We start from the raw sequence: 72089 nt of genomic DNA, 5'->3' as shown, positions 1-72089 counted from the left end.
CAGGGCTGAGTTGTTTCCATGAGTTGGTGAAAGCAGTATCCAGCCAGCGTCAAGGGAGACAGGGGCAGGATTTTATCTCTGTCATGTCCCACTGATGGGCAGTCTAGAGGTCCCCTGTAAAGGATGATTGTTGAATATTAAGAGGACGATATCCTCACTGAGGAGCGTCTGGTGCTTGATAGCTTGAAGGCCAGAGGGGGAAAAACTGGTTTATTAGATTGGAAGACACAGACCAGAAGGAAATAAGGGGGTGAGGACAGCTTCAAAAATCCTGAGGCTGCCAACACACCAGGTAATTGGTGGCTATAGTTATGCCTGCTAAGACTTGAGTGCATGGGGTTTGGCTTTGTTTAGCTCCCTTGTAGACCTTTTTATTTTTATTATTTGATTATCTCGCTTGTACTCACTTTTTTCTTGATCTTGATTTTTTCTTTTGTTTTTGTTTTTTATTTAATTAGATTATGCTTATTTTATCAGTTCCTTTCTTCGTTTTTTTTGGTGTAAGTTCTTGTTCTGTTATCTAACATCTTAAGCTAATTAACTTTTAGTCTTTTTTTCTAAGAATTTAAAGTATTTCTCTTTGTATATCATTATAATGGTATTCTTCACATTTGATGCAAAGTATTTTATTATCGTTCAGTTCTAAGTATGTCCTAATGTTTAATTTTGACCTGTAAGTTATTTCTAAAATGCGTTGTTTTATATTTTATAATTTTATTTGATAATTTTATGAAGTTATTGTGACATTAACTTTTGGTTTAGTTAAAATGACTTAAGAAAATACAGTCTACATTATAGTCATTTTTGGGCATTTGGACTTGCTTTATGGCCTAATACATAGTAATCTAAACAAACGTTTAAAAGTTCTTTGTAAAATTGTGCATTTTGTGATTGAATACATTATTCTCTCCTCTATCTTCTGTCTATCATTTATCAAGCTCTCTATTGGCTTGCCTTATAAATTATTCAGAGAAGTAGGTTGACATGTTTTCATATTAATGGTGGATTTGTAAATTCCTTTTTAAGATTTTTGTGGGTACATAGTAGCTGTATATATTTATAGGGTACATAAGATATTTTGATACAGGCATACAATGTGTAATAGTCACAAGAGAGGAAATGGGGTATCCACATCAAGCATTTATCCTTTCTTTGTATTACAAACAACCCAATTATACTCTTCTAGTTATTTTTAAAATTACAATTAAATTATTTTTGACAATAGTTACCCTGTTGGGGTATTAAATACTAGATCTTATTCACTCATTCTACTTTTTGTACCATTAACCATCTCCACTCCCCCTCTATACCCCTAATATGCTTTCCAGCCTCTGGTAACCATCATTTTATTCTCTATCTCCATGAGTTCAATTGTTTTAATTTTTAGATTCTACAATAAGTGAGAGCATGCAAACTTTGTCTTTCTGTGCTTGGCTTATTTCACTTAACGTAATGACCTCCAGTTTCATCTACGTTTTTGCAAACGACAGGATCTACTTCTTATCAATGGCTGAATAGTACTTCATTAGGTATATGAGCCACATTTTCTTTCTTTATTCATCTGTCGATGGACACTTAGATTGTTTCCAAATCTTAGCTATTGTGAATAGAGCTGCTATAAACATAAGTGTGCAGATCTCTCTTTGACATACTGATTTCCTTTCTCTTGGGTGTATACCTAGCATTGGAATTGCTGGATCTCCTGATAGCTCTATTTGTAGTTTTTTGAGAAACTGTTCTCCAAACTGTTCTCCAAACTGTTCTCCATAGTGGTTGTTGGTTGTACTAATTTACATTCCCACTATCAGTGTATGAGGGTTTCCTTTTCTCCACATCTTCACCAGCATGTGTTATTGCCTGTCTTTTGGATAAAAGCCATTTTAATGGGGGATGAGATGATATCTCATTGTAGTTTTGATTTGCATTTCTCTGATGATCAGTTATGATGAGCACCTTTTCATACAACTATTTTCCATTTGTATGTCTTCTTTTGAGACATGTGTATTCAGATCTTTTGCCCATTTTAAAATCAGATTATTAGATTGTTTCCTGTAGAGTTGTTTGAGCTACTTATATATTCTGGTTATTAATCTCTTGTCAGATAGGTAGTTTGCAAATATTTTCTATTCTGTGGGTTGCCTCTGCACTTTGTTGATTGTTTCCTTTGCTATGCAGAGGCTTTTTAACTTGCTGTGATCCTACTTGTCCAGTTTTGTTTGGGTTGCCTGTGCTTTTGAGGTATTATCAATAAATATTTGTCCAGCGCAATGTCCTGGAGAATTTCCCCAATGTTTTCTTGAAGTAGTTTCATAGTTTGAGGTCTTTTTAAGTCTTTAATCCATTTTGATTTGATTTTTGTATATGATGAGAGAGAGGGATCTAGTTTCATTCTTCTGCATCTGGATATACAGTTTTCCCAGCACCATTTATTGAAAAGACTGTCCTTTCCTCATTGAATGTCCTTGAAATTTTTGTCAAAAATGAATTCACTGTAGATGTATGGATTTGATTCTGGGTTCTATATTCTCTGTTCCATTGTTCTGTGGGTTTGTTTTTATGCCTGGTGCTATGCTGCTTTGGTTACTCTAGCTCAGTACTGTAATTTGAAGTCAAGGAATGTGATTCCTCCAGTTTTGTTCTTTTTGCTGAGGATAGCTTTGGCTATTCGGGGTGTTTTGTGGTTCCATATAAATGTTAAGATCGTTTTCTTTCTATTTCTCTGAAGATTGTCATTGGTATTTTGATAGAGATTATATTAAGTCTGTAGTTTTCTTTGGGTAATATGGACATGTTAACAATAATGATTCTTCCAATCCGTGAACATTTCCATTTTCTGTGGCCTCTTCAATTTCTTTCATCAATGTTTTATAGCTTTTACTGTAGAGATCTTTCATTTCTTTGGTAAAGCTAATTTCTAGTTATTGAATTCTATTTGTAGCTATTATAAATGGGATTACTTTCTTGATTTCTTTTTCAGATTGTTGTTGGCATATAGACTTCTACTGACTTTTGTATGTTGATTTTGTATCTTGCAACTTTACTGAATCTGTTTATCAGTTCTAATAATTTTTGGTGGAGTATTTAGGTTTTTCCAAATCTAAGATTATATCATCTGCAAACAGGGATAATTTGACTTCTCCCTTTCCAATTTGGATTCCCTTCTTTCTCTTGTCTCATTCTTCTAGCTAGGACTTCCAGTACTGTATTGATTAAAAGTGGTGACAGTAGGCATCCTTGTCATGTTCCAGATCTTAAAGGAAAGACTTTCAGTTTTTCCCCATTCAGTTTGATATTAGCGGTGGGCTTGTCATATATAGCTTTTATTGTGTTGAGGTATGTTCCTTCTACAGCCAGTTTTTTTAAGGGTTGTTATCATGAACAGATGTTGAATTTCATCAACTGCTTTTTCAACATTAATTGAAATTATCATATGGTACTTGTCCTTCATCCTGTTCATATGCTGTATCACATTGTTTAATTTGCATATGTTGAACCATCCTTTCATCCCTGGGATAAGTCCCACTTGGTTATAGTGAATTATCTTTTTAATGCGTTATTGAATTCAGTTTGTTGGTATTTTTTTGAGGATTTTTGCATCAATGTTCATCAGGGATATTGCCCTGTAGTTTTCTTTTTTCGATGTATCTTTGTCTGGTTTTGGTATCATGGTAATACTATCCTCATAGAGTAAGCTGGAAAGTATTTCTTCCTTTTCTATTTTTTGGAATAGTTTGAGTAGGATTGGTATTAGTTCTTCTTTAAATGTTTGGTGCAATTCAGCAGTGAAACCATCTTCACTGCCAGGTCCGGGGCTTTTCTTTGCTGGGAGACTTTTTATTATGGCTTCTATTTTATTACTTGTCACCGATCTGTTCAGATTTTGAATTTCATCATGGTCAAATCTTAGTAGGTTGTATTTGTCTAGGAATTTATCCATTTTTTCCTAGGTTTTCCAATTTATTGGCATATAATTGCTCATAGTAGCCTCTAATGATGCTTTGAATTTCTGTCGTATCAGTTGTAATGTCTCCTTTTTCATCTCTGATTTTATTTGAGTCTTCTCTCTTTTTTTTTTTTCTTAGTCTGGCTGGAGCTTTGCCAATTTTGTTTATCTTTTCAAAAAACCAACTTTTCATTCATTGACCTTTTGTATTGCTTTCTTTGTATTAGTTCATTTATGTCCACTCTGATCTTTATTATTTCTTTTCTTCTACTAATTTTGGATTTGATTTTCTCTTGCTTTCTAGTTCTTTCAGATGCATCATTAGGTTATTTATTTGAAGTTTTTCTTTTTTGATATAGGCACTTATAGCTATAAACTTCTCTCTTAGTGTTGCTTTTGCTGTATCCTATAGGTTTTGGTATGTTGTGATTCCATTATCATTTGTTTCAAGAAAATTTTCAATTACCTTCTTAATTTCTTCTTTGACCCACTGGTCATTCAGGAGCATATTGTTTAATTTCCATGTGTTTTTATGGTTTTCAAAATTCCTTGTGTTATTGATTTGAAATTTCTTACAATTCAGAACCTAGAGTGCTAATCATTTACAAATTTCTTATAAATCATGCAAATTTTATTTTATGTATTTTGAGAGAATACTATGCATTTATTAGTTTGAAACTTTTATATATTCTGGCAAATTGAACTTTTATTATTTTTATTTAAACTATTTTATTGAGGTATGTTTGACATAAAAAAGCTGTACATATTTGCAATTTGATAAGCTTGAAGATGAGCATGAACCTATGAAACCATCAGTACAATCTATGCCATAAACATATTCATCACCTCCAAAAATTTCCTCCTACTCTCTCTAGTTTTTATTTTTACAATACATTATTTCATTATAATTAATCTAGTTATGCTTCAGAATTTTGTTTAACTTGTAGTATAATTTATATCACATTAGTATAACTACACCAGCTTTCTTTTGGCTAATATTGAATTAGTATGCCTTTTGCTGTTTTCTCTTTGTGGTTTCATTTTTAGACAAGTTTTTGTAGGCTATCTTTGTCTTTTGTCTTGTAAATTTAAACCTTTTATAGATATGTGATGAGTTATATTTAGATTTATTTCTACCAGCCTATTTCGTGCTATTTTTAAAATTTGTAGTGTGATTTCGAGCAGACAACTCACATGAAGGTTGCTTTTGCTTATGAATTCTCAAAGTTGATTAGAAAAAAAACAGCTTTATTGAGGTGTAAATGACATACAATAAATTACAATATTTAATTTGGTAAGTTTTGACATACACACACCCATGACCACAATCATCATAATGAACGTATCTGTCATACCAAAGAATTCATGATAAAACTTTGTAAACCCTCTGTTCTATTTATTCCTGACCTTCTCACCATTCACATGCCACTGTAGATCTACTTTTTGCCAGTATAGATTAGTTTGTATTTTCTAGAATTTTATATGGGTGTATAATATAGTTTTTACTGTTTTCATCTAGTTTATCTCACTTAGCATAGTTATTTTTATATTTATCTGGTTATTACATGTATCAATAGTTTATTCCTTTTTGTTGTGAGTAGTATTTGTATGAAGATATTGCTACTTGTTTATCTGTTTGCATGTTCATGAATATTTGGGTTGTTTCTAAATTTTGGCTATTCCATATAAAGCTGCTCTGAACATTTGTGAAGTCTGAACATATGATTTCTAGTAACTACGTAAGAGTGAACTAGCTACATCATAAGATAGATGTATGTTCAACATTTTAAGAAATTGCCAAAGTATTTTTCAAAGCAGGTGTAGTATTTTACATTTTCACAAGGAGTGTATGAGTTTAAGTTTCTCCACATCCTCATCGAACCTTGGCTTGGAAGAATTTTTAATTTAAATATAAAAGTTGCGTGTGTTTTTGTTGTTGTTGTTGTGTTTTAGATTTGCATTTCCCTAATGTTTAATGATGTTAAGTATTGGGTATCATTTCATTGACTTATTTGCTTTCTGTCTATCTTCTTTGATAAGTATCTGTTCAAATCTCTTGCCCATTAGAAAAATTAGTTTGTTTGTTTTCTCATTATTGAGTTTTCTGTGTTATGTACACATTCTGAACTCAAATCCTTTGTCAGATAAATGATTTGCAAATATTTTATCCCAATCTTTGGCTTGTTTTGGTCACTTTTAAAATAAGTATCTTTCAAAGAGCAGAAGATTTTTATTTATATGAAGTTCAATGTTTTAATATTTAAAATAGATTGTTCTTTTGGTGTTTTGTACAGTAACTCCTTTGCATAACCCAAATATTTCCTATTGTGTTTTATTCTAGAAGTTTTATAGCTGTAAGTTTTAATTTAGGTCTAAGATCCATTCTGAATTAATATATAATGTGAGGCATGGATTGATATTCACTTTTTTCATATTGATATCTAATTATTAAAGACCAGTTTGTTGAAAAGACTGTTCTTTCACTGAATAATCTATACACCATTGAACAGTAGTCCATATATGTTTGGTTCTCTTTCTGGATTCTATCCTGATCCACTGATATATTATCTTTATACAAATACCACACCGTGTCGATTATTGTATCTTTATAGTAAGTCTTAATATCTGGTAGCACTAACACTTTAACTTTGTTCTTCCTTTTCAAAGTTGTTTTGGATATTCAGAGTCTTTTGCATTTCTATATTAATTTTAAAATCAGATTGTCAAAGTCTACCGTAAGGCAAGCTGGCAGTTTTCATTGGGGCTTCATTGAATCTATAGATAAATTTGGGGAAAATTGACATCAGAAACTAGGGAGTCTTCTATTCCATGAACACATTATATCTCTCCATTTATTTTGGTCTTTAAAATTTTTTCTTAGCAATGTTTTGCTACAGGTCTTGCAAAGATTTCTTCAGATTATTCCTATTTATTTTTACATTTTTTAGGTCTCAAAAATGTTATTACTTTTTCAACTTCAATTTCTGATTGTTCATGACTACTATATAGAAATACAATTTATTTTTGTATATTGGTTTTATATCTGGCAGACTTGCTAAACTAAATTACTAGTTCTAAGAACTTTTGCTGGTGTAAACTCCATTGGGTTTTCTATATAGATAATCACGTTGTTTGTAAGTGTAGACTATCTTCTTGCTTTTCAAACAGGATGTCTTTTTTTTTTCTTTTTCTCGTCTTACTGCAATGGCTAGTAATTACAGTTCAATTAATTGTTATAGTGAGAGTAGACATCCTTGTCTTCTTCCTAATCTTAGCAGGAAAACAGCCAGTCTTTTACCATTAAGTATGAAGTTAGCTGTAGGTTTTCATAGATGCCCTTTATTAGATTCAGAAAATTCTCTTAATTTACGTTTACTGAGATTTTTCCAAGAATGAACATTGAGTTTTGACAGATACTTTTTCTGTATATTCTAATATGATTTTTTTAGGTTGTTCCTATGGTAAAGTATAATAATAGAGTTTCAAATGTTAAATAAATATTTCATTCCTGGAGTAAACCTCACTTGGTATTATCAGTTTTATATGTTGTTGGATTTGATTTGCTAATATTTTGTTTAGAATTTTTGCAGCATTTTTCAAGAGGAATATTGATCTTTAGGTGTTTTTTCCTTTGTAATTTTTGGGAGTTGAGTTTAGTTATAAGGTTAATGCCGAAAGCATTCTAGTCTCTTCAATATTCTGAAAGAGTTTGTGTATGATTAATGCTTTTTTAAAAAAAAAATATGCAGTACAATTCCCCCATTGAAGGCATGTGCACCTGGAATATTTTTTGTGGGAATGTTTTTACCTACAAGTTAGGTTTCTTTAATTTATACTGGTATATTAAGGGTATCTGTATTTACATTTTCTCCCAAAAATATCAGAGAGTTTTACAACACAGGGTCCATACTTCACCTGGCCAGAATTAGGCAACACTCAGTAGTAGCTATCTCTAGTTTGCCATAGTCTCCACAATTCTTTATTAGCCAATATCCTTTATTTATATTAGCTTCTTTGTTAAAGTAACCTTTTTGGTTACTAACTTTTTGTTAAGCTGTTTTTAATTAGTTGAGCATTAATTGCATCAGTTTGTTATAGATTGTCAGAGCTAGTATAAATCCCAAAGATGATGTATTCAATCTCTTAGTTTAATAGATTAAAAGCTGTAGTGCAAATTACAAGTTCACCCAGAAAGTTATAGGAGAATTAAAAGTAGATGCAGTGTGTACGGAATTGGTGGGTTCTTGGTCTCACTGACTTCAAGAAAGAAGCCGCGGACCCTTGCGGTGAGTGTTACAGCTCTTAAAGTGGCGCGTCTGGAGTTTGTTCCTTCTGATGTTCGGATGTGTTCGGAGTTTCTTCCTTCTGGTGGGTTTGTGGTCTCGCTGGCTAAGGAGTGAAGCTTCAGACCTTTGTGGTGAGTGTTACAGCTCATAAAAGCAGCGTGGACCCAAAGAGTGAGCAGTAGCAAGATTTATTGCAAAGAGTGAACAAAGCTTCCACAGTGTGGAAGGGGACCCGAGTGGGTTGCCACTGTTGGCTCAGGCAGCCTGCTTTTATTCTCTTCTCTGGCCCCACCCACGTCCTGCTGATTGGTAGAGCCCAGTGGTCTGTTTTGACAGGGCACTGATTGATGCATTTACAATCCCTGAGCTAGACACAAAGGTTCTCCATGTCCCCACTTAGATTAGCTAGATACAGAGTATCAACACAAAGGTTCACCAAGGCCCCAGCAGAGTAGCTAGATACAGAGTGTCAATTGGTGCACTCACAAACCCTGAGCTAGACACAGGGTGCTGATTGGTGTGTTTACAAACCTGGAGCTAGAGACAGAGTGCCAATTGCTGTATTTACAATCCCTGAGCTAGACATAAAGGTTCTCCAAGGCCCCACCAGAGTAGCTAGATACAGAGTGTCGATTGGTGCATTCACAAACCATGAGCTAGACACAGGGTGCTGATTGGTGTATTTACAAACCTTGAGCTAGATACAGAGTGCTGATTGGTGTATTTACAATCCCTGAGTTAGACATAAAGGTTCTCCAAGGCCCCACCAGAGCAGCTAGATACAGAGTGTCAATTGGTGCACTCACAAACCCTGAGCTAGACACAGGGTGCTGATTGGTGTGTTTACAATCCCTGAGCTAGACATAAAGGTTCTCCAAGGCCCCACCAGGGTAGCTAGATACAGAGTGTCCATTGGTGCATTCACAAACTCTGAGCTAGATACCGAGTCCTGATTGGTGTATTTACAATCCCTGGGCTAGACATAAAGGTTCTCCACGTCCCCACCAGACTCAGGAGCCCAGCTGGCTTCACCCAGTGGATCCCGCACTGGGGCTGCAGGTGGAGCTGCCTGCCAGTCACCCGCCATGCGCCCGCACTTCTCAGCCCTTGGGTGGTCTATGGGACTGGGCGCTGTGGAGCAGGGGGTGGCACTCATCAGGGAGGCTTGGGCCACATGGGAGCCCATGGAGGTGGTGGGAGGCTCAGGCATGGTGGGCTGCAGGTCCCGAGCCCTGCCCCACAGGAAGGCAGTTAAGGCCCGGTGAGAAATCAAGGACAGCACCGGTCGGCTGGCACTGCTGAGGGACCCAGTACACCCTCTGCAGCCGCTGGCCCGGGTGCTAAGCCCCTCATTACCCGGGCCAGCAGCGCCGGCTGGGTGCTCCGAGTGCAGGGCCCGCCAAGCCCATGCCCACCCGGAACTCCACCTGGCCCACAAACACCGGCGCGCAGCCCAGATTCCCGTTCACGCCTCTCCCTCCACACCTCCCTGCAAGCTGAGGGAGCTGGCTCTGGCCTTGGCCAGCCCAGAAAGGGGCTCCCACAGTGCAGCGGTGGGCTGAAGGGCTCCTCAAGTGCTGCCAAAGTGGTAGCCCAGGCAGAGAAGGCGCTGAGATCGAGCGAGGGCTGTGAGGACTGCCAGCATGCTGTCACCTCTCAATCCCCCCTCTAAACAGGACACCCCAACAGCTGTTGGGATTTTGGTCGATGACTGCTCTAGCTACTTCCTGCTGGATAGGGGCAAAGAAGGGGCCCTGCAGTTGTAGTGTCCTTCAGAGGGGAACTCTCTAGGCCAGGGGAAGTGCCAGTGGGTCAGTCCAAGGGTCCTCGGTAGAAGTTGTTAGTTGAACTCATTTGGGGTTCCATTTGTAAGACCATCTGTAGCTTAATGGCCTGGATTCTAGAGGAAACAAATTTGACCAGAAGGTTAAAAATACAGGGCCCAAAGGCGAGTAACAGCAAGATGGCTGCCACAGGACCTAGAAAGGGGAGAAGCCATGTTGCCCAACTCCAGAGATTGGTATAAGAATTTGAAAGGCGTTGTCTGATTTCAGAAGCCTTTTCCTGTAAACACTGGGCAGCATCTCCTACTATCCCCGACTGGTTAGTGTAAAAACAACATTCTTCCCCTAAGAAGGTGCAGAATCCTCCCTTGTCAGCAGTGAGGAGGTCTAGGCCTCAGTGGTTTTGGAGAATCACTGCTGCCAAAGAGTCTATTTGGGATTGTAAAGTAAGGACAGATTTAGTTATTTCTTGCAAACTGTTTGAGAGGCAGATATGGGTTGAAGAGCCACATAAGTAGAATATGCCTTGGCTGGGTAGATAGAAATTTACCCTGGCTTTTAAAGGAATAGGGTACACTGTTTTTTCTTTACTACTTCCATCTCTCTTCAACTTTCTGTGTCTGCCCGTCTTTCTCTCTGACTTCTGTCTCTTTGTTTCCTTTCTGCTGCCTCTGCCAGCTGCTTATGCTGCTGTTCTCCCCTCTCCTTCCCATTTTGATGGCTTTGTCAGTGTAAGATTCCCACCTGTTTGCGTTTTTGCATTGTGTGCAATAACTCTATAATTTCCTTGTGGTATTTAATGGGGGTTCCCCCAGATGTTAGGTACTCCCTCTCTTTCCATATTGCATCATGGGCATGTAGGATTAGATAAGCATACTTACTATCTGTATACACATTTATTCTTTTTCCCTTTCCCAGTTCTAAGGCTCGGGTAAGTGCCACTAGTTCTGCTAACTGGGCACTGGCCCCTGGGGGAAGAGGCTTGCTTTCAGGTATGGTTACATCACTAACTATGGTGTAACCTGCCCTTCGTATCCCATTCTCCACAACTGAACTTCCATCGGTATATAGGTTAAGGTCAGGATTAGTTAAGGGGACCTCTAAGAGATCATCTCAGGTGGCATAAGTCTGGACTATAATTTGTCGGCAGTCATGCTCCATTGGTTCCCCATCCTCTGGGAGAAAAGTGGCAGGGTCGAGGGCCATGCACGTGCGTATTTGAAGCACTGGTCAATCAAGGAGTAGTGCCTGGTATCTAAGTAGGTGGTTGTCTGATAGCCACAAACTTCCTTTGGCACCTAGTATGCCATTTACGTCATGAGTAGTCCACACAGTGAGATCCTTTCCTTGTATTATTTTGATAGCCTCTGACACAAAGATGGCCACTGCTGCAACTACCCTTAAACAGTGAGGCCAGCCTTTTGCTACTACATCAATTTCCTTACTTAGGTATGCCACTGGTTGTGGGGTTGTCCCACGAGTCTGAGTAAGGACTCCAAGAGCCATCCCGGATCTCTCTGTGACATATAAAGAGAAGTTCTGTCCTGTGGGAAGGCTTAAAGCTGGAGCTTGTACTAGAGCCTGCTTTAAGGTTTTGAAGGCTGTTTCTGCCTCTGGTTCCCATTCAACTAGATGAGTATTTGCCCTCTGGGTTTCCTTGATTGGAGTATAGAGGAGCCTGCCTATCTCACTGTATCCGGGGATCCATAGTCGGCAAAAGCCAGTAATTCCAAGGAACCCCCGCATTAGTCTTAGGGTGAGGATAAGCCAGTATAGGTTGTATTCATTCCTTGCTCAGGGCCCTGGTCTCTTTGGCTAAGATTAGGCCTAGATATTTAACCGGCTGTAGGCAAAGCTGGGCCTTTGACCTAGACACTTTGTACCCTTGATTAGCTAGAAATTTCAAGAGGTCTAGAGTAGCCTGCTGGCACAAGGCTTCCAAACTGGTAGCCAAAGTAAATCATCCACATATTGAAGGACCAGAGTGCCTGGACTTGAGAAATGGCCTAGATCTTGGGCTAGGGCCTGACCAAACAGATGAGGGCTATCCCTAAACCCTTGGGGCAAGACCATCCATGTAAGTTGGGACGTGTGGTCTGTGGGATCCTCCAAGGCAAAGAGGAACTGGGAATCAGAGTGCAGGGGAATACAGAAGAAGGCATCCTTGAGGTCCAGAACCATGAACCATTCTGCTTCCTCTGGTATTTGAGAGAGCAGGGTATAGGGGTTGGATACAACTGGATATAGTGGAATTACTGCCTCATTAATGAGTCTAAGGTCTTGAAGTAGTCTCCACTCACTGTTGGGTTTTTGTACTCCCAAAATTGGGATGTTGCAGGGACTACTGCATTTCCTTACTAAGCCTTGAGCTTTCAAATGTTTAACAATATTCTGTAATCCTTTATGAGCTTCAGGCCTTAAGGGATATTGCCTTTGGTAAGAAAAAGTGGTGGGATCTTTTAACCTGATTTGGACTGGGCGAGCATTTTTTGCCCTTCCGAATTGTCCTTCCAATGCCCAGACTTCAGGGTTGATTCCCTCATCAAGTAGGGGACAACAAATGGGTAACTTGTTCCCTATATTCATGTAGATAATAGCTCCAGCCTTGGCTAATATATCCCTCCCTAATAAGGGTGGGGGACTTTCAGGCATAACAAGAAAGGCATGCGAAAAGAGCAAAGTCTCCCAATTACAACTGAGGAGGTGGGAGAAATACCTGGTTACAGGCTGTCCCAGGATTCCTCAGATGGTAATGGACCTTGAGGACAGTCGTCCAGGACAGGAGATTAACACTGAGAAGGCCGTGCCAGTGTCCAGGAGGAAGTCAATTTCCTGGCCCTCAGTAGTTAAACATACCTGGGGCTCAGTGAGGGTGATGACATTAGCTGGCACTTGCCCCAGGCACCCTCAGTCCTGTTGTTGGGTCATCTGGTTGGGGTCTTCTGACCTAGGGAACCTTCATCATCTGGGGCAGTGCACCTTCCAGTGATTGCCTCAGCATAGTGGACACGGATGAGGGGGTAGCTTGTTTCTCATTGGACAATCTTTTTTAAAGTGTCCTAGTAAACCACACTGATAACAAGCCCTACCAGGTGATTGGCCTGCTCCATTTTCTGTCCTGTCTGAACCACCAAGATTTGTTTGTCTGAGGGCCATGACTAAGGCTGTGGCCTTTCTCTGATCTCACTTTTCCTTTTGGGCCTGTTCCTCTTGGTCCCTATTATAGAACACTGAGGTTGCCAGGTTTAATAATGCCTCTAGATTTTGTTCAGGGCCCAGGGCTTGCTTTTGGAGCTTTCTCCTGATATCTGCAGCTGATTGGGTAATAAACTTATCTTTTAGAATTAATTGACCCTCAAGTGATTCGGGTGAGAGGGGAGTATATTTTCTTAAGGCCTCTCATAGCCGCTCGAGGAAGGCAGAAGGATTTTCTTCCTTTCCCTGAGTTATGGTGGACATCATTGAATAATTCATGGGCTGTTTTCTAATTCTCCTTAGTCCTTCTAGAACACAGGTCAACAGATGCTTATGACTCTAGTCCCCATGATCTGAGTCAAGGTCCCAGTGGGGATCCATACTGGGGATGGCTTGCTGACCAGTAGGGAATTTGTCCCTTTCTTCAGCTGTCATTCTATCATTTACTTGACTAAGATACCAGGTATCTCTGAACTCTCAGGCTGCAGCTAAAGCCGCATTCTTTGCATTAAAGGCCAGGGTTTGATCTAACAGTAGCATGACATCTCTCCAAGAGAGGTCAAAGGTTTGCCCTAGACCCTGTAGGACATCTGTGTACCTATCAGGATCATCTGAAAACTTCCCCAGGTCTGCCTTGATCTGTTTTAAATCAGAGAGGTAGAAGGGGACATGTACCCGGGTTGGGCCAAATTCCCCTCCCCCTACAGCTTGAAGGGGACATAACCGATAGCCCGGGGGGTTTTGTGGTCCTTTGGAGATTTCTTTGCTTATTTCCTTCTGGGCAGGGGAGATGAGAGGATGATTATCATTAGTAGGAAGGGGAGCTATAGGGAGGCTAGGATATGGGGGTAAGCTGAGAGGTCCTCCTGTGGGATGTAAATTGTAAGCTTTGCATAGTTGTGTATTCTCCCTCAATGAAAAGAAAGCTTGGACATAAGGTATTTCACTCCATTTGCCTTCCCTCTTACAGAAAAGTCAAGCTGCAGGATAGTATTGTAATTTGTACTTCCCTCAGGTGGCCATTTTTCCCCATCAGAGAGAGAATATTGGGGCCAAGCCACAGTGCAGAAAAAAATGAGCCACCTCTTTTTCAGGGTTTGTGGGTCAAATTGGTCCCAATGGCTTAGGATGCATTTCAAGGGTGAGCCTGTTGATGCCTGAGTGTTTCCCATCTGAAAGACAAAACCGCCCGTGGTTTTTGTTTGTTTTTTTTCTCCCCCTGCCCAAGAACCCGCAATGGTCCCTGGACCCTGCTGATCAGAATAGTTATACTCACCGATGCAGCAGCAGAAACAACCCCTGCCCAAGAACCCGCAACAGTCCCTGGACCCTGCTGATCAGAATAGTTGCGCTCACCGACACAGCAGCAGAAACACTTGTTTTCCTCCCAGACCACATGGAGGACCAAGGAAGGTCGGATTTAGTGGTCCTTACTGACGCATTCTCGAAAACTTGCACCCTTGCCTGTCCTCCTAGAACACAAGGAGGACCGACTGAGAAAAATCAGATTTAGTGGCCCTTACCGACGCATTCTCAAAAACCTATTAGAGTCCTAAGAATTCTCCTGTTAGTATTGGGACTTTAGCCCTGTCCTATAAAGATGTTATGCCCCAAAAATGAAGTGGAGGGCTACACCCTGAGGGAGGGAAGGGATCTCCAGGGCTGGAAGGGTGACACCTTTCGTCCTCACTTACATGAATAGAAAGGATACAATTTCTGAGGCTCCCCATATCGTAGCTTCAGCAATAGCTTTTGTTAGGCCTATTAGTCTGAGGAGGGATCCTAAAATTCCAGGTAGTCCCCACTACGATGGGGCTTTGGACAAAAATTATGTCTTTCTGATTGGTGAGCCTGGGTGCCTAAAGAAGGTAACAGAGTCCTGGAGTTTATACTAGAAATCATTCTTATAGGAGAAACTAGAAAAGCACCAGAGACAGGTAGCAATTTTTAGAAGCAGATCTAACCTCAGAGAACAGAGGCGAGAGGAAATTTGTCTGGCAGGCATTAGGACCCAGGAGGCAAGGGTCAGGATAGATAGGATAGATGGGCGAGTCTTGCTTGGGAGACATGCTTTTGAGAGTTGCGCTCATGGCCGCAGGGTCAACCAACTTGTTGTTGGGACCCTGGAGCTGCATGGCTTTCCTCTCTGTCGACCCTCGGCTTGGCCCAGAAGTACAGGAAAAGCAGAAGCTGGTTCTAGGCAAACCAACGGTCCCAACTCCGAAGAGTCGGGGGTTGTTAGAGAGCCCTCTCCCAGAAAGCCTGACACCCGTGTCTTTAGTCCAGCGGCCGCACTAGTCACTTTTAACTGGCTGACAGGTGCCCGGTATTTAGCCCCCGAATTCTAAGGAAAGATAGGACAGAATAGCAAGCAAAAGGGGTCCGATGGTACTCACTGCTTGGCGATAGGCGATGGTCTCACCGCTCGGCAATTGTCTCACCGCTTGGTGATAGGAAAAAGTCCCTTCGTGGTTGCCAAAATGTGTCCGGAATTGGTGGGTTCTTGGTCTCACTGACTTCAAGAATGAAGCTGCAGACCCTCGTGGTGAGTGTTACAGCTCTTAAAGTGGCACGTCTGGAGTTTGTTCCTTCTGACGTTCAGATGTGTTCGGAGTTTCTTCCTTCTGGTGGGTTCGTGGTCTCGCTGGCTCAGGAGTGAAGCTGCAGACCTTCGCAGTGAGTGTTACAGCTCTTAAGGCAGCACTTCTGGAGTTGTTCGTTCCTTCTGGTGGGCTCGTGGTCTCGCTGGCTTCAGGAGTGAAGCTGCAGACCTTTGCGGTGAGTGTTACAGCTCATAAAAGCAGCGTGGACCCAAAGAGTGAGCAGTAGCAAGATTTATTGCAAAGAGTGAACGAACAAAGCTTCCACAGTGTGGAAGGGGACCCAAGCGGGTTGCCACTGTTGGCTTGGGCAGCCTGCTTTTATTCCCTTATCTGGCCCCACCCACGTCCTGCTGATTGGTAGAGCTGAGTGGTCTGTTTTGACAGGGCGCTGATTGATGCATTTACAATCCCTGAGCTAGACACAAAGGTTCTCCATGTCCCCACTTAGATTAGCTAGATACAGAGTGTCCACACAAAGGTTCTCCAAGGCCCCACCAGAGTAGCTAGATACAGAGTGTCGATTGGTGCACTCAGAAACCCTGAGCTAGACACAGGGTGCTGATTGGTGTTTTTACAAACCTTGAGCTAGATACAGAGTGCCGATTGGTGTATTTACAATCCCTGAGTTAGACATAAAGGTTCTCCAAGGCCCCACCAGAGCAGCTAGATACAGTGTTGATTGGTGCACTCACAAACCCTGAGCTAGACACAGGGTGCTGATTGGTGTGTTTACAATCCCTGAGCTAGACATAAAGGTTCTCCAAGGCCCCACCAGGGTAGCTAGATACAGAGTGTCCATTGGTGCATTCACAAACCCTGAGCTAAATACCGAGTGCTGATTGGTGTATTTACAATCCCTGGGCTAGACATAAAGGTTCTCCACGTCCCCACCAGACTCAGGAGCCCAGCTGGCTTCACCCAGTGGATCCCGCACTGGGGCTGCAGGTGGAGCTGCCTGCCAGTCACCCGCCATGCACCCGCACTTCTCAGCCCTTGGGTGGTGGATGGGACTGGGTGCTGTGGAGCAAGGGGCGGGGCTCATTGGGGAGGCTTGGGCTGCCCGGGAGCCCATGGAAGGGGTGGGAGGCTCAGGCATGGTGGGCTGCAGGTCCCGAGCCCTGCCCGGTGGGAAGGCAGCTAAGGCCCGGTGAGAAATGGAGCACAGCGCAGGTGGGCTGGCACTGCTGGGGGACCCAGTACACCCTCCACAGCCACTGGCCCGGGTGCTAAGCCCCTCATTACCCAGGCGGGCAGGGCCGGCAGGCTGCTCCGAGTGAGGGGCCTGCCAAGCCCACGCCCACCCACAACTCCAGCTGGCCCGCAAGCGGCGCACGCAGCCCCGGTTCCTGTTGGCGCCTCTCCCTCCACACCTCCCTGCAAGCTGAGGGAGCCGGCTCCGGCCTTGGCCAGCCCAGAAAGGGGCTCCCACAGTACAGCGGTGGGCTGAAGGGCTCCTCAAGTGCCGCCAAAGTGGAAGCCCAGGCAGAGGAGGCGCTGAGATCGAGTGAGGGCTGTGAGGACTGCCAGCATGCTGTCACCTTTCACTAGGGGGCCGGGCACGGTGGCTCACACCTGTAATCCCAGAACTCTGGGAGGCCGAGGCGGGCGGATCACGAGCTCAGGAGATCGAGACCATCCTGGCTACACGGTGAAACTCCATCTCTACTAAAAATTCAAAATAATTAGCCGGGCATGGTGGTGGGCACCTGTAGTTCCAGCTACTCGGGAGGCTGAGGCAAGAGAATGGCGTGAACCCGGGAGGCGGAGCTTTCAGTGAGCGGAGATTGCACCATTATACTCCAGCCTGGGCGACAGAGCGAGGCTCCATCTCAAGAAAAAAAAAAATGGAGATTCTAGGTTTCTTGTCATTTTCTTCAGTGCTGTTTCATTGTCCCACCAGAGCCGGAAGGGGGATGGAGTGGAAAGATGACTTTCCCCTGGGGTTTGGCCATCCAGCAGCCTATCTCCTCTCCGCCTACAGACGCTCCTTCTCTTCTCTCTGCTGCGAAGAATATTCTGCTGTTCTTCTGCTATTCTGTTTGTCCTCCTGTCTGCTCATCTGCTTGTCTGCTCATGGTGCCTGGGGTTTGGGATTTATATGGGTACAGAATGGGGGATGTGGAGGGTCAAAAGGCAACATTTGGCAACAAATGGAAAACAAGAACGCCTGTTCTCATTTAGGGTCCCGGGTTTCCAGACTTGGGGGTGGGTGTTTTGCTGTAGAGCTGCCCTCTTCTACCCAGTAATTCCCTGTCTCCTGTCTATATCAGTAGCATAGCCATAGAATTCTCTTCCATCACACCTCCATATATTTGACAAATGGGTCAGAATAATCTTGATGCAACATATGAATTTTGTTTATAAGTCTTTTTTATGATCAAATAAGAGCCTGAAAGAGGTTGGGCCAAGGTGTCATATGAGGACATATTTATTAAGCCAGGAACAACTTAATAAGGAGCACCCCCAGGTGCTCTTTTCCTCATCAACCCATTTGTCATATCAGTGTAGTGACTGGGGATAGCATTTGGGCCCTCCTAATTCAGGTTCATTCCCTGACAATAACTGCTGCATTTCTTTTAAAGCAGACCTTAATAAAAACCACAAAAATATCACTAGGAAACCTGGGACTAATTCATCACAGTATACTACATAAAATTTGCTGAAAGTTAACATCATAGCCATATGTTTCTTGTTACAAAGTTATGGTTAACTACCACTGTGTCCTTATTAGATTTTTGGTGGATCTTTAGGGTGGGTAGTAAGGTAATATTTTTGGGCAGGTCTGATCACAGTCTTCTAGCCACACCTTCTCCATTTTTGAGCCTCATGATTGCCCAGGGTACTCATTATTTTTCTTTATGTTAATTAAAGAGATCTACGTCTCTCCTCTCAATATATCGTTCACGTTCAGTTCTTCATGAACAGGGTTTCTACTTAGCTAGAGCTCAGAAAGATTGTTTGCATTGCCCCTGTCTTTTTGAAACTGTTAATTACTAACTTAGGGCTCTGAGCTGTTTGAGAACTGCAAGACATAGGATTCCCTGTTTTGCTTCAGATTGTCTTTTTTATTTCTAGGGAGAGTGTTATCTATGATCAGAACAAGAACCAAATAATGGTTTATACTAGGTTCCATTCCAAGACTCTGGAGGGAATGTCTCCTTGTTGCTGGCAGAACTTTAGGGGGCTAAATCTAGAGCTATGAAACAATAGTGATGTTTGTAGGCACAAAGTTTAACAGTAAGAATTTCTGGATACTTCTCTATGCTGTTTTGATGACAGCTATGACATTTACTGCTTCATTTGGTCTAAGGGGTTATTTTGTATGACTTTATTATTTCTTTCTAGTCTTTCTAAGCCACTAGGCTTTTCATTTGGGCATCTATTTGAATATCTCTTTGGAGAGAAAGATGATCTTGGATCACATCTCTGTGGTCATGCCAGTGGTTCCCAAATGCTTATTTGTGTGTTTAATACCAACTGCACTATATCAGAATCCTTTGGGAGAACTTACTAAAAATACCCATTGTCCCAGTATGCTTCCCTGAGTTTTTGATAAGTTATAAATGGGATAAGGTCAAGGAGTCTGTGCTTCTAAAAAGCTCTTTGGGATATTCTTATATGAAGTTGTGTTAGGTAACACTGACCTGGATGGTGAGCATCCTATTTAGGTTTGATGGAGTTTTGTATTTCAACACAAAATAATATTTAATGATAGTAACATTCATTGGATACTTATTATATACGAGGCATTATGATAAGTATCTTTCTGTGGAGTATACATGTCACTTTTATGAAGATTAACGTTATCAGGTAAACCCAATTATTGTTCTTATATGGGGAAATTGAGGCCTTCCCGAAGATCATATAGCTAATGACTGGTACAGATAGGATTCAAACCTCGAGGCTCTAAGTCTATATATAAAACTACTTGATGGTAAATATTGTGCTACCTAAACTTGGAGTTCAGCCCCACCCTATCTCTAGCAGGGTGGCCTTTGATAAGACATTCAAATATGCCAGAAAAATCTGCATATTTGTAAAATGAAAAAAAAATCCATTTTCTCATTTGTAAAATGAGAGGGTTAAACTAGGTAATTTTCAAGTTCTTTTTAACTAAAAAAAATGCTTTTCCTATGCAAATTCAATTATCTTTAAAGAAGCATAACAATGAACTAATCTCTGACAGATGAAATATTTATATACAATTTAGAGCAATATTCATGGAAATATAACAACTTAAGCACAATTTGGCACTTTTCACACCAATCTTCCATTTTATCAACACTTAATATATGCATTTTCTGCTCTAAATATCGATCTGTGATTTTTTTCTTTAGTCATAATGTAGGTAGTTAGCTCTTGAGCTTATCTATAGCTCAGTCATTCCTGGAATTAAATACCCCTTTGGGTTTTCTTTTCTCATTTCTAACTCTCCTAGTAAAGAAAACTTTCTGGAATTATTGTTATTTTTAAAAAATATGAGTTTCAGAAGGAGTCCTAACTGGTTTTGTCCTCTACTGTGTTCACTGTCTTCTGAGGATCAAAAACAGATGGGAGTGATCAGCCCTTAGGCACTACCCTTCCCAGCATGATTGTTTTTGTTTGGTTTAATCAGCAGAATCTTTTTATTTTTAATACCCAATTTGTTGGGTATAAAGCTTCCTACCCTCATAGAAGGTGGGGCTTGACAAAATAAGGGTAATTACTAACAGTTCTTTATTAACCTCTGAAGATTTTGTTGAAATCTAGTTCTGTCTTAAAGGTGGAAATCCCTTTTCCCAGGATTTCTATTTTAAAGCATTTATTTAGAAAACCATACACTAGTAGGCCGGGTGCAGTGGCTCAAGCCTGTAATCCTAGCACTTTGGGAGGCCAAGGCGGGCGGATCACCTGAGGCTGGGAGTTCGAGACTAGCCTGACCAACATGGAGAAACCCTGTCTCTGCTAAAATATATATATAAAATATAAACATATATATATATATTATACAAAATTAGCCGGGCGTGGTAGCACATTACTGTAATCCCAGCTACTTGGGAGGCTGAGGCAGGAGAATCGCTTGAACCCGGGAGGCAGAGGTTACAATGAGGCAAGATCGCGCTATTGCACTCCAGCCTAGGCAACAAGAGCAAAACTCCATCTCAAAAAAAACAAAAAAGAAAAACATATAGTAGCTTATAGGCTTTGGCTTACATACTTTCATATTGAATTATATAATATAAATTAAGTAATATGAGTACTAAATACAGAGCTCACTCATACAGTAGTATAGGTGAGCATACTGAAATCATACAGGTACATATAGATTATATATATAAATTATATATTACATGTTATGTATCTTATATGTGATTTACTGTTACTGTTAACTACTAATAATTTTTACCTCTAATAAGCTCATGGAACAAATTTTCAGGACTGTTTTGACCATCACACAAATAATCTTACTGCTTTCTGTTCTCTGTTCCAGGAGACAGGCTTTCTTTATGGCTCCAAATTTCATGAAACGAAATGATGCAGAATATATTTATCTGCAACAGACCGTGTTGAGTATTGCTTTCCATTGAGTGATCATGAAAACACAGGAAGGAGAGTAAAGAGAGTCAAAGTAACATTTAAAATTCTGTTACAGTTTTTGCCTAATTTTCTTAAAAAAACCCCTTAGCATACAAAAGTTAAATCTTACCTAGTCAAATAAAGATTATTTGATTATTTTGATGATAAAAGGCCTTGTCAATCATTCCTTTAAAATACTGCTACACATAGTTATCAGATTTGGAGTTGTACGTGCAATCATCACTAATTTAAAGGGTCATTGGGACCCTGAAGCTTACATAGATATATCATCAGAGAAGCTTTGTGAAAATAAATTTCTTCTCCAACTCACAGTATCATAAACTTCTGTATCTTCCTCATTTGCGAACATTATCTATGTAACATTATTTTCTGACCAATTAAATAGGGGACTTGAAGAGACACAATTAGCATAGGAAAGAACATCTGATTTAAAATCTAGCGATGGGTGTTACTATTTACTTCATTCCTTTCTTAAGAATAGGGCTTCATTCATAAAAGTTTTGTGAATGTCCTATGTTGAGCATCACAGGTGAGCTCAAAAGGAAAGCTGGACACTATCCCCAATGAGGTTACAGTTCATATGTGTGCAGTGACCTTGTGGTTTGAGGTTTTAAAAGAGTTCTGATTTCAACTGATCTGTGCCATATTTCTTAAAAAAATCAAGATATTTTAGAAACATGTATTTATCACATCTAAACTACTTCTCTGATACTTTCTTATATAATTGATACAGACTCAAAAATCCTTTGGAAAACCCATTGCAGTTTTGGGTTCAAAAATTATGCTTGATGAAAATGTAATTAGTAATGTATAAAGTTATAAATACCTTAAAGGGGGCACAATTGAAATGGTGCTGCTGTTCAGAAATAACTATATCTTGTATGATTAGGGAGGACCTCATGGAAGGAATAGTATTTGAAGTAGACATTAAATAGCTTTGATAGTGACAATTAATTACCTAGCACCGGTTTTCTGTCTAACTTTATATATGCATGCTCTCTCTTTCTCTCTCTCCCCTCCCTCTCTTTTTCCCTCTCTCTCTTTCTCTTTTGTCTTACGCAAACCCTCCTGCATGGGGACTGGGGGGATCCATCTCTCTCAGCAGTCCATCTTTGTATCCTTAATGGGGCTTTGCACTAGCTGTGTTGGTGATTTGTGTGGGGACTAATGTGCCTAGCTTTGTTCATAGGAAGGCTCTAAGGCAATATGAAGGAGTAAAGATATGCCTATGATTATTTTTATTTATTTATCTTAATTGACAAATAAAAACTGTATATATTTATTATGTATAATATGTTTTGAAATACGTATACATGTGGAGTGACTAAATCAAGCTAGCTACCACATGTGTTACCTCACATAAATATCATTATTTTTTGTGGTGAGAACACTTGAAATCTACTCTTAGTAATTTTCAAGAATGCATTACATTTTTATTAACTATAGTCACCATTTTGTAAAATAGATACCTTGCACTTATTCTTCCTCTCTAACTGAAATTTAGTGTTCTTTGACCAACATTTCCTCAGCTCCTTCATATGTTATCTTAATTTGTTCTTAGAATCCTATGAAGTAGTTTCTATTATTTTTCCTGTTTAAGTGAAGAAAAGATAAATTAAAAATATATTATATACATAATTAGGGACAGAGTTAGGATTTAAACTCATGTGTGTTTGGCTCCAAATATTGTGTTTAAATTCATCATATTATATTTTGTCTTGGTGGAACTCAATGTGCAGAGATGAGGATGGGAGAAAGGATATTTGATACATTCAGGGCAACATAAACAAAGACACAGAGATTCGAAAATGCGTGGAAACAGTCCACAGAGAGCAGCTGATTTTGTTGGAGCTATTGGTATATGAGAAATGTGAAATACATTTGGAAACACCAACAGGGGTCAGACTGTAAAAAGCTCCAAATGCCAAATTCAAGATGCTGACTCTTATCTTGGGTGACAGAAAGGGTTACTGGTAATTAGGGCTAATGAGGAACTGGGAGCTAGTGTATAAGGTGCTAAAGACTGAGAGGTTAATTACAAGGTAAGGACTCTGACCCAGGAAAGCTGTAATGAGGATCTGAACTGTAGAAGTGGATGGAACATGTCAGGATGTGGAATAAACCATCAAGGTACAAAGATGAAGCCATGCTACCTAGCAAGCAGATGTAGGTTTCTTAGGAAAAGAAGCTGGTTTGAGATGGGATATTATGATTTTGGACACACCGATGGGGACATCCAGGTGGGCATTTCCAGGAGGTATTTGGAAGATTTTGCTTGTAGCCGTTGTATTAGTCCATTTTCACACTGCTATAAAGATATTACCTGGGACTGGGTAATTTGTAAAAGAAAGAGGTTTAATCGACCCACAGTTCCACATGTCTGGGGAAGCCTCAGGAACCTTACAGTCATGGCGGAAGGTGAAGGGGAGACAGGTATCTTCTTCACAAGGCGGCAGTAGAGGAGAGAAGCAAGGAAGTGTCACACTTTAAAACCATCAGCTCTCATGAGAATGCTCTCACTATCATGAGAACGGCATGGGGAAAACCACCCAGATGATCCCATCACCTCCCACCAGGTCCCTCCCTCCACATGCGGGGATTATAGTTTGGATTCTGATTTGAAATGAGATTTTGGTGGGGACACAGAGCCAAACCATATCAACCAACAACCACCCATTGGATTAGAAGGAGAGGAGTGCTGTACCAAGCATTAAGAGTGAATGAATATAAGGTGAAGATAGAGTCAACATTACTTTTTTCTAGGACAGATACTATTCTAGATATTTTACTACAGTAATCCTGTGAGATAAGTAGTATCATCTCCATTTTGAAAATAAAGAAATGGCCTAAAAGAAGTTGTGATTCGACCAAAGTCAAATTATTAGTAAGTTGAAGAGCTAAGATTCAAATTTAGGTCTGTTCCACTGAGGGGTCTGAAATCATTCATGTTTGAAATTAGTCATTCATTATTTATTTATTTATCAGACTTCTATTTTACACAAGGTACTGCTTAATCTCCTAGAAAAAATTGTTGTGTGAAAAAGGCAGAAATCCAGGATAAGGTTATTTATGTATATTTACATACATTTAAAAACCCATAAATTAATGATATATGGTTTCTATAAATTCATATAAAAAGAATCTGGAAAGACTCACAATAAATTGATAATGGTGGTTACATCTGAGGAAGGAATCAAGATGGGCATAGAAGTTAAAGAAAATTTATGTGTAATGTTTTAATCATTCATCCAAAGAATATATTCATGTATTATTTGTATAATTAAAATTTATTTTTAAAATGAATTTTTCTGCCCACAAAATGACTTTCCACACAGACATGAGTATGATACAAGGAATGTGAACTAAGTAAATGAGGAAACAGCTTGAGTTGATATAAATTATTTAAAACAAGTTTGTGTTGAGAAACATAGGTTTTTTTTTTGTTTTCATGGTTTGTTGCTAGTCTCTTCTGAAGAAAGTAGGTGAGTTTCCATTAACAACTCCATGAAACACAACAATTGGGAAGCCTTTGTTTTTCTGAGGGATGTAGCATGCTATAGGTGGGTAGCCCAAGGGAGAAGTTCCCCAGGAGCAGATTAGATATAACTTACTCATTTTTCCGGTTAAAATAATTAGAAGCCACTGAGTTTTTTGTTGCCCAAAGGTGTAAGAGCGTTCAGACATGAGTTTGGGACCCCTTCTGCTGAACTTTCCCATAGGAGACCTCCTTTAGTCACCATAAACCCTCCCCATGCCTCACAGTGAATAAAAGCTCCATTCCTGATTATCCTCTGCCAGGTATTCTTATGTAGGCCTGAGGGTTTTAAAATATGCTATTTTTTTTTTTTTACTGTGTTTCATCTTAGCTACTTAACCCTCTTCATCCTTGAAGTCTCAGCTTTAATTCAGTGTCTACCAAAAAAGTCATCTGCTTCTCACCACCCCACATGCTAGATTGGGCATTCCTCTCCGTGCTCCCATAACCGTCTACTGTCTATGCCACAGCACTTCTCTCCTTCATCTAAGGCAGCTCTCCACCCTGGCTAGACATCAAAGTCACAATGAATAATTTTAAAAATATAAATGTTTGGGCTCATTTCAGATGCATTGCATCAGAAGCTTCAGAATTATATCTAGGTATTTATTTTTATATATAGTACCCTTCATATAATTGCAGTTAGTATTTCTTGACTAAGTAAATTAAACAGGGTTCTGATAATCTGCAGCTGTTTGTTTTATTGTATTTTATTTTTTAAATTATTTAATTTTGTTTGAGATGGAGTCTTGTTCTGTCACCCAGGCTGGAGTACAGTGGTGCAATCTCCACTCACTGCAACCTCTGCCTCCTGGGTTCAAGCGAGTCTCCTGCCTCAGCCTCCTGAGTAGCTGGGACTACAGGTGTGCACCACCACGCCTGGTTCATTTTTGTATTTTTAGTAGAGATGGGGTTTCGCCATGTTGGTCAGGCTGGTCTCGAACTCCTGACCTCAGTTGATCTACCTGCCTTGGCCTCCCAAAGTGCTGGGATTACAAGCATGAGCCACCGCGGCTGGCCTGTTTGTTTTATTGATACCGCATATTTTTTTTCACCCTCCTCAGTAGTTCTGGCTTTATTAGAATCACCAGGATAATGTTGTAAAGACAGAGATCATTTTGCTCAATCTAAGGAAAGTTTTTGACATGGGGGGTCCTAAGTGATGTTTGCTGTGTCCTGGATGTAGACTATGGGACATCTCAAATGAAGCTCAACAAAGTAAACATTCACAATGACATGTTCAAAGCAATCTTTCACTGCAAGATCTTTTGCTGTTCATTTGAGTTCAGCATCTTCCCATCGCCATACCAACACATATCTGATAATAGCAGTAGGATGGTGATGGGGAAATAAGTAAAATATTCACTTTTGTCCTCTGGCGTCTCATTCTTGACTACATGGGCTCTTAATTTCAGTATCAACCAATACTAGCATTTGACCAGATGTTTTTAGCCCCACATACTTAAGATAACTGCTCAAAATCATGTGTATCCTCCCAACACTCAACATCCATAAATCAAAGAGAAGCAGAAGAGCATCATGTTTAACAGCCCATGTTCTGGAGCCTGGTTCTCGTTCACAGACAGACTCTGCCATTTTGACTAGTTGTGAGCCTCTTCATGCGTCAGTGTTCCTAGCTGTAAAACATAGAAAATATAGTATGGTATCTACTTTACAAAATATTTGCAACATTAAATGACTTCATACACATAAAGAACTTAGAAGATTGCCCAGCACATTGCTTTAAAAATATTAGCAATTTTATTCTCAAAGATTAGGCATTCACTCAGATTAAATAGATATTATAGAAAAGGTATGGGGAAGATAAAGAATGAACTAATCACAGAAAATATAAAATGACTAAAGATAAAACAGGTACAAAATGTCATTGCATACATTGTAGAAGATTTAAAAATGCAATTTGCTGGAGAGCAGTATCAACAAGAGCAGATTTACCACTTTCACTGGCCCCTTGCTGGGTCCTGGGAAGGTCTTAGTAATTTTATATTTGTAATTTTGTATTTATTTCCTTAAAGAATTTACTTGGAGTTGCATAAAATGGGTTTCATAAAACCTGGGCCTTCTACATCAGAATGAAAAACACTATTCAGGAAAACAAAACAGATGAGGAATTGAGGCCAGATTGGTGAGGTGGGTCTAAAATATCCACTGACTGCTGATTTTTGCCTTTTAAGCTGGGGGCTTAGAATAACTTATTACATTTTCATATGACCTTTTTCTTTCAGGCTCTTTTAACAATTTCCTAAAGAAATCAGGTTGCCCCAAGTATGGACATGTTAACTTTTATCTTTTTCCCCTTAATTGCTATAATCTTAAAATATAAAGAAGAATTAATTAACTATCCTGACGGGGGAAGGAAAGTTAATAGCAATTTTAATGAGTGTAACCTTAGCAGAATTTGTAATAACCCTGAAAAGATGGTGAAGTCACTTCTTTCTCCACTTGACTCTCTCACCTTCTGTGAATGGCCATAAATGCTGATTATAAGTGATTAATTACCTACCGGAAGGCTTGTTTCTAGCTCATCTCCTTATCCTAAAGCCAACTGCAGTCTGAACACTATAGTGAGAATTCCAAATGTAAAAAAGATAAAACGGGCTTTCTACGATATAAAGTGCTTAAAAGACAAAATGTGATGATGAGCATCTGGCTAGAGCTTTTACATAAGCACAGGAAAAAGCAAATGAGTTGTATTAGGCTGGCCTTGGACATTTCATCTAAAATGACAGAGAATATGGTAGTCATGCCATAGATAAGACATTTATATCACATACAAGGCAGTGGATTTCTGTGTGGAAATGCTCTTCAAATGCCAGTGCAGGAAGGAAAAGCCCAAATAGAACCTAGGGGTCCCAATGAACTGAGTATTCAGAGTGTATAGTTTGGGGGTAATAAGGCAATTAGAATTTGTGAGGTGATGGGGTACTGGGCAGGACAGCGTGATATGGGAAAGAGGATCAGAAATTTGCATAGGGGAACACTTGATTCATTGGCCAAATACTAATCTATACATGTGCAGAGTGGGATTCCATATAGCCCAGCAAAGAACAGCTACTAAAGGATGAACAACAGCCAGGGAGCTGTGAGCTGATCTGAGCTTTCGCAGTGCTGATGGGCATTCAAGTTCAAGCCACTCAGAGTGGAAAAACCTTGTTGAATACCCTAGAAATTCAGTAGAGAACCTAGAGGGGCCATGCTCCAGAAGTAGCACTGTTTAGCTTTAGAGAAAATGTTACTCTAGAACCACTCTGATATATCACAAAATAAGACTCAAAGAACCAAGTAGTCAACAAGGAAATGTAGTGCCTGCTGGAACAAACTCAGTATTTTATTCAGGAATACAGCAACGTTCAGTCAACAACGCAGCATCCGTTATATCCATAATACAACCAAAATATATGAGAGATGTGAAGAGGCAGAAAAATATGTCCTATAACCAGGGGAAAAATAATTTAATAGAAACTGATCATCTAATTATAGGTATAGTAGAATTATCAGAAAAGGACTTTAAAATAGTTATAAAAATAGTTATAAATATATTCAAGTGTATAAAGGTAAATATATATTCCTATGATTAGGAAAAATAATTTCAACAGAGAAATAAAATATATAAAAAGGGCCCTATTGAGTCTAGAGGGTCTAGAAATGGAAGACATGAAAAGAATCTCAATGATCCTATTTAGTATAGAGATGAAAAATGTAATATCTGAAAAAAAGTACTAGATAGGATTAACAGCAGATTATTCACTGCAGAATGAAATATTAGTAAATTAGTAGAAAGGGGTAAAATAAACTATGGAAACTGATGCCAAAAGATGAAAAGCTGAATCTAAATAAACAGAGTTTTAGTGACTTGTCAAACTTTATCACCTGGTCCTATCTGTATGTAATTTGGAGTCAAAGGAGGAATGGAGAGGGTGGTATTGGGGCAGAAAAAAATCTTAGATATCAGGGTTGAAAAAAATTCCAAAACTGAAAAAAATATGGAACACATATTTGTGAATTTCAAGAAACAGCATGCGGGATGAACTCAAAACCACATCAAAGCACATTATAATCAAACTGCTAAAAAGTTGATAAAAAGAAAATATTAAAATCAGCCAGACAAAAATAGCACATTATATACAGGGGAACAGTAATAAGAATGTTTCTATTTACTTATCAAAAAAAATACAAGGCAAAAGACAATGAAATGATAACTTTAAATTACTAAAGGAGAAAAATATATAACTTAGAATTTTTTGTAGAGAAAATTTCTTCAAATATGAAGGAAGCTAACAAAAGACATTTTCAGGAAAACAAGAGTTAAAAGAATTTGCGACTGGCAGATCCGCACTACATAATATGTTAAAGGAGATCCTTCAGGTTGAAGGTAAATAATACCAGATGGAAATTAAGACAGATATAAAGGAAATAAATTAAATATTTGTGTCTTATTTTGAAATTAATTTAAATGATATTCCACTATAAAATATAAACAATAAAAATGTATTTGTGGTTATAAACTGTGTATCCTTATAATATGTGCAGAAATAAAACTTATAAGCAAACCAACATGGCACATGTATACCTATGTAAAAAACCTGCACGTTGTGCACATGTACCCCAGAACTTAAAGTATAATTTAAAAAAAAAAGAAAAACAGAAAGAATGGAAGGTTGACAATAGAAGTATACTTTGTAAAATTCTTGTAACTGAAGTGGTATAATATTATTTGAAGGTAGAATGTGATACATTAAAGAAATACATTTTAAACTCTAAAGAAACCACTAAAAAAACCCGTAAGTTATAACTAACAAAACAAAGACAAAATACGTTGCTAAAATAATGCTTAACAAAAGAAAGACAGGAAGGGTAGAAATAATGAAAAAGGAATAATCAGGACCAAAAAAACCACATCCAGCATATTAAATATAAAGTCACCATATAAATAATGATATTAAATACAAATCACCTAAAAAAGCAGAGATTTCGGACTGATTAAAGAAGTAAAAACCAACCATATGCTGTATTCAGGAGGTGCATATGAAATGCAAAGATATACATTGTTTAAAATTAAAGGATGAAAGAAGTTATACTATATAAATACTAAAAATAAGAAAGCTGGAGTGGCTATATTCATATTATACATTCCCTTGGTGTAAAGATTATTACCAGAGATAAAGAGGAATATTAATCATAAAATGGTGAATTTTTTCAGACAAAACAATCCAAAACGTGTATGGACCTAATCACAGTGTTTCAAAATACATTAAATTAAACAGGGAAATAAAAGGAGAAATAGAGGATTTCAGAATTACAGTTTCAGACTTCAATATATCTCTCTTAGTAAGTGGTACAGTAAGAATATAAAGGACTTGATTAGCACTAGAAACTCATTCAGTATACCTGACAATTGCAGAATACACATTATTTTCATTTTCACAGGAAACATTCACCAAAATGATCATATGCTGAACCATAAAATGAGTTTAAATAGATTTAAAGTGATTAAAATAATTCAGAGTATGCTATCTAACTACAACTGAATGGACGCTGAGTGAATATGACGATTAATATTAGAAAGATATCTGGAAAATCTCTAGATATTTGGAAATGAAATATTCACTTTTAAATAACTCATGGATCAAAGACGCAATCACAAGGAAAATGAGAAAATGCTTTTAATTGAATGAGAATTAAACACAACATATCAAAATTTGTGGGTTGCAGATAACAATGTTTAAGAGCAAGAATTTATAGTTCTAAATGCTTATGGTAGAAAGAAAGAAATGTTAATGATAAAAACTTTCTCCCTTTAAAACTTCAAATTAAACACAAAAATTATAAGAAGTAAATAAAGACAAGGGTAAGTATCATGTTAGTCAAGGAATACAAAGTTTCAGTTATGTAGCATACGTATATTTTAGAAAGTTAATATACACAATAATGACAATAGTTAATAGTGCTTTATTGTATACTGAACTTGTAATTTGCCAAGGGCGTAGGGTTTTGTTTTTTGATTTTGTTTGTTTTTTTGAGACGGAGTCTTGCTCTGTCACTCTGGCACTACAGCCAGAGCAGTAGTGCGATCTTGGCTCACTGTAACCTCTGCCTCCCGAGTTCAAGTGATTCTCCTGCTTTAGCCTCCTGAGTAGCTGGGACTACAGGTGCTTGTCACCACATCCAGCTAATTTTGATATTTTTAGTAGAAACAGGGTTTCGCCATGTTGGCCAAGCTTGTCTTAAACTCCTGGCCTCAAGTGATCCCACCCGCCTTGGCCTCCCAAAGTACTGGGAATACAGGCATGAGCCACAGTACCCAGCCAAGGGAGTAGATCTTAAATGTTCTTACCACATACACACAGGCACACACACAAAAGGTAACTATGCAAAGTGATGAATATGTTAATTACTCTGATAGTGGTAATCATTTCATAATGTATATGTCTATCAAACCATCACATTATACACTTAAATATATACAAATTTTGGAAAAAAGAGTAAATATACATGAAATAGACAACAATGGAGAAACTCACTGAAAACAAAAGTTGTTTCTTTGAAAAGGTGAATAAAATTAATAAACCGGTAGCTATAATGATCAAAAAAATTAGAGAAAAATCACATTACAAATATGAATTATAAAGGAGCAATAATTAAAGAACATATGATAATAAATAATAGAAGAATAACATGAACAACTTTATGCCAATATATTCAACAATAGAGACAAAGTAGACAAATTTTTTGAAAATTGTAAATTACTAAAATTGACACAAAAAGAAATAGAAAATTGGACTATAGTAAAATTATTACAGTTATAATTTAAAATATTTCCATAAAGAAAATTTTAAGTCTAGATAATTTTATAAATATTTAAAGAAGAAATAATATCAATCTTCCACAAACTTGTTTTGTGAGGGTAGTATAACACTGAGATACTAAAGCATATATAACAATATTATAAGAGAATAATATTATAGGTCAATATCCTTCAAAAAATAGATGCAAAAACCCTTAGAATACATTAGCAAATTTTAAATGAGTTAAAAGTCTCAGATTCCCCCCTTATGATCAGAAACAAATACATGTGTCTTCTCTCTCCTAAGTTCTATAAAACATTGTACTATACCTAGCATTACGTACATGAAGATGAGCCAAAAAAGGTCATCTATATTGGAAAATAAGTAACAGATTATTTGATGTTTAGACAATCTTAAGGAATTGTAAAAATAGCTATTAGAATTAATAAATGAATTTAGCAAGTTTTCTGGATTCACGATCTATATACAATAATTAGATATATTTCTATATGCTATCATGAATAATTAAAAATGAGACAAAAAGTTAACATTATCTCAAAAGCATAACAAATATTTAAGAATAAATTTAATAAAATATGTTAAAAACCTCTACATTGAAAACTACAACATATTGCTGAACGTAACTAAAGAAAAGCTAAATAAATGAGGAGACATCATATCATGGATTGGAAGCTTCAATTTTTATAAAGTCAATTCTTCCAAATTTGATATAAATCCTAGCAGGATTTTGTTCTGGTAAGCATCTACATGCTATTTCTTGAAAAACAAGATATACATTTCCTAATTTCAAGACTTATTATAAAGTGACAATAATCAAGAGCATGTATTACTGAAATGAAGATAAACAAAAAGATCAATGAAACAGAATAGATCAGCAATAGATCTACCCTTATATAATTAATTTCAATCAAATTGCCAAAACAATCTAAGAAGTGAAGGCCTTTCCAATAAATGCTACCAGAATAACAGGCTACATATAAAAGTTGTTTCTTAACCTATACCTCCTTCCATACAAAAAATTTAATATGAGATGGATTATCAATCTAAGTTTAAAAGCTAAAACTATAAAGCTTCTAGAAGAAAATATAAAAGAGTATTTTATAATCTCAGGATTGGCAAAGATTTCTTAAACAGAAGACCTTACGAATGAAATTGTAAGCCATAAAACAAAAAAGCCATGAAAGAAAAAAGAATGACAAAAAGATTTCATCAAAGTTAAAAGCTTCTGCTCATCAGACGGAAGAGAAGAGCCATAATTTGGAAAACATTTACAATACATACATCTGATAAATTATTTGTACTCATATAAACACATTGTACAAGTCAATAATAAAAAGGCAGGTATCAAATTAAAACATAGACAAAAGACTTGCATAGGTAATGCACAAAGTAAGATTAATAGATGGCCACTAAGTACATGAAGTATTCAACATAATTTTTCACCAGGAAAATGCAAATGAATTATTAGGGGAATTCAACTTGAAAGAACAATGAGATGCCACTAAATACCGCCACCTGAGTGGCTAAAATTAAAAAGACTAACCATGCTAAATATTGTTGAGAATATGGAGCAACAGGAACTCTCACACATTGCTAATGAGACTGTAAAATGGTACAATTACCTTGTTAAACAATCTGGCAATTTCTCATAAACAAACGCACACTCTGTGACCCATAAATTCCACTTTTAGATATTTACCCAAGAAAATGAAAGCATATACAGTCATCCCTTGGTGTCTGTAGGGGACTGGTTTCAGGACCTCCCTCAGATGCCAAAATCTGCAGATGCTCAAGTCCCTGATAGAAAATGACACAGTATTTGCACATAACCCATTCACATCTTCTCATATACTTTAATCTCTAGATTACTTATAACTAATGCAATGTAAATGCTATGTAAATAGTCATTATAATGTATTGTTTAGGGAATAATAAGAAAAAAGTCTGTTCATGTACAGTACAGATGCAATTTATAAAATATTTTTAGTCCACAGTTATTTGAATTCACAGATGGGGAACCTATGGACACAGAGGAACCTACTGACAGATGACTGATTGTATATACAAAAAGACTTTGACCAATAATGTTAATAGTAGCTTCATTCATTAAAACCTCAAACTGGAAAAAACCTACGTGCCTATCAACAGAAGAAAGGATAAACAAATTGTGGTATATCTGTGTCGTGGAACACCTATCATAAATAAAAAGGAACAAACTGCTGATACATGCAACATCATGGATAAACATTAAAATATTATGCTGAGTAAAAGAAGTGAGGTATGAGTGCATACTACACGATTCACTTTATGTGAAGTTATAGAACAGACAAAACTAATCAGACATTTCTCAAGCTTCTTCTGTATTCCAGGTGTCCTCTCCTTTTCTTCTGACTGAATCCTACCTGCAGAGAGTTAGGGGGAATTTTGTTACTCAGCTCCTGACCCACTATCATTATCAGTCCATGCCAGACTCTTTTCTCATTTGATATTTAATCCATCCCCCTTTATTACTGATATTCATACTTCTCTTTTCCAATAGGTCCTTACTTGATTGTCTTTTTACATGTCAGCTTATTGAGATAAATGATGTTTTCTTTCTACATATTTTAAAAGTTTATATAAAAGTTTTACTGTAGATTTTGTTTCCTAAAATGAACACTACATTGTTACACTGTTGCATAGTATTCCTTAGTATATATCCATCATTTTCTGTTTGTTCATTTCTCTGGTGATGCAAACATCTAGATTGCCTTCAACTCTCTAGTCCCATCAACACCGCTGTAAAGCAGGTCCTTGTTTTTGTCCCATATTGATTTATACTAGAATTTCTCTGGGCTGCCTACCCAGGAGTAGGTGATAGGATTTAGGCATACTTATTTTCATCGACCATTGCCAGCCTGCCCTCCAAAATGATTTTAGCAATTTACATTTTCTCCAGCAATGTATGAGGTGGCCTGTTTTCCGTCAATCATACCAACACTTGCATTATCAACCTTTCTATTTTTTTTAACATTCTAATGGTTATAAAGTAGAAGTGGCTTGTTTTATGTTGCATTTTTTTATATCACTAGTGAGTTTGAGCATCTCTTTTTATATGTGTTAGTTATTTGGACTTCCCCTTTATATGAATAACCTATTAATATATTTTGTTTATTGTTAAAATCTGGGATTCCTCTCTTTGTTTTTGTTGATTTGCAACAGTTCCTTGTGTATTCTAGTTATTAATTTATCAGTTGTTTTATTAGTAAAATAAAAATTATCATTTTGATTGTTTATTTTGAAAAATCCTGTAAATGACTTTATTGTGTAGTCAAATCCATCAATTTTGGTGGGTCTCGCTTAAGAAATATTTTTTAACCCTTAAGTCACAAAGATAATTAAAATTCTTTTTCCTCTTAGCTTTGTAGCTTTCCTTTCATATTTAGGGCCTTACTTCATTTGGAATCTACCTTTTTATATAGTATAAGATAGGCAGTGACTGTATTATTTTCTTTTTAAAAAATTTTAGTAAAACTATATTCTTAATTTTGTTAACTAAAATATTAATGATCATTTCAGAGATTTACAGGGATACTTTTATCATATATCAAGTCTCCATACACATGTGTTGTTTCAATATTGTATTTATTGGTTCCTACACAAATGATATACTTCAACATTTTTAATAGAAATGTTCTTTAAAATAAAAGAATCTTTAAGTCAAATAAATAATTAAAAGTCCAATAGTTTTATGGGCAAATATTACAAAATGCCTCCTGTTAGACTTCCAATTCACATTACCCAGAGGCAAACATTTTTCTCTTTTAGCTGTTTCTTTTGTTGTAACCTTATTTATGTATTTGTTTGCTACATTTTCTTGCTTTTCTCCCGTGCCAGGTACTTTTCCCATCATCCTCTCAACTCCTTACAAGAAATATATTATTATTCCTACCTTCCTTTCTTATAGCGAAGATAGATAAATTGAAGCTCAGAGACACAGGTTGCAAGAGTAAAATTAGAATCCAGGTTTGTTTAACTTCAAAGCTAGACTCTTCCCACTAAATCAGGGGTTGACAACCTTTTTCTGTGAATGGATAAACAGTAAATATTTTAGGCTTTATGGTTTGTATAGTTTCTGTTACAACTCAACTCTGTCATCACAGTGTGAAAGCAGTCATAGATAACACATAAATGTATGGCTATAGCTGTGTTCCAATAAAATTTTATTTACAGAAACAGGCAGTAGGTTGGATTTGACCCATGGTCAATTGTAGTTGACCAGCTTCTTAAGTGAACCATATTGCCTGTCTTTAAAAATGTGTTTTTCAAAATGAAGACATGTTATTTATATATAAGCATCTTTTTAAAAAAGTATCTTCTGTCTGTAGATGTAAGTGATGTATGAAAATCCATAATTAATAGTTAATGATGCTGGTCAGTAATATCACTAGATTCATTAATGACTAATTTCTTTGTGCATTTGGTTTTGACTTGGATTCAAGATACTAGAATAGAATAGCACAAGACACTAAATAGGTTTGGGCACCCAATTTTTGTTTCAACACTTTCATTTCTGTTTTCCAGAATTAATTGTTAACAGTTTTATGTTAACATTCAGTGTCCTTCAAAAAATTAGTTACATACCCCCCAAAGGAGATTATGCTGTGTATGTGTTCTGCAGCCTTCCTCCCTCCCTCCCTTCTTTCTTTTCTTATTCGATATTTTTTCTGCTTCTCTCTTCTCTCTTGGAATTCCTATATTTAATACCAGAACAAACAAATTTGATTGAAAGGATATGAATAGCATTTTCTTCATGAAGACCATGTTACTTAACATAAAAGTAGCATCCCAAACATACTTTAGTTTTAAAAAAATACTTTAAGTTGACAATTTCAATTTGTATGAGAGCAGTTCACTAGAAAATTAAATATATTTTCTGTTAAATATAATAATGAATCATTGTCTGTGCCACTCAAGCATAGCTATAGTATAATTATATTTAATACAATTAAATATATTTCTTATTAAAAGTCAACAACAGAATTCATTGTTACATTACTTGGGCAGAAGTGCCATACAATTAGGGCTCTGTAGCTAAGTGAGTTGTAGAAAGAACCAGACTCATTACTACTTCATTAAAACATTCCATTACTTTCCAGTTGTTGACTGGAGGCTTTTCCTTTTCATTGTGTTCTCACTTCTTCTGGAAACTGATGACTAGCAGACATGTCAGACCCTATTTTGGGGATCATTTATCAGTGTAAAAACTCAATTCTTTCTTAAGTAGTATTAATCATTCCACAAATGTTAATTTGGACTTTTCCCCAGTATATTCAATTAGCAATTCTACTTGTTTGTTTCAGGTTGAGAACTCAAGAAATGATAAAAGAAACTTTTTAGGGCCGGGCGTGTGGCTCACGCCTGTAATCCCAGCACCTTGGGAGGCCAGAGGGGGGCGGATCACTTGGGGTCAGGAGTTCAGAACCAGCCTGTCCAATATGGTGAAACCCTGTCTCTACTAAAAATACAAAAATTAGCCGGGTGTGTTGGTGTGTGCCTGTAATCCCAGCTACTCAGGAGGCTGAGGTGGGAGAATCGCTTGAACCCAGGAAGCGGAGGTTGCAGTGAACTGAGATCGTGCCATTGCACTCCAGCCTGGGTGTCGCAGTGAGACTCCGTCTCAAAAAAAACAAAACAAAAACAAAAAGCAACAAAACTTTTTGGCCGTAGCACATTTTGACTTCATTATCAGGTTCTTCTTGATTATGATGTCTTATATCTCTTTTCCTGGCTCTCTCTTCCCCATTGGTCGCTACCTCGCTCTCTGCCTGCCTTGTTGCATTTCTCAGTACTCTAGATTATCCTTGCGATAATCTGTTGCAAACTTCTTATAGCTTCTTGTAATGCATTTCTTTCCCTTTCTCTGTACACCTATTCTTGATCTTTCTCCCAATATTCTTAACCCTCTGCTACCCATAGTACTGAGATTATCGCTCATGATAATGAAGAGGTTTAAAAAATAACTAAGCAGAGTAAACTCTGAGGTTACCTGTATGTAGGTTATGTAGTGTGTGTATATATGCATGGATTATTTCTGTAAGTACATTAATTCACTGTCGCCAAAGTAGATGTGCATGCTAGATTGATTACACCAACATCCCCAAATAATGGCTTCCCTATATCCATACTTTTGCCCTGCAATTTAAAAAGTTTTGTAGAACCTTTCCACTCTGACTCTGAAATTGGTTGTGTGATTTGGTTAACCCCATAAGATACTAGCAAATGTCACACAAGCAGAAGCTTTACAAGTAAATGTGCCTTTATTTTACCTTTTGCATGATTGGATTACCCAGTTGTAGACCTCTCCTTTGTCATGAGAACAAGCCCAGGTTAGCCTGCTAGGAGAGGAAGGAGAGGAAAGACCTCACAGAGCAAAGCTAGGCCACCCAAGCTGAAGCAATCCTAGGTTAGCTAGCCCTAAACTGACTTACCAATTAACTGCATATACACGAGTGAGCCCATCAAGTTCAGTCAAGAATGGCTTACAATAGTAGAATTAATTATCTAGATGAACTGTATCCAATAGAAATAACAAATAGTTGCTTTAAGCCGTTAAGTTTTGATGTGATTTATTACTCAGCAGCAGCTGACACAATTATAGTGTATTAGTTAACTGGTACAGTAAAATTACCCATCCGCATTTCAATCAACTAAAAAAAAATATATGAAAACAAGTCCTATACTTGCCTCCAAATTTAGTATTTTTAGTGTTCTTTGTTACTTTGTATAGATCCAGATTTTCATTTAGTATCATTTTCTTTCTGCAAAAAGAACCTCCTTTAACATTTCTTATAGTGATGATCTGTTAATGATAATTTTTAAGCTTTCGTTATGTTTGAAAAAAATCTTCATTTTGTTTTTTATTATTGAGAGATATCTTTGCTAATTGACAATTTTCTTATTAAAAGTCAACAACAGAATTCATTGTTACATTACTTGGGCAGAAGTGGCATGCAATTAGGGCTCTGTAGCTAAGTGAGTTGTAGAAAGAACCAAACTCGTTACTACTTCATTAAAACATTCCATTATATTCCAGTTGTTGACTGGAGGCTTTTCCTTTTCATTTGTTCTCACTTTTTCTAGAAACTGATGACTGGCAGAAGGGTCAGACCCTACTTCAGTACTTTAAAGCCATGGCTTCATTGTCTCTTAGATTGTATTGTTTCTGATGAGAAGTCTGCCATTTTATCCTCTGTACCTAATGTGTCTTTTTTCCTCCAGGTGCTTTTAAGATTTTCTTTTTATCACTTATTTACAACAATTTTGATATGATAGGTTTTAGTGTACATTCCTTCATGTTTTTTTTTTCTACTAGGGGTTTATTGAGCTTCTTGGATCTGTGGATTTGTAATTTCCATTAAATTATGAATTTTTTGGTATGTTATTTCTTCAACATCTTTTTTCTGTTTTTTTTCTCCTTTCCCTTTGGGTTTTGATTACATGTATTTTAGTCTACTTTTACCTCTTTGTACAGCTCACTGATTCTCTGTTCATTTATTTTCAGTATTTTTCCCCTCTGTATTTCATTTCAGATAGTTTCTATTGCCAGGTCTTCAAGTGCACTAATCATTCTTCTATATTGTCAAAATGCTATTAATCCTTTCATGTGTATTGTTTATGTAAGATATTGAATTTTCATTTCTAGAAGATTGGTTTTGAAATATATGTCATGTCTCTCCTCAGGATGTTCACATTTTGCTCAACCTTCAAGAACATTTAAGATATATTTTTAATAGCTGTTTTATTGTCATTGTTATTTATAAGTCTTTTATGGGTGTGTCTGTATTGATTTGTTGTTCTCCTCATTATAACCAATGTTTTCCTGCTTGTTGCATACCTGGCAATTGATTAGATACCATACATTGTAAATTTTACCTTGTTATGTAATAGAGTTTTTGTGGTTTTTTTTTTTTTTTTTGACTTTTACTTTAAGTTCAGGGGTACATGTGCAGGTTTGTTACATAAGTCAACTTCTGTCATGGGGGTTTGTTGTACAGATTATTTCATCACCCAGGTATTAGCCTAGTACCCACTAGTTATTTTTCCTGATTCTCTCTCCTCCCACCTTCCACCCTCCAAAATCACCCAGTCAGTGTCTGTTGTTTTCCTCTAAGTGTCCATGAGTTCTCATTTAGCTCCCACTTATAAGTGAGAATATGTGGGTATTTGGTTTTCTGTTTCTGTGTTAGTTTGCTAAGGATAATGGCCTCCAGATCCATCTACATTTTCTTAAGTACCTTAGGAGCTTTGTTATGGAATGCAGCAATTAAGTTACTTGAAAGCAATTTGATCCTTGCTTGCTTTTAAACTGTGAGGCTGTTCATTCAAGGCTAATCTGGCCACATATTGAGACAATACTCCTCTGGGGACTCTGGAATATATGCTTGATATTCCATATGTTAGAAGTCTTCACTCTGGCTTGTGTGGATGAATACTATTTTTGGCCTTGTATGAGCTCCAAAAACTATTCCATCTGATCCTTCTGATGATTCTTCCCCATGCCTTGGGTAGTTTTCTTACATGTAGTTGCTGATCATTACTCAGATGAAGACTCAGAAGAAACCCTCTGCAAATCTCCGGAGTTCATTCGTTCTCTCTCTCTCTCTCTCTCCCTCTGCAAATCTCTTTTCTCTGATTATACACCACTTTATCCCCCTTGAATTCTAAACTGAACTCAGGAAGTTTTCCAGGCTTTATTACTGCCAGGCAGTACACTTGAACAAGAGTTGAATAGTAGGTTTCACCTCATTTGTTTTCCTTTTTTCAGGGATCAGTGATCTACCCTGCCTATTGTTCAATGTGTAAAAATTGTCTCATATATTTTGTCTACTTTTTAAAAAAAGTTTTCGAAGGTGGAAAGATAATTCTGTTTCCTGTTGCTCCTTCATGGATAGAAGAAAAAGTCCCTTCCAATTGAATTTTATTGAGCATATGCAAATTCATTGTAATAAAAACCTTGTTTTGAGACCTGATATATAGAAGGTTGATGTTAACTATGAAAAGATCTAAGAAGTCAGGAATTTTCAAATCTGATATTTTTCCCTCAATCTCTTCCTTAGCTTTTATTGATTTGAATGGTATAAAGTTTTTAATTTTTTTAAAAATACCGGCCATTAAATTAAAATACTTCTGTTGAGCAAAATTCATTCTTCCTTCTATTTGCTATGTAGAGTGATGATTTTTGAAGATTCTTAGGACACAAAGGGACCTTGTTTGACCTTTTTGGGAAATTAGAGGATTAAAAAAAGGTTTCCAACATGAAGAATAAAGATTACTTTCTTTTTCAGTAAGAATTTTCTCAGCCCACCTTCTCCCATTATGAATGTAGTTCTCTTCAATTGGAAGGACAGTAAAATCAGTGGTGAGAGACTTTGGAAGTTTTGTCACTCATCAAATCTTTTTGAAAGCCTTTTTCTCTCTAAGTCACTCTTGGCCTGGCATATTGTTTAACTCCTCATGACGGAGGATACCATGAGGCCAACAAAATCTCTTAATGTTTTGACAAATAGTTTCATTTTTTATTTTGTTCTTCATGAATTATAGGGATTAGGGTTATATCAGAAAATAAGTCTTGGTTAGCCATAATTATAACGATAAAATTATATACTCTCAAGCCAAACAATAATGACTAGCATTTTCTGCAATTTAAAATGATCCTTACCTCTTTTCTTTTCCCTGACAGGGGAAAAACAAGTACTGTGTTTATCAAGTCTTCCTAAAGAAAAGGTTTAAAAGTCAAAGATAAGGCCTTCGGTGTGGTCCTTCCATGATAGAGTGGAGAAAACAGAAGAAAAGAAATAAGAGTGTTTTTCCTGAAATTGCATTTTTCATTTCTCAGCTAGAGAGAAGACATCTTTTAGACATTGCTTTAGATCTCTGTGAATGATTATGTTTTACCTCTTCAAATGTGTGTGTGTGTGTGTTTTTTTTTAAATTCCCCTAAAAGGTTTTGGGTAAGTGTAAGCAATCTGATAGCATTCTCATATATTCACATCCCAAACTTTGCCTAACTTTAGAAGTAGGCTGTCTTTCTGACACCTTTCACAGCCCTTAAACAACTGATGATCTGAGAGACGATGAAAAGAAGCAACTGTGTGTGCAGACAAAGACTTTGGACTGCAGGCATTGACTGTCTGCTTTCAGCACCTCTTTTCAATCTTGCCATCTTTCAGGGTTTTGTTTGGTGTTTGATACAGCTTTTCAGAGAAACTTAATAACCTTTCAGTATCCAGTGGAAGAAAAGAAACATAGCCAGGATTGATTGTGTGTGTGCTGGCTGGACTCAAAACTTCCTGCCTTACTTAGTAGTTTAACCCTTAGTAGTAGAAATACCATGGTCTCCTGTTGGAAATCAAAGTAACATCTATAACCAATTCCACATCCTGTTAAAAAGGAACTTGGTAGGATTTTTGGTAATCCATTCTGACCATCGTCACTTTTCTCTGTGATATTTGGGAAAAGCTGAGAGAATTCAGAGAAACTAGAAATCACAGTGTGGTAAATTCAGAAGGAGCTATCATTTCAGTACTTTAATTTCATCCTTCCCTGAGCTCCAGGTTCTTCATTTAGACCTTGTTTAGCCACATTGACACCTTTCCCTTCCCTACAGCCCTTTTGCTTATGACAGCCTTCTTTCTAACAGCTCTGCCAACTTCTCCCCCATCTTAATCACCCAGAACACCAACTGATAAATTGAGAGAGGCTAGCTAATTTTTTCTCTTCATTTTTCTCCTTGGGAAATGAAACAACAGTTACTTAGGACAGATTTTGGTAATAGTTTTTCATAGTCCTTTATCTATTTTAGATATTGAGATTTGATGGTTTGCTGTAGGGTACACGACTAGACAAATCCATGTAGCTACTATGTATGTTGAGTAACATTCCTTTGTTGGTAATAATTTCTTACGATATTATGGAAGAATAATAGTAACACCAGCAGCACGAAGCTCATATACAGATAACAGTGGTCTGCAGTCTATGATTTTTACAGAAAAGCACAATAATATTTTAAAACAAAGAGGAACCTGCATTGAGATTTGTAAAGAGGTGTCACCCATCAGGACAGGGAAGAAGATACTATGTGGAAAAAGGAGAAACATTTTCTTTCAATGATTGCGCTGCTGAAATTCATAGTTCATGTAAAATACGTTCTTGTGTTCAATGAGTACAGCAATATAAGAGTAATCACCTTCCTCAGAATGCAAATCAGTAACAATACAGAGTATGAAGAAAACATTAAAACTCAAGAACATGAAGGAGATTAAAATACGGCATTAAACACAGGCTAATAATCCTGTTTGAAAAAGCAATCATTGTAGAGAATAGAAATAAACAATGTGAAATTATGCAGGGCCTCTAGTTGTCCCTGCTTAAAAAAAGCCTTTCATTTTCTTTTAAAAATCTTTTTAGATGAATTATTAACTATTTGGCTTCATATGTGTGAATATATGCTCATGAATTTGTAGTGGGGTCAAAAATCTCTACACATTACTGCTTAGATATACAACAACATTTACTTTTCTTGATTTTCTAAAACAAATCTTCCTTGTAAATCCTATCTCACTAGGTAGAGGGATACACGTGTTTACGTGTGTGTAGAGGTTTGGAGGGCTTTATAGTTACTAGATAGCTGGGGCAGGGGAATCAGAAATAGGTAAACTAGTGATGGTAATTCATTCTCTTCCAGTTTAAACAGTGCCTTTTGGATTTCTGATTTTGTTGACTATGTGGTCACTCAGATTTCCTCTACCTTTCTTTACTTCCCTCCAAGTTGGTGTCTGGAAATTAAAAGGAAGTTTATGTCACCCTGTGGAACTGGGGGGGAAAGATGGTCTGATATTTATTAGATATCCCATGGACTCCTGCTGATCTTGACTATGTAGTGGTTGTTCTGGTCTCCCACTGATAGTGTCTGGTCTTTGAGACATTGTGCTGGTACATGCTAATGGGGTCCACAGTTGTGGCCATTCGCCTCCATTTACAATGACTATTCACTATGAAATTTTTGTTACAGCCTAGCCTTTGATATTTTGCCTGCCTGTTCAGCACCTTTGTATTTCCTCAGTGGGACACCTGGCTATTTCTGTATCACTTGCATGTTACACACAGGCTAGGAAATCCAATGGTGCTGCCTCAAATTCATGTACCCAGCATAATATACCTGCTTCTGCTGTACTACATCTTGGAACATGGTGGATATGGCTGGGGTTTACCTAGGGACTTACAGCCTCCCTCAAACTATTTATTCTCATACTTTATATGACTATAATAGGTTGTAAAGGACTTGAGAGTAGGTACTTTAATTCTTCTTTGCAATAGTGCTTTATACATACAAGGCTCCCAATAACTGTTTGCTGAACCATGGGATAAATTCTGTTGAGGTTCATTCTGCCACTATAATTCTTATTTTTTGGTCCTGATTTTGCTTTTCAATGCTATAGTTTGGTAATCCTTCAGATACCTGTAAACGGATATGTTTTCACTTAAGCACCTTTTGTGCAGGCCAATTATCTCTATTTCCTTCAGTTGTGCTCAAGATGATTTCCAAAACATTCTGTTCACTTTCATTTGAATCCTTTCAAGAGAAAAGCAGAGCACAGGCCTGTGGTCATATCAAGTGCTTGATCTATTACCAGCAGAACATAGTGACGAGTTTAAAATAGAAGAAGAAAAGTTTCACATATACCCTATAGCACTAAAGAAAAAGGCTTGAAAAAGAATGAGTTCACTAGTAAATAAAGAAGGGCATTAAATTAATCACGACTCTAGAATGTGTATTTGGTCATTCACTAAGAATTTGATGTAGCCTTTTGTGAAATTTTACATGCAAATTTGAATAAAATTGGCTTGGCTAAGAACAAAATCTCAAAAAGGCCCTTGGAAGACTGTTAACAAAGGATAATGGATTAGGGCAGTACCCAGAAACCACAGGGTAGGGTGTGAGGGAGAGAAGAGGAAGCCCTGTGTACAGTTTTGTGAAAGTTTGGAAGGAGGAAGTAATGAGCAAATAGATGCTGCTTAAAGATTCAGAGCTGCAAATATGAGCAAAGACTGAAGTGAAACAGCAAGGATGCTAATAAAACATAAGACAAGTAGATAGCCATAAATTAAAATGCCCAAAATGACAATTCAAATCTGACTCAAGATTTTACCAAATACTGGGATTCAGCACTTCCCACTCTGGTTTGTATAGTTTAGTGGAATAATCTGTTCAGTGAGGAGTATAAGCTTGAGTGTTATAGTCTGGTTCAGGCTAATCAGAATCTGCAAAATGGTGAAATCTAGACACTTATATTTGTTTTAACTCACTTCTTATAGTATTTGATCCAGTGCCTTTAGTAATCTTAAGACTCCTTCTAAAAAATTGAAATCAATAATAATACTTTAAAAAAAAACTAGAGTTCTCTTCACTAGACCTTAATGTGTTCTTTAGAGTCTAATAAAATCTTTACAGCCTTGATTTACTTTGTTAATGTGGACTGAAAGCTCAGAATATATGTCTAAGCTATTTTTTTTTTTTTTTGAGACAGTCTTGCCCTATTGCCCAGGCTGGAGTGCAGTGGTGCAATCTCGGCTCACTGCATCCTCCGCCTCCTGGGTTCAAATGATTCTCCTGCCTCCGCCTCCTGAGTAGTTGAGACTACAGGCGCACACCACTATGCCCAGCTAATGTTTCTATTTTTAGTAGAGACAGGGCTTCATCATTTTGGCCAGGATGGTCTCAATCTCCTGACCTCGTGATCCACCCTCCTCGGCCTCCCAAAGTGCTGGGATTACAGGTGTGAGCCACCGCGTCTGGCCTCTCAGCTCTTATTTCTAATGTTTCCCAGTCCTAGCATTAAAAGGCAGTTGCCTTCTTTATACTTGTTTGTCTCTGAATGCACTATTGATACTTGAAATTTTCACATTTCTTTCTCAGAAGTGCTGGCTTCCATTAACTCACGTTCTGGAGAACTGTTCCTTCACAACAATAGTTACATGATTTTAAAGCTAGTTAAAAAGTTCGAGAACAATTTCAAGCATTTAGCTGGTTGGAAGATTTTTGATACTTTTTGTCTGAGATGACCAAGTAATTTATTGTTCAAATTAGAAGACATTTGCGAGTGAAAGGGGATGCTAAATTGGAGCACTGAGATACTTGAACAACCGGTGTTAACTAGCATTATCTTGGGAAAATGAAGACGTATGGTCACCTACCTTCGGCTAACTGAATGGATCGTTTTAGATGCTTTGGTGGTTGTGTAGGTAAATATAGTTTCTTTTGTATTGAGGAAAGATCACAAATTTTCCTCTGTCATTTGTCTTTGCCTTTTATCCAGTAAACTATCTTCTGTTTTGAAAAATACTTTCTCAGTTTTGAGCACTCAAGTATTCTTCGGTTGCCATAGAACTTAAATTGCATAACTGAACTGTGCATCGTGGCACATTGGGGTCTAGCAGGCTTCCATAGCTGGGTTGCCGAACTGAAGAAATATAGCATTACAAAGATATCTGGGAAATGGATTACTGAATTAAAGGGATGTAGAATGGGGTACATTTTGGCAAGTAAGATGTAAGAAATAAGACTTAAAGTCAGGCTAAAAATGAACTCCCTGTGTGTTGCAACATAAGAGGGTCTTGCCTTAGGATTACATGTATAAGAGTAGTGTAGAAAACTGTTAAACTCAAATCATAATGCAGAGCCTAAGGACAACCAACTAAAGCAATGACAGTACATTTTCTTTCATTTTGGAATATATATATATATATATATTTTTAACTGGCATTTACATTTCAGTCCCTCTGAGTGTGCCTCCAAAAATCCTATCCTAGTATTTGAAAGTCATAAAGACAATAGGGCAGAGAAGCAGGAATTAGATTATTTAACTCCTAGAGTCAACCCCATCAACAAACTGAGAGGTTGAAGACTGTAAGAGTATTTGAGGTTAGGGCTTACTGTGTCTTTTGGCAAAGTTAAGAGTATGTGACTTGTGCCTTTTGACTAGGAGATAAACAAGCAGGATCTTCAGGGAGACACAAGTCTATCAGATACCTTAGAGTTCCATAGGGAACACAGTGATATTTGGTAATGCGGGAAGTGTATTGAGCATTAATTAAACGGCCTGCTATATGTACTTAGGCTAATGCAGATATTCTCACCCTGCAGAAGAGAACATATGCTGTGCAGGAACCGTAGGGAGACAGCCTGGGCTGATGGTCTCTGAAGTCACAAAGGGACAGTCAATCTGCTCAGGCAGCTGCTTCCACCATAGTTAGTGTAGACATGACTTGTGCTATTGGCTAGATTTGGAGAAGCCCAGGAATTGACAAGAGAATAATTGAATCTCAAGCTTGGAAGTCCCCCACTGCCTTATGATGCTTACAATCTTTCCAGAACTTTAAACCTATATCCCTTCTATTTTCTGGTCTCTCTTCTTTCCTAATAGCTAAGCTTGTTGTATGTCTTTAAATCTGGTTTCTGTCTTTTATCTCTATAATTCTTCGAAAGATCTCTTAACAAATGTATTTAATTACATGTTTCTCTCTGAATTATTTCCTAGAAAGTAACCTCCATGCGGGTAGAGCCTGGGTTGTCTTGTTTTTCATTGTGTTCCCACATAGCACAATGCCTGGCTGGCTCATAGTAAGCACAATATAAAGATTGATTGAATGAGTGAATAAATGAATTATCTGAAGGTCAAAGACCATAAATACTAAGTAGTTTTTAATTCTTTTCATTGAAACATCTTCTTTCTGTTCCCTTCACTTCTTTTTCCACTTGGCCCTTAAATATTAGCATTTATAGTGTTTGATCCTCTGCCTTTGTATCTAACTTTATGTACTTTTCTGAGGTGACTTATCCTTGGATAGATCCTTTGTTAGGTGGCTTCACAATGCTATGTCCAGTTAAGAGCTCAGACTTTTATCTCCTGAACATTGGATCAGTTTACCCAACTATCTGCTGAACACTTCCATCTGAATAAGTGGTTCTCCAGCTTATATTTGGAAATATCTGTGATGGAGAACTCTGGATTCTTCAGGCTTCTACATATTTCAGTAAACTAAATACACCTTCCTGTGCCATGTATTTTTCATTCTAGTTTTCCTTAGGACTATTCTACATAATCTTAATCCTTTGTCCCTTTTTCCCAGCACAGTTTCATATGTTCTGCTTATTAAATAACCATTTAGGATTTAGATTCATGAAAAATGCAAAAGAGAGAGTTGGAGAGTCTTAGAACACATGAGTTTTCCCATGACACATGGGATTTATGGGAGCTACAATTAAAGATGAGATTTGGGTGGGGACACAACCAAACCATATCAGTGATATTGGCATGTTTGTTAGCAATGTTTTTTCTTTGATGAAGCCTCCCTTCCTCTCTGACTCTACCACTCCTGCTTGCTCCTTCTCTCTCTGAATCTTTTGCTTGTTCTGGCTCTCCCCCTCGAGATCCTGGCATGACTAATTGAACAACCCTGTTTCAGAGCCAGCAAATTTTCCATTTCAAGGGCTCTTGGTTCATCCCTGAAGTGGTAAATGGGAAGCCTCCAACAAGAATATGAACTCCTTGGGATGGAAAGTAAATGAGTCTGTTCTGATATAGCCAGGTTGTGCTTTTCTATTATCCTGGACTGGAGGAAGCTTGGGGCGAGGGTTGGGAGATAGAAGGCCGAGAGATGACATTCAAGGTCACAAATATGAAAGAGAAGAAAACATTGTTGAATTTTTGGAAAGACACATCACTGGCCTAGTTTTTTGCTTATGGGATGGGCCACTCTCACTCTCATCTCAGGAGACATAAATTTTTATGAAAAGAGGGAATCAGGAGAAGAGAACTTTGAGCAGCTAAAGAGAACTACTGAGCTTGAGGTGAAAAGTCAAGAGAAGGGCTTCAGATGCTTCCGTATTGCTGTTCCTTTGAAGCTTCATCTTAAAATGGAATAGGACTGTTTAGGAAGCAGGGAGTTAGAAACAATAGGTTGTTATTATTATTGTTAAGTGCTTTCTCTGTGACAGGCACATCACTAAGATCATCATATCCATATCTCATTGATTCTTACAACTCCTTTGGAGAGTGTATAAGTTCTCCTATTTTGAAGTTGAGGAAACTGAGGCTTGGAGATGTTAAATGCTTTGCTTAAAGAGCAGCAAGAAAGTGACAGAGCCACAGAGAGCTTCCACTGCATTGTACTTTCCTGATAGTTTCCTTAGAGTATGCACTGACTTGGGCCCTTAAATGCTTCACAAGACCTGCAAGGATCATTTAGATATTCTCTTGCTTTTTCTTGGCTTTTTGCTGGAAAGCTGGGACTTCCAGAGGCACTGAAGGCTGATGTGTGCCCACCCACATTCACACACGAGGATGTTACCTTGCTCTCCCCGGCTGATTAATAGAGGATACATTATCAGAGCTAATAGGACTCAAATGAAGAAAACTGGTCAAGTGAAACCCCGTAAATTGGCTTGTGTGCTTCCTCTGTCTCTTTTAATACCCGATGCTGGGGATTTTCATCGTTGTCCAGCCAGGCTACAGGGGAAAGGATTAGCGTAAATAACTCCCATGGCAGTGATAAGAGTGCAGCCAGCTGCTTTGATGGCCCATTTATTAGCATGACAAGAATTCAAATCTACAACAGAAGGAGCTTTTATTTTCTCTGAAAACATGGCTTTGCTTCAGAAAAATGACTGAAAATACATACTCCTCTCTCTCCCTGTCTTCCTCTCTCCATTTTTTTTCTTACCATTTCTGATATTAGTCTGTTCTGGCTGCTATAACGAAATATCATAGACCAGGTGGCTTATAAACATCAGAAAGTTATTTCTCACAGTTCTCAAGGCTGGGAAATCCAAGATCTAGGCCAATTGAGTGTCTGGTCAGGGCTTGCTTCTTAGAGCCATAGGTGGCTTCTTCACACTGTGTCCTCACAGGTGGGAGAATGAAGGGTCTTTCTTGGGCCTCTTTTATACGGGCACTAATCCCATTCATGAGGGCTCTTTCCCCACAGCCTAATAGCCCTCCAAAGACCTTATTTCCTAACACCATCACACTGGTGATTAGATTTCAAAATATGAATTTTGGGGGGACACAGATATTCAGACCATAGTAGTTCCCTTCTGTCAGGGTGAGTTTTCCTCCCTTTTGCTTCGCAATGAATGAAGTGTGAAGCACAAGGACAAAACATCCCTGGAATGCTTGGTTGCTCAAGCAGCAGCCATAGTAGCAGCAGCAATAGTAGCAGCAGCATGGAGAAGTGGGCACCAGGAAGTCTGGGTTTTCATCCCACCTTCTCTATTTATTACCTGGGTGGTCTTCGGTCTATTACTTAACCCTTTTGTGCCTAATTTCTTCCCAGCCCCCACCCCAAAGCGGGGATAATAAAAACACCTTGTAATAATAATAAAAAAATCTTGTAGGCTTTTGGTGGAAATTAAACATAAAAGGTTGAGAAGAAAGCCTGCTAGAGACTAGGTGGTTAATTCATGTTAATCATTATTAGTAGTGAGAGGGCATAAACTCATAGAAGGGAGAAAATGGTATGAGCGATGCCTCTGTGACAGTTCGTCTATTTTGTTTCTGTTCTCTGTCAGACGCCTCACTGGTTTCACTCTGACTGCAAGAGCCGATTTTGTTTGAGCTGCCCCAGCTGCAGGGTTACTGAGTGAGCTCTACGTGGGACAGGCACCACAGAAGAGCCCCCAGGTTGTTTGTGTGTGATAGAGACGTGGCTCACTTGGAGAATAAGCTCTCCACTGTGCAGCTAAAAGTAGAGCTCAAGGGCAGCTTTACAAAAGCTATATTCCCTGTGTTCCTGAGGTTTCTAAAAGAATATATTTTCATGGTAGTTACCGAGGGGTCAAGGTTCTTGGACATCTGAGTCCTGTCCTGCCTTAGTCATGCCCTGGGGAGGTGCTCAGCAAAGATCAAAGTCCAATAAATGCACATTTTTTCTGGCAATGTTTGATGCTTTTGTTCCATATTCCATGTAGTCTCCTGATGTTGGATCATAAGGAAGTTTCTTTCATTTTGGCTAGAGATAGGCTTTTCCTGGGTCCTCACTCATTACCCCTTCTGTGAAGGAAGCAGTCCTTCCTGGAGAAAGCTGCTTAAAGGAAGATCATGTCAATGAAGGAAGAATTTTGTCTCTCTGCCTAGAGCAGAATTAGTGTGGGCCATTCATTCAAGGTCTTTAGGGGTGGTGGTGAGCTAGGGAAGAGTAGGAGGATGGCTTTGGCCTAAATAACTTTTTAAATGTTGTGAATGATAAATAATATTATAACACACATACACACACACACACACAATCTTAAGAGAGAGAGCCTGACCCCAGGTCAGGGGTCTATTGAATATCCTTAGCCTTTACAGATCCCATCATTAACCCTCCTTGGGGATAAGTAAGTGGGAGGCCAAGGGCAGAAAGGAGGAGTGAGCAGGGTTTGCAGGAAGAGAAACAAATTACCTGTAGAGCAAGAAAGGGAAGTAGAAGGTAGACGCTAGGATAGAGCTGTATTTCTCAAACTGAGAGATGAAGATGCATTCTCAGGGGCCCATGGCTTCTTTTTAAGAGTTGTTTAATTTTGTGTCTTTTAACTTGGTAATCCAAAAAGAGCATATAGGCATATTCTAGACCAATTTTATAACCCTTTGAGAATCCCCATTTGCATTTTTGTACTGACATTAAAGACCACTTTTTAAGATTATCAAGTTATGTTGATAAAGAACAGAGGTAAACATCATACATGTGACTACTTTATAATGACAGTCTGTGCAGGGGGTCGAATAAAAAAGTGGCACAAGGAATAAACAATTACATGATATATAAAGTTTAGGAAAAGCTGCTAGAGTCAAAATAACTAACTCTGGAACAATCCAAGCTGCTTTTGTGAGCACTGGTTTTGTTTATTAAAAAGCACATTACCCATCACATTAAATTGATGTTGATAACTTGAATTTGTTGGTTTGTAGTTTAAATTTAATGTGTAGCTATATCTTGGTTGCTCAAGCAGCAGCAGCGTGGAGTAGTGGGCACCAGGCAGCCTGGGTTGTCAACCCACCTTCTCTATTTATTACCTGGGTGGGTCTTGATTTTAAAGATTTATAAGAGATACAAACATACAATATTTCACCTAGTATATGTTGTATGCATTCAAATAACATTGTTTTATTTAGCTATGTAGATAGTTCTTATACTGAGCCTAATACTGTTCCAATGGTTTTAGATATGTTAACTCATTTAGTCCGCAGAAATTACCCCAAGAAGTTGGGATCACTATTCGCCTCCAATGAAGAAATGAAGATGTAGAGGGGTTAATTTGCCCAAGGACCAGTAGAAACTAGAGATGAGATTTGGACACATGTTTTCAGAGTCTAGAGCCTATACTTTTAATCACTTTATATACGGTCTTTTAATTATCTAAGTTTTATTCTTTAGATTAAATGTGGCCTCCTCACTACTCAAGTTTCAAAAACACTAGGAGGGTGTTGCTAAGATTGTCCAAAGCATTTATTATTGTTCCTTCAATTTCTCATCTTGTGCATCTTCTCTTATTTTCTGTTTACTTCCCTTGAACCTTACCTGTTACCTTAGCTATGACTCTATGTTCCTCCTTTTATATCACATTAGGCCTCATGCCTTGCAAATCCTAGTAGTAACTTCAAGGCTGGATAAATTTTGGGCTAGTATCTTTCCAACACCCCTTCTACCTGTTCTCGTTGCGTAGCATCAGTATAATTTGGAAAGGACAGACACGGCCTTTCTGTTCCACAAATAAGACCTGATAGTTTTAATCTGATCAAGATAATCCCATCTCCCTTCATGTAGTGACTGGTTCAGCTAGTTCAATCTATGCCAGTAGGCACATAGCATTACTTTGCCTAAAGCAGTTGATTTAGGAATGGATTTGTAACACAGAATGAGCCAATAAGAGGTGAGAGCAGATCTGAAGGATCTGCCAGAGGCCAGGGTTCTCTTTTTCTGGTTATTGTGTTGTGAGGATATGAAACCGCCACTTTTCCACCACAAAGAAAGCCAACCTTGAACTGAGACTGAGTGCAAAAGGTAGAGCAAAGAGACTGAAGAACAGGGCCACTGCCAACATTGATAAACCATGGAGCCAACAATTTTGAAGGCTTCCCTTTCTTGAAACTCTATATTACATGAGCCAGAAATTTTGTGTTAGTTTAGCCAGTTGGCTCAAAATCAAGTTCTGAGATATGTTTCATAGTTGGACGAATTTGCAATGGATTCTGATTGTTTCATCCACTTCTAGTTCCGGAGGCTTTCCACTTAACTGTATTTGACAGTAGGTTGTAGTGTGATTGCAGTATTCTTTCTCCATTATCTATGTATGACTAAAGCCCATATTAAAATGAATTAATTTATAACGTGTATGAGTTTTCTGTCACTGCATAACGAATTACCACAAAATTAGTGGCTTAAAACAGTACAACTTCATTATCTTACTATAGTCAGAAGTTTGCTATAGATATTACTGGGCTAAGATCAAGGTGTTGGCATGGCTGCCTCAGTTTCTGTAGACCCTAAGGAAAAAGTCTGTTTCCTCATTTTTCCCAGCTTCTATAGGCTGCTCACATTCCTTTGCTGTTTGCTTTCTTCCTGTGTCTTCAAAGTCACCAATGGTTAATTGAGTCCTCACATTGCATTTATCTGACTCATCTTCACTGTTCTATCTTTCTCTGATTATAGCCAGAGAAAGGGTTCTCTACCTTATATGGTTCAGCTCTGTGTCCCCACCCAAATCTCGTCTTGAATTGCAATCCCTATGTGTCCAGGGAGGGACTTGGTGTGAGGTGATTGGATCATGGGGCTGGTTTCCCTCATGCTGTTCTCATGATAGAGAATGAGTCCTCATGAGATCTGATGGTTTAAAAGTGTAGCAGTTTCCCCTTCTCTCTCTCTCTCCTGCTGCCTTGTGAAGAAGGTGCTTGCTTCTCCTTTGCCTTCTGCCATGATTGTAAGTTTCCTGATACCTCCTCAGCCATGTGGAACTGTGAGTCAATTATATCTTTTTTCTTTATAAATTACCCAGTCTCAGGTAGTCTTTATAGCAGTGTGAAAATGGACTAATACACTAATTTTAAGAACTCATATAAATAGATTGGATCCACTCACATAATACAGAATAATCATATCTCAAAATCATTTTTGCCACATAAGGTAACATTTTCACAGGTTCCGAGAATTATGACATGGACATCTTTGGGGGCCATTATTCTGCCTAGTACATTGTGTGACAGAAGTAACCCCTAACATGTTTGGCTCTATAGCAGCAGACCAAAACATATGACGGATTCTATACTTAAATAATAATTGTCTTGTCCTAGTAAATTATTACTACCAGCCAACATTAACTGAGTAGTTACTATTTGCCAGGGATGGTTCTAAATGCTTTGTATTTATTAATGCCATTTAATCTTCGTAACACCTCCATGATTTAGATGTACTATTATTACTCTAGTAACTGGAAGCTAAGACCCAGACAGGTGAGGTGACTTGCTCACTAGTGAGTAGTGGATCTGGATTTTCAACTTAGGCAGTTTTGTTCCATGTTCTCAACCACTGTGCCATAGTCTCTTTCAAAATAGCTTCAATGGAAGTTGTATTAACATAGTAGCTTATCAGTATAATTATTTCCTATGTTAGAGCTCCTACTATGTAGCTAGAGGCAGCTTCTTCCTTTAAACCCAGAACAATGAGCAATTCTCTTACAAGGCCTATCTAAGGAGTCATATTGTTTAGGAGGACAGAACCCCTTTTCCTACAGCCACAAGAGTGGGCTCACAACTAATTCTGCAATGCTGGCTATCACTGTTCTCCTCTATTAGTCCTGCCATATTTTGTCCCAGAAAAATTTCCCTAATTTCTGTGGAACTCAGGTGTATGGAGGATCCACTTGGCAATAAACTTTGGGCTAAAAGTTTCAGAGTTGGATATATGTATATCTAAACATCTGCTTATTTTGGTCAATTGGAGGGATGGGTGATTCAATTCAAGAAAAAATTTAGGATCGCCTACGATGAAGTGAATTGTGTCCCCACCAAATTCGTATGTTGAAGCCCTGACCCCCAGTGTGACTGTTTTTGGAGATAGGGCTTTTAGGAGATAATTAAGGTGAAATAAGGCATAAGGGTGGAGTCTTAATCTCATAAGACTGGTGAGAGAGAGAGAGAGAGAGAGCGCTCCATGTGTGCACGCCAAGGAAAGGCCGTGTGAAGACATAGAGGAAATATGGCTGCCCACAAGCCAGGAAGAAAGCCCTCACCAGAAACCGAATCAGCTGGCACCCTGACCTTCAATTTCCCAGCCTCAGGACTGTGAAATCTATATTTCTGTTGTTTAAGCCACCCAGCTTATGGTGTTTTGTGATGGCATCCTGAGCTGACCAAGACAGAGCCAATCATTTGGCATTACACCAGTATCCTATAGTGGCTGTGGAGAGAAATGGAAAATGAGTGAGTTTTCACGTTGGCATTTTCATTAGTTTCCTATTCTTTTTGAATTCTGATGGCATGGAAAGGGTTTGGAATCTGAAGCCTCTAGACTAGCTTCTGAGCGTGAATAAATTATTTCAAACAAATTGTCAAAATACCTGCTGCTTGCTCTGCTCCTGACACATCATTTCCCTTGCTCTTATTAGAACCCACCAGGAATGCCCTTGCTTGAGGTTTTTGCACTGGTTTTTCTCTTTGCCTAAAATACCTTTCTCCCATTTCACATGCACGGGGTTCACAATGGAGTTCATGTGACTCCCTCCTTTATCTCCTTCAGGCTCTTACAAGGATCATTTTAAAATCACCCACTCAATTTAAAATTACCAGTCTCACCCCCATCTACTCTTTCTTCTCTTCCCCATGACCTATTAATTTTAATAGCTCTTATCTCTACCTAACATGCTGCATATTTTTCTTTCTTCTGTTGTTTATTATCTATTTTCCCTCAGTAGAATGTATGCTCCATTGGGGTGGGATTTTTGTTTATTTTGTCTGCTGTTCTAGTCCTTGTACCTAGAACAGGATGTAGTGATGCATTCAATATTTCTTGAATGAAGTAATGTGTTGAGTTACAGGTTCATTTTTTTCCCATGTGGATTGTCTCATTAAACCCTCTTAACATATTTTTGTAGTAGATTTATTTTTATTATTATGCTAATTTTATGAATTAGAAAACCAAGGCCTAGAGAAATTAAGTAGCTGATCTAACCTCCTACTGCTCAAAAAGGCAGGTTCAATTTTTCAGAACTAGGTGGTCTGTTTCCAGAACCCCCATTTTTATTCAGTGTACTCCTTCCTAGTCTTTCTTTTTTTGATTATTTGCTGATAAATAACTGGTTACATTGGCTGCATAAGTGAAATTCATCTATAAGGGTGTATTAGTCCGTTTTCACACTGCTGATAAAGACATACATGAGACTCGGCAAATTACAAAAGAAAGAGGTTTAATGAACTCAGTTCCACGTGGCTAGGGAGGCCTCACAATCATGGCAGAAGGTGAAAGGCATGTCTCACATGGTGACAGACAAGATAATTTGTGTAAGGAAATTCCCCTTTAAAAAACCATCAGATCTTGTGAGACTTATTCACTATCACGAGAATAACATGGAAAAGACCCACTCCCCATGATTCAGTTACCTCCCACTGGGTCCCTTCCATAACATGTGGGAATTGTGGGAACTACAATTCAAAATGAAATTTGAGTGGGGATACAGCCAAACCATATCAAGGGGCTTATCTAAGTAGGAGTTTCTTTTCCTCATTTGCAAAGAAAGTCTGGAAGGAGGGCTTTTAGGAAGAGCATAACTGGTCAGGGATGGCATCAAGAATTCAGATTCCTTCTGGTTTATAGCTCTGCCACCCTGAGCACGTTGAATGCACTATGTCTGAGCATTTAATCTACATATCAGGCCCAGAGAGAGAAACGGCAAAGGACAAAGGGCACTGAGAGACACTTTTCCTTTTTAAATTATTTTAATAAGACAATAGCGTCTCATGAGGCTGAAGAATGGTCATCCATATATATTTTATTGTCTAAAATGACTGTGTATCTATAACTGACCTACTTTAAACAAAATGAAGAGTAATATTAGTAAGGTAGAAAGGGAGAATAGACATCAGATCATTTATAGTAGTGTCCACCATGCTCTTGTTTTTCTCTTTGAGACTTTGTGTTAGGATGCTCTGTCCTGCCATAATCAGAAAGCTCAACTCAAATTGGCCTAAACAATTAGGAAACACACTAATCTCATACCAGGATGTCCAGAGGTAGGACAGATGACAGAGTTGGTTGATGCTGTGATTCAAGGATGTCCTCAAGGATTAGGCTCTTGTCATCTCTCTTTTTTACCATCCTTAGCACTGTCTTCATTCTCACACTGGAAGCAAGGTGGTTGCAGCAGTTCCAGATGTAGAGTTAGGACAACATCTGTAAGAAAAAAAGGGACTGACTCTTCAAGAATGAAATTGGCTGGGAGTGGTGGCTCTGGCCTATAATTCCAGCACTTTGGGAATTTGGGAGGCCAAGGTGAGAGGATTGCTTGAGGTCTGATCAACATAGTGAGACCATGCCTCTCAAAAAAAAAAAAAAAAAAAAAAGGCCAGCTGTGGTGGCACACACTTGTAGTCCCAGCTACTTGAGAGGCTGAGGTGTGGGAATCACTTGAGCCCAGAAGTGAGAGGCTGTGGTGAGCCATGATTGCACCACTGCGCTCCAGCCTGGTGACAGAGTAATACCCTGTCTCCACCCCCCACCCCCAACCAAAAAAAAAAAGAATAAAATTTCCTCTTATGGGGTTGCTTTAGAAGGTCAGTAGTGGACTTCTCATATCTTGGCCAGAATTATGTCACGTCCTCATTCCTACACTGATTTTAGTTAAGCAGGTCTGACTTTGACCAAAGAAGATTCACCATTTACAACTAAAGATGGAGTCAGCTGCCCTTGAAGCTTATGACCACAAGGAGCTGGGAAGAGGCCAGAATACAATTTCTTTTTCTGTTAGAAGGAAAGAGAGGAGAATAGAAGTTGAACAAACAATCATTAGTCTCTGCCAAAATAATAACAATTTTTAAAAAATGACTACAATTTGGTTCATTTCTTTACAGCTTAGTTTTGAGTAATGACTTCCTTGAAGATGAATTTATGACAGATAAATTTCTAAAAATGTTAAAACTGTGAGATCAGTAGGAATCTGTCGCTTGAATTAATTTTAATTTATATATTTGAGCACATTTCTGCAGCAATTCTGTATTTTCCTAGCATATTCCGTTGGGGTTGGGGAATAACTGTGGAGGAGTGAAAGAAATCTGGGGACCCTTCCCAACAGAAGCCAGACAACTTCTTCATGCCTTCCTGTCCTGGAATTCAGGATTGTTTCTGTATTAGTCCTTCTGTAATGCTTTCTTTATGTGAATGATATAAAACAATTCATCATTGCAGTCATCAGATTCTCCAAGACAACTCCATATAACCTGAAATATTTTTGCAGGAAAATTGATTTCCCAATTTAAACGTCATGGTTGACTGGTTGTGCTGTTTATAAACAAATAGCATGAATAATTTAGTTGAAGATTTATTGTGAATTGCAGATATCATTCCTTTTTCTTTTTTCTAAAGTCATCTAAATATGCTGTTATCAAGGAAATAGGATATTCAAAATCAGAGAAGTCACTATTGGAGTTTTGTGCAGACTTTGTGAAGGAGTTTGCTACATTTGGTAGAAATGTATATATTGCCTAGATCAGTTTAATGAAATGAATGAAATGAAACTAGCATTAACAAGTATGTTCTGTAAGGTGGATATTATCCTAGACTCTTTGACATACAATATATTATGATCCAGGATGGCTCATTTTTTTAATAGATGAAGAAACTATGGTTCAGAGAAGTTTTGACCCAGGATAAAGGTAACAAAACTGAGATTCAATAGCTTTTGACATACCTATTTTAATTGCCATACTGTATCCAGGCTCACTGTTGCTGTTGCTGTTGCTTTTATAGTTTTCTCTTTATAGTGGGTCTTTTTGATTCTGCTGACTATGATTGCATAAGCTTGCTCTCCCTCCTCTGCTGGTCATTTTAAACAAATCATCAAATACTCATGAGGTGCCTATTGAGTGCAAGCTTGGGTCATAGAAGCTAGCATGTGGGTAATGGTGCCATTCAGCAAATATTTCCATATCTTCTCCTTCTGGATGCAACGAGGGTTGCACTTCCTGACCCCTCTGTGGTTGAGCGAGGCCCTATGGTTAGTCCTGGTCATTGAGTGGGAAGCTCTAGTGTCATATGTCACTTCCAGGCCTGTTACTGGGTTGTTGATTGGAGACCTGCCAGAGAGCTCTTTCCCTTTGCTATCATGGGTGGCAACATTTGAGCTGGCATTTGTTCCATCAGCCTGTGTGGCTGAGTGACAATGGTAAGCACAGCTCTCCTGCTGACCTGATACAGGCATGTAGTATGAGAAAGAAATAAGTCATATTTGTATCCAGCCTCTGCAGTTTTGGGATTGATTTCTATGGTATCCAGATACAACTAGTCACTAGGCTTGACTGATATTGATATTGAATGATTATCATATTTCAAGCTCAGTAAGCAAATGAATTAGGTGCATTATCTTTACAACAACCACCTGAAGTGGCATAATTATCCCCATTTTATATTCCAGGAAATGGGGCCTTATAGGACTTAAGTAGCTTGCACGAGGTAATCCAGATCATCCAAACCTGGCTCTGAGACCAGCTCCTGACCTTGGCCATACTATACCTGGCTCAGATGCCCTTTTTTTTTTTTAATTAGTTCAGACTACTTTAATTCACTAAAGGCATTTCACCTTTTATCTCCTCTAACCTTTATCTGAATCTGTATTAGTAGGCTCTTCTGACTAAGACTTGCATTAATACTGGGAAGTAGGGCTAGGCTCATACCTGTAATCCCAGCACTTAGAAGGCTGAGGAGGGAGGATCCTGTGAACCCAGGAGGTCAAGGCTCCAGGGAACTATGATTATGCCATGCACTCCAGCCTGGGTGACAGAGAGAGACCCTGTCACTAAAAAAACAAAACACTGGGAAACAGGAACATAGTGCTAATTGCAGGATTACCATTGTTTGCTAAATTAAAGTTTGCATCAGTCCTAGGTCAACAACGTAGATGAACCTGGATATCATGCTAAGTAAAATGAGCCAGGTACAGACATGATCTCACTCATATGTGGAATTAAAAAAAATTTAACTCATAGAAGTAGAGAGTAGAATGATGGGTACCAGAGGTTAGGAGCATGGGTAGATGGGGAAATGGGAGATGTTAGCCAAAGGGTCCAGAGTTTCATGAGGACAAATAGGTTTTAGTGATCTATTATGTAACATGGTGATCACAGTTAATAATATATATTTCAAGATTGCTAAAAGACTAGAGTTTAAGTGTTCTCACCACAAAAAGTAGGTGAGATGTTGAATACGTTAATTAGCAGGATTTAATCATTCTACAATGTATACATATATCAAAACATCATATGCCATAAATATATGCAATTATTAATTAAAATAAAAATTTAAGAAATGAAACTAGAAAAAAATGACTAGGTATCATCCTAGACTCTTTTGCCAAGTTATCTTTAACATATAATTTTATATATATAAAGAAACTGAGTTTCAGAGAGGTTTAAGTAATTTGATCTAGGATAAAGGTAATATAGTGAGATTTAAACACAGCACTGATGTGAAAATCTATGCTGTTTTCATACCACCAAGCAGCAGGTTTTAAATGCCCAGAAAAAACTGATTATTTCCATCTCATTGTGGGTCAGAGGATTATGTCTCTCATAGAACCCCAGGCCTACAAGATTCTCTGTGAACTAAAGTGTTCCATGGTCAAATTAATTCAGGACCTAAAGCATACTTTAGTCACCACATTTGGATATTCATGATGCACATTAGCATAATTCAGTCTGTACAAAGTTCTTCAGTTAAGAAATCTATCTAGTTTGGTGTAACCCAAAGTTCCTCAAATGTATCTGACTACTGAACACCGCCACCAAACTCTGTCACTGATTTTAAGCATCCTAAAAATAAGCATCTTTGAGAGATTATATGGTAGAATTGAAAGTAGAACTTGATACTATGTTGGAATCAAATGTAACCATTACATACTGAGCAAACAAAAATAATCTGTATTTCCTTCTTGTTGATTTAATACAGCAAAAATTTTGACTTAAGCCAAATTGCTCCTGGTTCAGATCCATTTCCTATGGGTAGTCAGAAAGACAATGCCATTTTGCTTTGATAGCTTTTGGTTTATTCCAAACAAGGCACATCTCCTGTTTTTGCTTCTCTCTTTTCTATTATGTTAACAGAATCCTTCTTTTCTATGACTCTTGGTTCATGGATGGTTTACTTGACCAACCTGGATCAATAAGAATCTTCCCTGGGCTTTTCCACCAGTGCTATTGGAGATATTCTTTTTTCCCTTGATGTTGCTTAGTGCTAGGGTGTGAGTCTTGCACTGCTAGTGATCTTAATATTTGTATACATGGCTGAAGCCTAAGAATTGATCCCTGATGATGTACTGTACTTGAGTCTATGAGTCCTGCTGTGCTTGAAACCACAAGTTCTAGCACCACATCTTTTGGTTATATGAACAAACATTTTCTTTGATTCCCTCCCTCCCTTCCTCCCTTTTCTTCCTTCCTCCCTCCCTTTTCTTCCTTTCTTTCTTCTTTCTTTCTTTCTTTCTCTTCCTTTCTTTCTTTCTTTCTCTTTCTTTCTTTTCTTTCTCTCTCTCTTTCTTTATCTTTCTCTCTTTCTTTCTCTCTCTCCTTCCCTCCTTCCTTCCCTCTCTCTTCCTTTCCTTTCTTTTCCTTTCCCCTTCCCTTCCTTCCTTTTCTTTTCTTTCTTCACTTCTTTTTCTCTCCTTCTCCTCCTCCTCTCTCTCTTACTTCCTTCTTAGTAGTTTGAGTATTCTGCTGCTGCTATGAACTGAGAGTGCTGATTAATATATGTATCTTTAACAAACACAGGTAAACCAGTAATTTTTTTCCCAAAGCTGTGAATACTGAAAAACTGCTAAATAATAGAAGATGTACAAGTAAGTGCTGTACAGGCTAGAAAACCTCTCCCAGCCTTAAAAGATCTGGGGAATTTCAGAATGTATCATCATTTTTTACTGTCACAGTCCTAAGCAGCTAGCACAGTTTCTGGCTATGATGAAAAGTATTCAAGAAATATTTGTTGACTGGTTTAATGAACACAGATAGCTTCCTCTTTCAGGGAAGATTATCTTTTTTTTTCTCTTTAAATTCTCTTCACCAACTATGTACCAGAAACTTGAAATTAAAAAAAAAAACTCTATTTTCAAGGAGATTATATCTAACAGGAGAGACATATAGAAATACATATAAAAATATTCAAAAAAATCCATAGGAAAAACATGTTGCCTGGGAAGAGCAAGAAAGTCTCACTTTTGGAAGGTATGAAAGCTCAGAATCCATACACCAGAGTCAAAAGTTGGTAACCTACAAGCTAGATTTAGCCTGACAATATGTTTGAAAATTTGGAAAAATTTTACCTAAAATTACATGTTTACATGGTTTCTTTAAATACTAGAAAATTCAGCAACATAGGCTGTGTGTCCCTATGGGAATAGTGGGCAAGAACTGAATAACAGTTTATCTCTTTACATGATATGAAACACACAACTGGATAACAGCTTATCTCTTTATGGGATATGAAACACACACACTCCAAAATGGCAAAGCTCTCACCGTATTTTATTGTCTTGCACCCGGTCCACATCACTCATTTGTGTCACCTGCCTGTCTCATAAAAGCATTTGCGTTTGTTACCCTGGTGTCCACTACTGTGGCTGGCAAGGAAGAGCACAGGGCATCAGAGATCCTATAACCCATCTTTCCATCAAATGCCTTTTGAAGGGTACTAAGTGTAGAAACAGCAAATGGATAAATGAGTACTCTAAGATAATGAGGGCTGACATGATGATCTATTCCGAGAAGGCATATCAGCCCTGCCTTTTCTTTCTTTCATTCACTTCATCTGGGGCATGGAAGTGCGATTGTTCAGTTCCATGCAAAGCTTGTGTTTTGGTAATACAGAGAATCTCTTGTGAGTGGAAACTTGAGTTGAATATCTGTTCTCATCCTACAGGCCTATTTACCATGCTTCCTTAGACTTGATTAGGGATTGGGACCCAATGGTGGCATAACAAAAGAGCCCTGACTGGAAATCAGGGAGGCCAGGTTTGAATACTCGTCCTGGGATTAAATAGTTGGGTGATACTGAGCATGTCACTTTGCATTTCTTGGTCTGTTTACTCCTATATCATGAGGAGTTTGGATTAGATAATATCTAACTTCCTGCCAGCTCCAAAATTATAAATATCCTACAGTATCTTACTGTATAAAGAAGGGAGCATGCCTCTGGAATCAGGGGTTTGAATCTCTGTTCTATCTCTGGAATCAGAGGTTTAAATCCTTGTTCCACCAGGTATTTCCTATATGTCTTTGGGCATATTCTCAAATGCCAAAAGTCTCAATTGTCCTACTTTTCTCAGAAACATGGATCATGCAATACCCACGTTACAGGGTGAAAAGGAAGATTCAGTGCAAAGTTGATGCCTGGCATACAGTAAGCACTCAGTCAGTGATAACTTGAGAGTTACAAATTCTTGCTTTCTTAAAATAATTGTGCCCTCTTTATTTTTGATTGCTTTCTGCTTTTCTCATTTTCAAACTTATGCTTTCTTCACTAGCAAATTGGTGCTGTGGAGTCTGGAACAGAAAACAAAAGTCTTTTCTTTTAAGCACATTGATTTCTTACTAGTGAGAATTTAGAATTTAATAAAGTTACTGGTTGGTTTTAGTAGCAGTAATGCAAAGAGCTAAGAAACTTAAAGATAGGATCTGTGGTGTGCCCACCTTTGTATTTTCAGTGCCTAGCACTGTGCGTGGTGTGCAGTAAATTATCAATAGGTGAGATATTCGGCTGATTCCTTTAAGGTCTACTTGCAGGTTAATTTTAGTAATAACTAATATTTACTAGGTACTTAACTGTGTCTAACAATCTGTGCTAAATGTTTGTATGTATGCTCTAAGCAATCCTATTGTTTCTCCCACTTTTCACATAAAGGAATCAAGAGTTAGAGAAGATAAAATTTGCCCAAGATCACACCATAAGTAAAGTGGCAAAGTTAGAATTCAACTCTAGGTTTGTCTTTCCTTAAAGTGGTATTACTTACCCCTGTGCCACACCATGCTGACACACCGCTCTTTGCCTTGGTCTCATGGATAGAACAGATGATGGTGATCAGAAATCAAGTCTTGCACCAGTTACTGGAATAATAGATATTATAGGTATTTGGGTTTTAGTTTCTAGAAATCCAGCGTCATTCTCGCAATTGTCAATATTAACACCTGTTCAGAATTTTCATGCAGGGAGTCCATCAGATGTAGGTGTATCTCTTGTGTATTTGAGCAGTTCTTATGAAACAGTTGTTGTCACATTGATATTCCCAGTGGTGAGTTGTAGGTGGTAACAGCAATAGTAGGGTTCTTCACTTTGAGAGTAGGCTGTCACACATACATTTAAAAATAGACAAATTCCCTCAAAATTCCCTCTCCCTTTCTCTTTCTCTCTCCCTTCTACATTAAGTCGTCTTTGGCTTTTAATACAGCTTGTGACTCATCTAGAGATGATCAAACATGTGATGTTTGGAAAATTGAGAGGAAGCAAAGACTCCTCTTATACCATGATCTAACCTTTTTTTTTCATATCTGGCTGGGACATGACACAAATTTACTCCCATTTGCATTATCCAATGCCACAAAGATGCTCAATATGTCTGGCCTAATTAAGGACACCCATTTAGCTTCAGAGATCACTACCCTTTCCTTCTCTTCAGCTATATTTAATGAACAAGTATATCTTGTTTGTGTGACATTTAATTTTATACAATGTTAATTTAAGACATGGATTAGTACAGTGGATATATTAATGGCTATGTATTTTCAATCTATTACTGAGCTATCGGTTTATCCCTGAGAAAATATTGCTGGGCCAGGATCATTGCTCAATAAGAGTAATTTTGCATTGCCGATGGCTGTGCCCTTGTTTTATCAAGGCTACATTACTGACTTCCTTTATTTTCTAGAAGTCTAGATTGTATTGTTTTGGGAATGCAGCTGATTCAGACTGGTTCTGTCCCTACCTTTTCTGCATGGGTCCCTTCATCATCATCATTTTATTGTCTGGCCATCCTTTGGACAGAGGGTATTTCTTCTTCTTTTTTCCTATTTTCTTTCTTGGACCTTAGTTTCAGTGGATTGGATAATGACACTTCTCAGTTCTTGGTACATGATTCTCATCATTCCTGGCAAGACCTCTGCTGTTTTATTTATTTATTTATTTGTGTTTGTCTCTATTCCCTCCTCCCATTCCCTTCCCTTCACTATAGCAGTCATTCTTGTTTAATTCCTTCTTTGTATTATGTGTATGTCTTACAAAATGTGCATTGCTGTTTTATGTGCATGTAGTTTTAAATTATGCAAACAGTATGATGTCAAATATTTCAGCCTTCTTGTTTTTTTTAAATTAACATGCTGCTTTTAAGATCTACTCACCTTGCCATGTGTGCATCTAATCCTTTGCCTCTTACTGCTTTCTTTCTTATTCCCATGGCCTTGAAAGAAAATGTTAGTGTTTAGCATGCTGACCCACTCTGATCATTCAGCTTTCTCATACTTGGTTGACATCAGAATTAGAGGTGATTTGATGTTCACAGAGGAAGCCCTATGTGGTTTATGTACGGCCCTCATCTTAGAATCCAAGGCATGGAAATTTTAAAAATTGTTTGTTGGTTCCTGAAGGTGTAATAATTTTTCTTGTGGAGAGGTGACAACAAAACTCTACACTGTCACAGAAGCAACAGAGAAAAAAAACTTATTCTTAAGGCAAGCCTCAGTTTCTTCATAAGCAATATGGAGATAAGAATAGCACTTATATCATGAGGTTGCTTATGTTAATAAAAGATAATTTACACAATCTGCTTAGTACTGTGCCCGACACATTGATAAAGTTTGCAATTGATATTCTAACTCCAAGTCTAGTGTTCCACTCATAATACAATGTGTTGCCTTATAGCCAGAAGATTTGCTATTTTATTAATGTAGACATTATATGGATTATCTAAAATACACAAGAAAAAGCTAGAGATGGCGACTGATGCTCTGTATCATGATACTTAATTGTGAGCAGACACACTCATGTTTCATGTGCAACAAACTGTGAAAGCTGAGAGCCTGAACACAGCTCATTGTTGTAATCAAATACAACTTATGACAAAGTTCTTATCTCCTAATCAATATTCATAATTGTTATTGTGCTTCATGGTCATTATGCATAAGTGGTAAATGGTATATATACACATTTACTAAATATTGTTACTTTTACCAGTAGACCATGTTTTAATGTTTCAGTTGTTCTTCCTGTCTTGTTTTATATTTATAGTGTCACTAGCCTTCCTCCAAGTGATACAGAGAGGAGGGATACAGGGAGGAGAAGGGTAGCCTGGCTTGGGTTCACAAGGTGAAAAGCACAGAGAGCACCACACAAGAAGAGTAATGAATAGCAGTGTGTGGGGCACTGTGTTATGACACAGAGGCCTGAAAGTGAGAGAAACTGATGCATCTGTATTCCCTCTTTTTCTCAATGATAGATGCACAGAAACTTCAGGAGGCTCATTTCAGTCATGCCCTGCTCAGGAGAGTAGGAGAGGGGTTGGGTAGACAGTGGCTAGAGAAGAGTTGCAGACACGGTGTCCTCTGGGGGTTTTCCCACAGAAACAACTGAGGCAAGTTCACCTTTATGCTGAGTCTGATAGGCTTTATTTCTTTGGCTTGACATTCCTATAACTCAATGACTGGCAACTATAATCCACAGGCTAAATTTATCCCACTGCCTCTTTTTGTAAATCAAGTTTTATTGGAACACAGTCATACCCACTTGTTTACCTATCACCTGTGGCTGCTTTCACTCCACAACAGCAGAGCTGGGTAGTCAGCGCATAGACCTTACGGTGAGCAAAGTCTAAAATATTTACTATCTGAATCTTTACAGAAAATGTTTGCGAACAGCTGCTCTGCCTCAATGTAACATTTTCCTTTTCACAGATACATATGAGCAGGTAGTATAGTAGAGTGGTGAAGAGCATGTGCTCTGAAGTCCAACAGAGCAAAGGCTGCAGTTTTCTTTCTTTCTGTGCGTGTTAGGTTTCCATCTCTATCTACCTCATAATATTCTGGGGAAGAGTTAATAGGATAATGCATGCAAGGTGCTCAACAGTTCCCTGGAATTTAGTATTCGATGTATATTGTATATTCATGAAACTGAAAAGATTGATAAGTAACTGAACAGAAAATGTAGAACTCTGTGAGTCAGGAATAAGATCATGCTGGGTGATTGTGTGCTGGGGAAACATATTGCAATCGATTGTATGAGAATGAGCATAGGGATGTCTGGGTTGTCAGAGATGAATTATGCTCAACTATTTCCCAAGGTCCAGTCTGGTCACTTTAAATGTATGAAGGTACAGAGTGAAGCTCTCTGCCATCTCCCTTGTGTCTGCTCACACATGCAGGGAGATGTGAAGGTGTCTTCTGTCCTCCTGCATCTATGGAGCTCAGGTGAGATCAGACGCCTGTTACCAAGTACAACAACCATTCACCCTGGGAACCAGAAGGGCTGTAAACAGCTGCTGTGTTTCATGCTGGGAAGTTAATGGGTGTCCAGGGTTTTACCCCACAGGTGCTAGAAGTCTGACCTGGGAAGCATTTCACAAGGTTGAAAATGAAAAATGAAAATTCCAAATCAGAAAGTCTCCCTACTATTGAGTGGCAGTGAGATCACTTTCTGCCATTCTTGCTCCAAGGACTGTGTTCCCTGCACAGCTTCTGCTGAGCAGGTAGGTCAGCTCAAATGTTAGGATTTAACAACTTCTTTCCCATCATTCACTTCTGCTCCTTTGCTAGTGCTGCCACTGTTATTGTATGAAGTATTACTTTTAACCTGCTCTTGTTTGCCCTTTATGATTTGCTAATATACCTGCCATTTACAAGCAAGACACTTATCTTAGCTGTTGCTGCTGCTGAACAAAATGTTGTGGGCATTGACTCTTCTAAATGTTAAGTTAAGCACATTTGTCCTTGTTTAGATCTAGTGTAGAGACAGCCTGTCATGTATTGGGTGCTCAATAATTATGTGTTGAACATAGGGTGAGTGATGAGAAAACAATAAATATATCAGATATAGTTCCTGCCTTTATGGACTTCAGGGTGTTAATTGGAAAGGTAGACATTAATACCATTATGTCTATGAGGATCAGCTCTCTGAGAGAGGCATTTACAGATAAGTAATTTGAAGCTCAGATAGGTGAAGCGATCTGCTTAATGTCATGTATCAGTAAATGGCAGAGCCAGGACGTGGCCCTGGGTCCAATCCTGTCCTCTTCCTCTTTAAACTCTAGTGCACCTCATAGATAAGTGATTTCCCAGAGATTTTCTGTTTCTGGTGAGTGAGCATTTTTTTTTTTTTTTTTTGAGACAGAGTTTCTCTCTTGTTGCCCAAGCTGGAGTACAGTAGTATGATCTCGGCTGACTGCAACCTCCGCCTCCTGGGTTCAGGCAATTCTCCTGCCTCAACCTCCTGAGTAGCTGGGATTATAAGCGCCTGCCAGCACACTCGGCTAATTTTTGTATTTTTGTAGAGACGGGGTTTTGCCATGTTGGCCAGGCTGGTGTCAAACTCCTGACCTCAAGTGATCCACCTGCCTTGGCCTCCCAAAGTGCTGGGATTACAGGCATGAGCCACCACGCCCAGCTGAGTGAGCAATCTTAAGACTATAATGAACACACTTTCATACAGGAATAAACTTGGTTTATTTGATGCCCAGATCAATCATTCCAGGCAAGCAGCACCCTTCCTATGTGGAATAAACTAGGTAGCAAAGGGTGCTGCTTGAGTGGAATGATGGATCTGGTTATCAAATATTCTTCAATAAGAGTGGTTGAGTCCATGGGGCTCAGAGGTCCTCACCTGTATTTTAAAGCAATGTCTCTCAAGGTAGATGCAGGCCCCTGGAATTCTTGATAAAAACATAGCTTTCTGGGCTTATTCCAGAACTAACAAATCTGAATTTTACATAGCTCTCTAAGTTACTTTTATGTACACTGAAATTTAAAAACCACTATTTAAAAGGGTGTGACAGTCAGAATCCAGTCAGGACAACAGAAGCCACATTAAGTATTTTGAATAGAAAACTATTTAATAAAGGGAATTAGAAGGTTACACTACCACTAAAAAGACTAGAGAGCTGGGTGCAGTGGTGCACACCTGTAGCTCTATTCCAGCAACTTGGAAGGCTGAGGGAGTAGGATCACTGGAGCCCAGGAATTGGAGTCCAGCCTGGGCAACATAGTAAGACCCTATTTCTTAAAAAAAAAAAAATGGTGGAGGCTGGGTGCAGTGGCTCACGCCTGTAATCCCAGTACTTTGGGAGGCTGAGGCGGGGGGATCACGAGGTCAGGAGCTCAAGACCATCCTGGCTAACATGGTGAAACCCCGTCTCTACTAAAAGTACAAAAAATTAGCCGGGCGTGGCGGTGGGTGCCTGAAGTCCCAGCTACTCCGGAGGCTGAGGCAGGAGTATGGTGTGAAACTGGGGAGGTGGAGCTTGCAGTGAGCCGAGATCGCGCCACTGGACTCCAGCCTGGGTGGCAGAGCGAGACTCTGTCTTTAAAAAAAAAAAAAAAAAAAGAGAAGAAAAAAAATGCTAGGGAGCAAAAGTCAGCAAGGCCATTCCAGGCTTTCAGGAATCCTAAAGTACAAAAATTGCAGGTAAGTGGGTGATCCTCAGGAGGACCCCTGGAAGCCTCCAGCAAAAAACACATCTGACACCCTCAGGATTGTCTCCATCTACTGTCAGAAGGGACTGACTCCATCTTCTCTTCCTTGTTCCGATTTTCACAGGAGGATCCCTTATTGGTAGAAACTTCCTACAACTCTACCTGAAAGCAATTCTGAGTAATGTAGTTTCCAAATTTTCAGCCTCTATGGCATAGAGGAAGGAATGTTTATGGAGAATCAACAGATTACATCTGGCAGAGTGGTTATTTAAACTCATGGCTCTATTAAATAAAACCAAAAAAATTGCCAAGTGTGGTGGCTCATGCCTGTAATCCCAGCACTTTGGGAGCCTGAGGTGGGCAGGTGAGCGGATCACTTGAGGTCAGGAGTTCAAGACCAGCCTGGCCAACATGGTGAAACCCTGTCTTTACCAAAAATACAAAAATCAGCCTGACATGGTGGTACGCGCCTGTAATCCCAGCTACGTGGGAGGCTGAGGCACAAGAATAGCTTGAGTCCAGGAGACGGAGCTTGCAGTGAACCAAAATCGTGCCACTGCACTCCAGCCTGGGCAACAGAGTGAGACTTTGTCTCAAAAAAAAAGCAAATCCAAAAAGTAAGTTGAGAACTGAGTCTGCGAAACAACCTACAGATGGTCTGTTAAAAGATAACTTACAAAAAAAGACACTAGCAATTTACCTAATAATAAAAAAATTATAATAATATTAATAATAACACCAGTAAAAGAAGAGCCTGGTTCTGGTATGTAAATTCTCCATCACATAGGTCACTGTGGTATACCATATTTGCTTCTGGTCCAGATTCCAGATTCAGTTCTTTCCTCTTCTTTTGGCCTACCGACTGTGTCTCTACTTTGTCTTCCTAAGTTTTCCTGTTTTTTTTTTTTTTTTTTTTTTTTTCAGACAGAGTTTCACTCTTGTTGCCCAGGCTGGAGTGCAGTGGCTTGATCTATGCTCACTGCAACCTCTGCCTCCCAGGTTCAAGCGATTCTCCTGCCTCAGCCTCCCGAGTAGCTGGGATTACAGGCATGCACCACCACGCCCAGCTAATTTTGTATTTTTAGTAGAGATGGGGTTTCTCCATGTTGGTCAGGCTGGTCTCGAATTCCTGACCTCAGGTGATCTGCCCACCTCGGCCTCCCAAAGTGCTGGGAATACAGGCATGAGCCACCACGCCCAGCCAAGTTTTCCTCTTCTAATCTATGCTGCTGACTTCAGTGTCAGAACAAATGAACTACTTACCCAGAAGCTTCAGTCTCTGTGTGCAATCACTTAAAGTTTGGTTTGAATGCCACAGACACTTCTTACCTTGCCAAAATAAATTATATTTGTATGCATACATCTTAACTCATTGGTTACTAAACAGGACAGCACATCAGAAATAGCTAAGGAGCTTTAAAAATAGTTTCTCTGACCCCACTTTCAGTGATTAATTCATTTGGGGATTGGCTCTCTGCAACTATTTTTAACAAGCTCCACAGATGATTTTGATATATTCTTATTTGCTGAGAATCCATATAGCCACTAGATAGGTGTGTATAACATAGGAAATGCTAAGGGAATTTTTTCTTCAAATGTTGAGTGTCTTCTGTGATTGTAGTAGACATGGTTATAACTCCCTGCCTTTAGTTATGAAAACAATATACTTTAAGCTGAGAGCAGACTCTTCTGTACTCCTCAAAAGCCACCCCTACTTAGCAATTGTTTGTACTCTTACTTTTAGATACCAGCTTGACACTCCACATGCTGCAGAGCTTATTGCAATAAAATTCATTTGACAAGTACTGAGTTCTATATGGAATTGCGCTGTGGAGATGGATACTAAAAGAGTCATGATCTTAACTTTTTATACCAAAGCCCCTACACCATGTTGGAACCCTATTCACCTTCTATCTAGATTATTCAGTTGCTGTAGACATCTGACTGAAGTGGAAACACCTATGCTCTCTTTCCTGAGAATGTGAAACTAAAACATAGTGATTGACACACTCAGACAGAATTGAGCCTGCACTTCACTGTCATTTAGAGATGTAGCTTGAAGACCTGGCAACCTAAAGTCTTCTGTAACCTGGAATTATAGGGAAGCAGCAAATATGATACTTCATTCAATAAAAGACACTGTCACTTGTAAGTCCATCACTCAGAAATATAAAATCTGCCACTTCCACTATAACGTGATACCTTTCCGTCTTTTGGAATTTTTATTCTATGCTTACTGAAAGACCTCTTTTAGGCTATTTTGGTTGTTACTTTTCTCTCATATATCATGCTTTTGCATTTTCCTATTTCTTATCAGTAGGACAATATAAGTAAAATGAATTATTAAGGTGTTTTTAAGATTTCATGTTCAAAGTCCAGCTGTTTGGAATCACTTTTTCTCTACT

Source organism: Pan troglodytes, chromosome 9 (genome assembly GCF_028858775.2).
Source record: "Pan troglodytes isolate AG18354 chromosome 9, NHGRI_mPanTro3-v2.0_pri, whole genome shotgun sequence".
NCBI lineage: Eukaryota > Metazoa > Chordata > Mammalia > Primates > Hominidae > Pan > Pan troglodytes.
Note: the sequence above shows the minus strand (reverse complement) of the source record.